Source organism: Dermacentor variabilis, chromosome 3 (genome assembly GCF_050947875.1).
Source record: "Dermacentor variabilis isolate Ectoservices chromosome 3, ASM5094787v1, whole genome shotgun sequence".
NCBI lineage: Eukaryota > Metazoa > Arthropoda > Arachnida > Ixodida > Ixodidae > Dermacentor > Dermacentor variabilis.
In genome coordinates this window covers 19,842,955-19,915,043 of record NC_134570.1, presented here as the reverse complement: position 1 = coordinate 19,915,043, position 72,089 = coordinate 19,842,955, and the positions used below count along the sequence as shown (strand labels likewise).

Below are 72,089 nucleotides of genomic sequence, written 5' to 3'. Positions count from 1 at the left end.
ACGAGGCAATGACGTGGCAAGCTGGGAACTTTGTTCCTGCAGTAGTCCTCAATGTTGGCCCCTTTGATCAATTAGTGGGCTATTCGTGAAGGTCTGTTTGTCAGGGTCAGGCTCCAGTAGAGTGGTATTCACGGTATGGCTGCTGCTTCCACGAAGGACGGCGGCTGTGGTCGCCTCGGCGTGAGCGCCTTTGTTTGCGTGTCACTGTCTGTTGGATCCTGTCTCGTCCAGGCAGGCACTCATCTTGCCCGTCAGCTTTGACTATGCTGATTTAGCAGCCAGCCCTTGCCCTGAGAATATGATACAGCGTGAGGGGCCTTTCATAGCTGCATGCCTGCCGCTAAAGCATTAATCATCGAGAAAGGATGCCGAGGACAAAATGCTGAACGTCAATCGTAGCAGCATCTCTGGTGGGGGAGGAAGATGCCGGCATGTAGGGTCCAGCAGTCACTGGGCGAGGTATTGGCGTTTTAGCAGCGGAATTTCCTTCCATTGTGACAAACCCTTTGTTCATATCACGTGGATTCCCTGGAGTCGTTTAGCAGGCCTCGTGGTTCTCTTGTGCCTTTTCTCCCTGGCCCAGACTGGTGAAGCTGCACTTGTAAACCGGTCTCACCACCTTTTCATTGCCTGTTTGATACGCAGTCACTCCAGAACAGTGCCAGACCCACAACCACAAAGCAAGCGAGCACAAGGCCACCCTCAGCCGAGACAAACCAGGCTTCAAAAATTCTTGACTGCTTATCATGCTACCAGCAACCGCAGCTTTCTTGTGGATGCACGGAGGTGAGCGCGACGGTGTTGTTGCATGGAACTGAGTGAGCCGCGCCGCTCGGAAAAGGGGTTTGTGTTTGAATTTTTGTGTAACAGGATTATGTTTTCTGGTATATTCAAATGAAACTCTGATGCTCTCATGTCTGTAGGTTGCGTTTAGGTTGTACTTTATGATTTTTCTGAAGTATTTTACTTTGACGAATTCAGTAACGCCTCTGAACCACGTAGCGAGCCTGCGTGGTTATTGTTTGGAATGATTTTTCACCAAGCGTCATTCGACGCCGACATCCGATTTTTTGCGACAGGGAGCCCTTAATGCGATCGCGTTAAAACTCTGTACTGCTTTCCTATCCCTTTCTCGTGTCCTCCCCCGAAAACACTAAAAACAGCCATTTCCAAAAAGCTCCAAAAATGAATTACCAAATTGGCTAACAATCAACTACAACCATACGATAACAATAATTTTTAAAAAATGTGAAAAAAATACCAGCAGAAAAATGACACGGAAACTACAGTGGGCATGAGGCTTTCGCTACACTAGGGGCCATGACTCTGACCAATGGCATTACCCTTAAGTTTACCCTTATAGTGGAATGGCTCCAAGACCGCTGTATATCATGTGACACAGTATGGATAGGCTGAAATTTTTCAAAAGAATTGGGATCCTGTCCCGGTAACGTATCTCGCATCTTCATACTCTGCCTTTCCGAACTAATGATTCACCTACCTGGCGTGTGATTCACAAGTCACAAAAAAGAAAAAACAAAACACAAAGGTGCATTTTGAACCATGGAAGTTGTGACTGCGATCGGAAATGGTCAAAGAAATAAATGTCACGTATTGAGTTGCTCGCTCGGTCAGCGCAACCAGCCAGTACCAGTGCCTCTAATGCGAAATGTACTGAGCTCTGCTGACTGTTTAAAGTCTTCACTAATTCCTAGAATGACATTTAAAACCCAAAAACAAAGCTACACTTGATCTGCACGCAAAAAAAAAACCTAGAACAAAAAATTTTGCTTATCCAAATACGCTTCAGCAAAGAAAAATTCTACAATAGTAGCTGATGCACACTTTACACTGTAAGCATTAAATTCCAAACTTAGGTCTGTCCTTCCGAACCTCCAATCTCAATGCCTGCCTTCAAAATCAGTGCGACCACTACACTCTTAGGCAAAGTTACACCCTTTGGCGTGTATCTCTGCCACACAACAATAATCGTCATCTGCCTTGCTTGCGTTTCCATTCTTGAAAACGCCGTGCCCACTACTTTCCTGTCGGGAATGCTGTGTCATGCTGATAATGCGCATGCCGTTCGTTACTGGGAAGTACCAGGCTCGCCGCGTTAAAGGAAGGAAATGCGGACAAGACAGATGACGATAATTGTTGATGGCAAACGGGTGTAATTTTGCTCAAGAGTGTAGCCACTGCCATTGCAATATCTGCTGCACTTTATTTCGTATAACTGGCTAGTACAATGACACAAAGAAACTCGGAGCCTAACAAGAAGCCTTTGAATTGAAAAGCCAAAGTTCTTCATAACTGACAAAAACAAAGGCATTACATTCTATGTACAAACAAGAAACTGTTGGGTGTGCCTAATTTATAGATTACTTCTTAATGCACGGTCGATGCGGTTGCAGTTTGAAAGCCTTTGCGCTTCGCCGAGGACAACAAAGGGTGCCAGGCGTACGCTACCCTCTGCACACACCTGCCACTTTGTATCCCTGCAGCTTGCTTTTTTGTCTCTGAAGGGGAGGCCATAAACACAGTAAAAATAGTCATTCTCCCTTTGTCCTCACTCTCAGTGCATTCCATTTCAGTGACTACTTGACTGGCCCGGTTTGTAGGCGCATGTCTCAACCAGGTTTAACAATTCAGCTGCACCCTTGCTTGCGGAGACGTGCCCCTGTTTTGTCGCAGTCAGCCTTTAGCGATGCTTCCGTTTTCTTAACTGCCACAATGAACCTGTTGCCGTTCTGTGTGACAGCCTGTTACCTTGTCTTACACACTGCAGTGTGGGGTCTTTCTCAAGTTTTTGCTGCGCCGAATACTTGGCTCTGTTTACGTCAGGGTGCTGCCTGAAAACACTTTTCTTTGCCACACGGTCATCTATAGTGTACCTGAAATCCCCAAGCATTGGGTACCTGTTCTGCTCGGCTGCCATGGCATTCTGCTCTGCTTTTTATGGTTCTGGAATGTCTCTGCGAAGAACGCCCTCCAAAATTGCCACTGGTTCTACTTCTGTTACGTCTGTGCTCTGTATGTTTGGCATTGCCAGAGTCGCGATATTGCCGAGGCACGAGGGTTGTATCCAGCTCCACACTGACCCCGTTGGGGTTGCTGGAACAAGCCTCATCCCCATAAGGAGCACTCTCCGGGATGGGCACTGACTTGGTTTCGGTTGATGCCTCAGTTGTGCACTCTCCGAAGATCTAGCCTAGAACAATCTCCAGTTCCCTGTATTGTTGAGGCAATTTACCAGTGCTAACGCTGAAAACTCCTTGCTTAGCCAGGCCCTCCCTGACAGTGCGGCTGGAATCTTGAATTATTGTGTCCTTAATTTGCTCAACCATCCCGCTATCTGGGTCTACCTTGGACAGCTCCAGCATTTTGCCCATATGCAAATGTACGAAGGACGTCTCTTGACCTTTAAATTGTCGCTGGAAGCAGCCTCATCCCTGCAAGGAACGCTTTCTGGAGTGGCCCCTGTTTGTAGACAGGCGACTGCTTCGCTTTCCACGTTGGCCCCCCTGGAAGTCCTGCTACGCTGCGCTTCGCATGCTCTCCATTCATAGACGCAATCCCAAATGCGGCTTGTCACTCACTTGCTTCAGGAGAAGGAACTGTTTGTTCGTCCCCTTGACCATTCCGCTCGCTCTCATCCGGAAATACTGGAATGTCAGAATAACGCTCTCTTAGCTGTATCGTTATTCCGGAACTTGTCATCAGAAAGGCGAGACAAGACGTTGGACACATTAACGGAAAACACGCCATACAGCTCAAAGGACCAATTTTTGCGGTCAAGTTCAACCTCCGTGCAAACGTTCTTGAAAAGGGCAAGAAAATGTTCTGTGAAGGAGAAGATGCGCCTCGCGGCACAGCCGCATCACCAACTCGCGGCTCAGCTTGGCTCGTGCTGTTGATTGCTGGCGTCTTTTTGGACAGTGCTTTGGGCTGCCTCGCCGTTCCTGGTCGCTGTGCCTTTGCATTAGGAGCCACCAATAAACCTCTTCTCGATTGGTGGAGGTGCTGGGACTCAAACCCCGTCGCTTGAAACCTTGGAGCTGCGATCAAGAACTCTATCACCTGCCATGACCAACAGCTCATCCCAAACGGCGCTGATGCCACAGTCGGTCACTTGCACCGGCGTTCCACGTGAACGGGACCCCAAGATTTTCAGCAGTGCAGACGACAAAGGCGTAGAAGACTGGCTTGCGTCATATGAACGGGTGAGCGCGCACAACAAGTGGGATTGGCCCTTGCGCCATAAAACACCGCACATCATCATCATCATCACAACAAGTGGGATGATCCAGCGAAGTTAACCCACGTCATCTTTTATCTGGCTGTTGTTGCCCAACTCTGGTTTCACAATCACGAAAGTGACCTGCCCACATGGTCAGTCTTCAAGACAACCTTTACGGAAGTGTTCGGCTGACCCGCTGTTCGCAAGCTGCGCGCCGAACAACACTTGCGTGCCCGAGCACAGCAGACGGCAGAAATGTTCACAAGCTACATTGAAGACATCGTGGACCTTTGTAAACAAGTCAACGCCGCAATGCCCGAATTCACCATATACTGAAAGGCATCGATGATGGCGCATTCCAGATGCTCCTAGCCAGGAATCCGCGCACTGTGTCTGAAGTCGTCAGCCTATGCCAAAGTTACGATGAGTTAAGGAAGCAACGCGCTTCAACTCGGTGTGCTCTGGGAAGCGACGACTTGTTGGCGAGCCTTGACAACATGTACGACCCATCTTCATTCTTTCAGCGGGTCAAGGACTTCATGCGTGAAGAAGCTGCCCGTCAACTTTCTTTAGTCTCCTTCACTCAGTAGCCCACCTTCCATCTTCCAAACAAGCTCCGCACCCTTATTTCCAAAGAGGTCACTCAAGTTGTCCCTTCCGCACACCATCAGCTGCCTGCAGCCGCGAATCTCAACTCTGTGCTGGCAGTGCAGCCTGTCGCCACGCCTCACACCTATGCGCAGCCAGTTCTGCCTGTGGCCGTGCTTCTTACGTACGCGCAGGCAGTACACAGGCCTCCACCAGCGTCTTTCGCGACCCACTCCCAACTGGTGCCACCGGAAGCCCATGCTGCATCTTGGACCACACCGGGAGCTAATCCTTGGAGGACGCCTGACAATCGTCCCATCTGTTATTCTTGCTGCACTCCCGGACCCGTCGCCCTCGAACACGTCGCCGTCGCCCTCAAGCGTTCAGCGACCCTCTCGGTCCTTCCAGTACACCAGCCAGCCATTTCGCCAATACGCCGCTCCTTCCCCCAACTGTATGCTCGTGCTGACATCCCAGAATTTCCATCGCGTCGCTTGCCATCCCCTCGCCGACGCTCGCTCTCCCCAATGCGTCGGTGACCCGCACCAGCTGACCAGGAAAACTGAACGTCGCAGTTCAAGAGGCAAGAACTGCGCCCCATTCGAGCTGTCTAAGTCCTCGCGCCTCTCCTGCTAACGTGATCGAAATTGGTGTAGAAGGTGTTTCTACATTCGCTCTTGTGGATACTGGCACAGCCATTTCTGTGATAGCCACCAAACCGTGCTGTTCGCTGCGCAAGGTGACCATGCCGCTTTCTGGACTGTCGCTTTGTACGGCAAGCGCGCAGCATGCCACTCCGCACGCAGTCTGTACTGTATGTGCGCTTATTCACGGCATTGTTTACATCGTCGAGTGTATTGTTATTCCCACTGCTCGCATGACGTCATCCTTGGATGGGACTTCTTATCCCGTCATAAAGCCGTGATCGACTGCGCACGTGCCGAAGTTGAATTTTTTCCTTGTGACGCACCCTTGGACGAAGATTGTGACCGCCCTTCTAAACTTACCGTGCGCGAGGACAGATATTCCACCTGGCTCCTTCGATCTTGTACCCGTCTTTTGTGATGCCGTCACTGATGCAACGGTCCTCCTCAAACCGTCCGACATTTTCATGAGCTGTAAATCTCTCCCACTACCCTTCACGATACTTGACATGGCTGGCGGCTGCAGCAATATATACTTTTACATCCCCTCTGTGCGCCTATTACATTGCTCGTTGGTGAATGCCTTGGCTTTGTGGAACTCCTCGACTCTTCGTCTTTGGTTGACGCCTCCGGAGACTCTTTTGATCTCAACTCCAGCCAACCATCTTCAATTTCCGCGCTTGAGGAAACGTCCAGGGATGCATTCTCGAATGCCATCGCCGATACCCTCACACCTGCCAAACGCGCCGACCTGCTTGATCTCCTGCACCACTTTAGAAGTTCATTCGACGTTTCACAATCTCACCTGGGCCGCACGTCGAAAATGGAGCACTACATTGACACCGGATCACATCAGCCGTTACGTCAACAACCGTACCGCGTTTCTGCCGAAGAGCATCGAGTCATTACCACTTAAGTCGAAGATATGCTGCGCCATGATGTTATTCAACCTTCGCACAGTCCCTGGGCATCTCCTGTCGTTCTCGTTTGCAACAAGGACGGGTCTATTCGCTTTTGCGTCGACTACCATCGGTTAAATAAGGTAACGCGCAAAGACGTCTATCCTTTGCCACGCATTGACGACGTCCTCGACAGTCTTCAGGGAGCAGAATTCTTCTTGTCCCTTGACTTGCGTTCAGGGTACAGGCAGGTCCCGATGGCTGCGGCCGATCGCCAGAAAACCGCATTCATTACGCCTGACGGCTTATATGAATTTGACGTGATGCCTTTCGGGCTTTGTAACGCCCCTGCCACCTTCGAACGATGCATGGACAACATGCCGCGTGGCCTCAAGTGGCCTATATGTCTGTGTTACCTCGACGATGTCGTGGTGTTCTCGTCCGATTTCCCTACTCACCTGCTCCGCCTCAGACATGTTTTGACCTGTCTAACGAATGCTGGCCTTCAACTCAAGCTCAAGAAATGCCGTTCCACTCCACGAGAGCTTGCCATTTTAGGCCACGTTGTGTCAAAGCGTTGGTGTTCTACCCGATCCTGCAAAACTTCGAGCAGTCGCTGAGTTTCCAAAGCCTCAGACCATCAAAGAACTTCGAAGCTTTGTGGGCCTATGCTCATATTTCCAGCGCTTTGTTCGGAATTTCGCATCGATCATGGCGCCATTGACTCAGCTTCTATGCGGTAACGCCGCCCTCTCCTGCTGGTCCCCTGTATGTGACTCCGCCTTTGCTGCACTGCGTCGTCTTCTCACCTCTCCACGTATTCTTCGCCATTTCGACCCGTCAGCTGCAACTGAGGTACATACAGATGCCAGCGGGGTCGGTCTCGGCGCCCCGCTGGCATCCCAAACCCTCCCACGCCAAGCAGTTCATTTCGGCATTCGTGACTAGCTGCTGCACCGACGCAATTACACTCCTGAACGCTGTTTATTTATTTATTTATTTATTTAGAAATACTGTCAACCCTCAGTTGAGGGTCATAACAGGGAGGGATGTTACATATGCGTTCATACAAGACAGCCAGATACAAAAGAAATATGCACATGCACTAGAGTGTCCTACAGATACAATACAAGATACGATATACAGACTGTAAGACATGTATTCAAATGTTCAACCAGCTGCCGCACGCACACAAACAGAAAAAAAAGAAAAAGAGAAAAAAAAGAAAAGAAAAACACTTTATAATATCCACATGGTACAGTTTTAATAAAGAACCTTGATTGCATTTGTAAACAATGCAGTATCAGAACTGCGAACAATTTCTGCAGGCAGCTTGTTCCACAGCTCTATTGACTCTGGGAAGAACGAACAACGAAAGGCATTGGTTCGGGACAAGTACGGTTGAATAGCTTCACTATGATTTAAGCGGGAGCTCAGTCTGCCTGGAGGTTTTAAATACAAATCTTTATTAATTTTTAGTTCGCCATGAATTATTTGAAATAACGTTTTTACTTTCTGCTTCTTGCACCGGTCTTCCAATAATTCAAGGCCGCAAGACTTTAACATCGCCGAAACTGAGTCTGTCCTTCTATATTTCGAACAAATAAAGCGCGCCGCCTGGCGTTGCACCTTCTCTATTTTGGCCCACATTACCTTTTGATGGGGCACCCATGCTACTATCGCATATTCTAGGGATGGTCGAATAAGAGATCTGTAAGCCAGCAGTTTAACATCTTTTGTTGCCCTCCCCAGTTTTGCTCTTAAAAAACCCAATTTCTTCTGTGCCGCAGAGCACACTCTTTCTACTTGATTGTGCCATTTTAAATCATGCAAAATAGAGACACCAATATATTTGAAACAAGGAACATTAACTAGATTGTAGCCTTGAATATCGTACTGAAAAGTAAAAATATTCTTTTGTGCAGTGATATGCGTGTATGTGGTCTTATCAAAATTAATTCGCATTTCCCACTTGTCACACCAACTCCCAAACGCCTGAAGGTTTCGGTTGAGCTTAATCTGATCCTCTAAACAAGATACCGGCGCAAAAATCAAGCAGTCATCTGCAAAGAGTTTTATCTTAGCAGAACTATCTAAAGCGGTTGCTACATCATTGATGTAAAGCAGAAAAAGTGTTGGCCCTAACACGGACCCCTGTGGTACTCCTGAGTATACATCTACAAAACCAGACTCGGAACCATCAACGCGAACTGCCTGCTTGTGGTTAGTTAAATAATCTTCAATCCATTTTAGAATGTCGCCATTTATACCTGCTTTGTACAGTTTAAAAAGTAATTTACAATGGGGAACCTTATCAAAGGCTTTGGCAAAATCAACGCATATGACATCCATTTGTTCACGGTTGTCCATAGCTTTGGAAAAATCGTGTAATGTCTCAACGAGCTGTGTCACTGTGGAAGGTCCCTGTCGGAACCCATGCTGGCATGCGCAAAGGAGGCCATTTGATTCCAGGAAGATAATTATATGTTTTGCTATGACGTGTTCCATAACCTTGCAGCAAACTGACATAAGGGATACAGGACGGTAGTTATTCATTATAGTACGATTGCCACTTTTAAATATGGGGATAACTACAGCACAACGCCAGTCCTGTGGCACGGAATGGGTGTTTAGCGATTTCTGAAATATAATTACCAAATAAAATGATATCCACTCAGCATACCTTTTCAAAAAGCCAGTAGGTATTCCGTCTGGCCCAGAAGCCTTCTTGTCATCTAACTGTAGCAACTGCTGGAATACGCTCCTCTGAGTAAAGTTGATAGCGTCCATGGAACTTTCGCTGAAAGATGCCCCATCATCTACTGGAAATGGTCGATCACTGCGCGTGAATACTGATTGGAAATATTTATTTAATCCATCAGCGATAACACTTTTTTCTTCTACTAGAACATTTCCTACTGTCATTTGCTTTATTTTTTCCTTTCTGCGGTCTAAATAACGCCAGAATTTTTCTGGGGAAGTCTTAAGAAAATCACTTAGAGTGCGATTAAAAAATGTTTGCTTCGAACTGAGTAACAAAGCCTTTATTCTCTGACGTACTGCGTGTATTTCCCTAGGATCTGCTTTTTCTTTGCGCAGCCTTTTTAATTTCCGTTTCGCGTGAACAATATCCCTAGTTACCTATGGGTTACTCCGCTTCGTTTTCTTGAGTCGGGTCGGAACAAACTGATCTATGCAGACTTTAATAATAGCTTGAAAGCGCTGCCACAAATCTTCAACTGTTTCGACCTCGGAGACATTTTCGAATTCGTTGAAATACTTTTCTAAATAATATAGAATAGACGTATCATCGGCCTTAGCATAGTCTGATTTCAACACGTACAGTAGGTTTTGTAGGTGGTGGTGTACAAGTAAGCACATTCAGCAAAATGATTTTGTGATCGGATATACCATCGGTGACTGCCATTTCATAATCGCCTACTTTATGGGAAAGGAACACCAAGTCAAGCAATGACTGCGATTGGGACGTTATACGTGTGTTTTCCTTCACTATTTGCCTTAAGTTATGAAAAAATGTGATATCCAATAATTTTTCGGCACTGGAAATTTCTGTATTTCCAGGCGAAATAAGTTCCCAATCGATATGTGGCAAGTTAAAATCACCAGTCATTATTAGCCTAGTGTTCCTGTTTACATGTGAGCAAAGAAACGTATTTAACATGTCTAGAAAATCAGGTGAAGTAGTTGGCGGCCTATAAACGACTCCTATGAGGTATGAAATGCCAGAAAACATGATTTTACACCACACCGATTCCGACATGTCACATATAACCGTACAGGCTGTCAGTGATGATTTAACAATAATGGCCACACCACCACCACGAGAGTCCCGATCCCATCTGAACATTGTGTAGCCAAGTGGGATAATGCAGTCGCAAGAAGTAGCGCTGTTGAGCCATGTTTCTGTAATGCAAACGACGTGCGGTCGCTCAGATAGCAACAGACATTCTAATTCAGTAACCTTGTTAAGAATACTGTGGGCATTGAACGAAACGATTCTGAGCTATGCTGTATTTGAACTGCAGGAAGGCATGCCCTCCTTGTCATCGCAAGCTTCCCCTGACACTTTGCGATTGCTATGGCGGCCCTTATCACGGCTTTCTTGGCAAAGAATACGCTCGATGCGACTGTGATCCCAGGCATATAGACGGTCATCAATCTTAAGCTTATCATGAACAAGAGACACCTTTTGCTTGTTGTCCCTTTCTACAATGGCAGAATCCCATAGTTTCTGATGGCTTCCGGTGGTTCCCCGCAGCTTAAGGTCTCAAATATGTGCCGCTTTCCACAACGATCCGCCGTGTGGCCACGCCGGAGTCTTCAAGACGTACGAACGAATTCGCCACCGCTACTACTGGCGCGGCATGTACAACTTTGTACACAAGTTTGTTCGGTGCTGTCTTGACTGTCAACGCCGCAACTTTCCGCCTTTACGCCCGTCTGGTGCCTTGCAGCCGCTCCCGTGCCCTGCCACACCCTTCGTTCGCGTCGGCATCGACCTATACAGCCCGCTTCCTGTGACGCCAGACGACAATCGATGGATCGTAGTTGCTGTTGACTATTTGACACACTACGCCGAAACTGCTGCTTTACCAAGTGCTACAGCACGGGATGTAGCCTCTTTCGTCCTACATCGCTTCGTGCTTCGACACAGCGCACCTCGAGAACTCAACGATCGAGGTCGCGCCTTCCTCTCTGAAATTGTCGAAGGTTTGCTTTCGGAATGCCATATTATTCATCGGACAAGCACGGCATACCATCCACAGACTAACGGGCTGACAGAGCGATTTAACCGCACACTGGGTGATATGCTCTCTATATACGTGGCACCTGATTATGGTAACTGGGACGGCATCCTTCCATTCATCACGTTCGCGTACAACACCGCGATCCAGGCCACTACGGGATTTCCACTTTTCTTCCTCCTGTATGGCCGCGAGCCTGCACATACCATCGACACGCTCCTTCCATACCGTCCTGATGCCTCCGAGTGTCTACCTGTGTCCCACGTCGCCCGACAAGCCGCAGAATGCCGCCAGCTAGCGCACTCCTTTACGGCAGAGCAACAGCAGTGCCAGAAAGAAAACCGCATCGACACACTTCCAAACACCACCTACTCTCCAGGCGTTCTTGTGTGGTTGTTGGTCCCTTTCCAAATGCTGGGGCTTTCCTCGAAACTCGTCCCAAAATTCGAAGGGCCTTACCGAGTCTTGGAGCAAACATCCCCGGTGAATTTTCTCATTGAGCCACTGTCACCGCCTGAAGACTTGCGCCAGCGTGGACATGACATTGTCCACGTCTCACATCTCAAGCCCTACCACAACCCTCTGCCTCCCAATTCTTAAGGCGCCAGGATGGATTTTTTTGTCCGGGGGGAGACTGTGAAGAAAACGTGCCTCGCGGTGCAGCCGCATTGCCAACGCGTGGCTCGGCTCGGCTCGCGCTGTTGATTACTGCCGTCTTTTTGGACAGTGCTTCGGGCTGCCTCGCCATTTCCATCTCTGTGCCTTTGCATTAGCAGCCGCTGATAAACCTCTTCTCAGTTCCATGTTTTTGACAACATTGAATACAGGCAGCATAGAGTGTGCCTGTTGTCCTCAAAGATTCTGGATTTACTTTTCATTTCTTCCATCCAAATTCTGTGCTCTTCCCATTCCCTTTTGTGCTCTTCCTGTTCTCACTTTCGCTCAAGCGCTTCACACTCGCACTCTTCTCTGGCCTCACGTGCTACACATTCGCACTCCTTTTTTTTTCCTTAATGCTAATTAAGTATTGCTCAAGTTCGTTGTTGTCTGCCCGATATTTTCGATCGCCTCAATGATCTCTGGCTTTCTCTTTGATTTGGCAATTCAGAGGCCCAACTGTCAGGCCAAGTTTAACTATTCCGGCTTCTTTAGTGCCTTCAAGTTCATGGCTGCCCTTAGTGCTGCTATCTCTTCACTCCACAGCAAACTTGACGTACCCCAAATACTGCCGTCGCCAGTTAACAAAATCACTGCTTTGTACTTTCCCCCCAAAATATGCAAAGCCAGGTGATATCTCGGTGAAGAAAAGCCACGCACTCACCACATGCAGTCAAGAATCCCGACACTCCCCTTCCGAAGTTGTTTTCCAGATATGTTGGTTTTTGCCAGGATGAAGCGTAGTCGATCACATCAGCTGCCAACCAGTCGCTCGTGAATCAGATGATGGCGACTGCCGTTGGCCGCAGGTTGCATCTCACCGCTGCCATCCAGGCATTGGGACCCAGGGTAGCGCATCCCACCGTGGTCAACCAGTTGTTGCAATTCAGATGTCCAAGCAGTCATTAAGTTTCCGTGGCTGGTGATGGTGCCAGGTGCCAGCTGATTGAAAGGTCCAGAGCGACGTCCAGGAGATGAGAAAGAGTGTTTATTTACAAATTTACATGATGAGAGTTTATATGTGCCAGCACGAGTTCGAGTACTAGTGTGAGCATGAGTAAAAGCACACTTACGAGTTTGAGCACCCTCCCTCAGCACTCAAGATCTATTTCTTTATGCACTTCTTTTTGCCCTTTCTCTAGTTGGGGAAATTCACTGCTTTTCTTGGCCAAGCACAATCGATGAACCGTTCGCAAACTCCGGCCTATGACGTCGCATCATCCCGCCAGGCTTCGCCTGCAATGTTGCACGTTCGCCCCTGCATTCGAGGCAACTACGTGGCACATTGGAAACTTGATGTCGAAGTCGTTCCCACAGAAGTCCTTGACGTTGGCCCCTTTGATCAATTACTGGGCCATTTGTGACAGTCTGTTTGGCAGGGTCTGGCTCTGGTAGAGTGGTATTCACAGTATGGTTGTTGCTTCTACGAAGGACGGCGGCTGGAGAAGCCACTGGAGCAGGCAACATCTACTTTTGGAGGACTTACTTCTGTGTTTGGAGCAGGTGTAAGGTTCCCACAGAAGTACACACAGAGAAACGGAATTTAGTCTAATCTTTACGTAATCATTTCCCCATAAAAGCTAGGAACAGAACAGTTCGCTGCAATGCGCAACGTCAACAACGGCGAGCCTACACTAAACTGACATGCTGCCGGCCGCTCTGCACAAAACCATACAAGGTAACGAACATATCATCATTATTATCATCATCAGCCTATTTTGTGCCCACTGCAGAACGAAGGTCTCTCCCTGTGATCTCAATTACCTCTGTCCTGCACCAACCAATTTCAACTTGCGCCTGCGAATTTTCTAATTTCATCGCCCCATTTAGTCTTCTGTCGTCCTCTACTGCGCTTCTCTGCTTTTGGCACTCATTCTGTAACCCTAATAGTCCACCGGTTATCTAACCTACACATTACATGGCCTGCCGAGCTCTATTTCTTTCTCTTAAAGGCGCCCTGAACCACTTTTCATCAGAGGGGAGAAAAGCATTTGAAGTGAAGAAAGGCTATTTCAGGAATACTTTGCTGCAAGAAGTACTTCAATGTGTTCAGCAGAAGCAGAGTTATTGGCAATCAAACACGGCCTACTCTGTGCTCCCGTTTCTTCTACAGTGCCTTGCACTGTGAAGGAAACCACTGTGTGGGTACGCCCCAGTGGGGCGTACCCACAACGCTCTGCCTTTTGCCTTTTAGATGTCACCGTGGCGCGCAGTTCAAACTTCATTTTGGATGTTAATGTAGATGCCACGACTTCTACCTTTGGTGCCTACTACGCGTTAAACGCAATTGTCCTGAGCAAGCCGCAGTGCGCTTAGCCAGTGGACTCGTGGCAGCACCCTGCAGCCGCAGTATCTATGCCATGTTGCCGACCACAGCTTGATGTCAGTTATCGGCCAATAGTGGCCATCTAAGGGCATGACGAAATAGTACGTCTGGAAGAGAATGAAGACAGGGCCTTCTGTTGAAAAGAGAGCATTTGAGAGAAAGGTGACTTCGTGATCAGCTTGCGAGCTCCACACACAATCTATGACACTAAAGCTTGGCTGAGATGTTCAGAGCAGCGTATGCTTCCCGCGGATTATCTTATTTCACCAAGCCCGAGGGGTGGTTCAGGGCCCCTTTAATGTCAATTAGAATATTGTCCATCTCCGTTTGCTCTCTGATCCATGCCGCTCTCACCCTGTCTCTTATCGTTATGTCTATCATTCTTTGTTCTGTGACTCTTTGTGCAGTCCTTAACTTGTTCTCGAGCTTCTTTGTCAATCTCCAAGTTTCTGCCCCATACTTTAGCATCGGTAGAATGCATTGAATGTACACTTTTCTTTTCAATGATAGTGGCAAGCTCCTAGTCAGGATCTGACAATGTCTGCTGTATGCACTCAAACCCATTTTTATTCTTCTGTAAATTTCCTTCTCATGATCAGGGCCACCTGTGAGTAATTGACCTAGGTAAACGTACTCCATCACAGACTCTAGAGGCTGACTGGCGATCCTGAACTCTTGTTCATTTGCCCGGCTACTTATCGTTATCTTTGTCTTCTGCATATTAATCTTCAACCCCCCTCTTACACTCTCACTGTTAAGGTCCTCAATCGTTTGTCGTAATTCGTCTGCATTGTTACTGAATAGAGCAATGTCATCGGCAAACCGAAGGTTGCCGAGATATTCGCTGTCGATCTTTACTCCTAAGCCTTCTCAGTTTAATTACTTGAATACTTCTGCCAAGCAAGCAGTGAATAGCATTGGAGAGATTGTGTCTCCCTGTCTGACCCGTTTCTTTATAGGTATCTTTTCTTGTGTAGAATTAAGGTAGCTGTAGAAGCTCTGTAGATATTTTCCAAGGTGCTTACATAAGCGTTCTGTACTCCTTGATTGCGTAATGCCTTTATGACTGCTGGTATCTCTACTGAGTCAAATGCCTCTTCGTAATCTATGAAAGCCATATAGAGAGGGTTATTATACTCTGCGGATTTCTCGATAATCTGATTAATGACATGGATGTGATACATTATAGAGTATCCCTTCCTGAAGCCAGCGTGTTCCCTTGGTTGACTACAGTCCAGTGTTACCCTTATTCTGTTCGAGATTATTTTGGTAAATATTTTATGTGATACTGGGAGTAAGCTGATGGGCCTATAATGTTTCCATTCTTTTAACGTCTCCCTTTTTGCGGATTAGTATAATGTTTGCATTCTTCCAGTTTTCTGGGACCCGTGCAGTTGATAGACACTTCATATAAAGAGGCGCCAGTTTTCGAAGCATTATGTCTCCTCCGTCTTCTCCTGCCGCCCTTTCTTGTTTCATGTCTTGCAAGGCCCTTCTGACCTCATCGCTAGTTATAGGAGTTTCTGTATCTTGTTCATTACTGTTTCTAATTGAGGTATCCCGACTCCTCTGGGTACTGTACAGGTCAGTATATAATTTTTCCGCTGCTTTTACTATATCTTCGATATTGCTGATATTACCCTGCTTATATTTTAGTGCATACATGGTTTGTCCTATGCCAAGCTTCTTTCTCACCGATTTCAGGCTGCGTTCATTTTTACGGCTCCTTCAGTCTTTCTCATGTTATAGTTTCAAATATCACTTATTTTCGCCTTGTTGATAGGTTTTGACAGTTCTGCGAATTCTATCTTATCTCTTGAGTTGGACACTTTCATTCTTTATTGTTTTTTTATTAGGTCCTTAGTCACTTAGGAGAGCTTGCCTACTGGTTGGCTTGGTGCCTTGCCTCCCACTTCTATTGCTGCCTCTGAAGCCAGCCTAGTTAGTTTCATTCATTACTTTTATGTCATGTTCACCTCTCTGTTCTGAGGCTGCATATTTGTTTGCAAGTACCAGCCTGAATTTGTCTGCTTTTACCCTTAGGTTGACCTGTTTCTTCTCAACTAATTTTATTCTTTCTCTCTTCAAATTGAGGTGAAGCCTAGCCCTTACTAACCAATGATCACTGCACTTTACCCTACCTGTCACTTCTACATCCTGCACTATGCTGGGATCAGCAGAAAGTATGAAGTCAATTTCATTTCTTGTTTCAGCTTCAGGGCTTTTCCAGGTCAACTTTCTGTTGCTATGCTTCCTGAAAAAGGTGCTCATTATTCGAAGCTTATTTCTTTCTGCAAGTTCTACCAGCACCTCTCCTCTAGCGTTTCTAGAATCGACGCTGTAGTTGCCAACTGCTCGTTCATCAGGCTGCTTTTTCCCCACTTTTGCATTGAAGTCGCCCATTACTATAGTATACCGAGTGTGCACTTCTGTCATCGCTAATTCAACATCTTCATAAAAATGATCTACTTCCTCATCATCATGACTGGATGTTGGAGCTTAGGCTTCTACTACCTTTAATCTATACCTCTTAAGTTTGATTACGGCTACAGCTACCCTCTCATTCATGCTGTAGAATTCGTCAAAGTTGCCCGCTATGTCGTTATGGATTAGGAATCCTACCCCGTATTGCTTCTTACCTAGGAGGCCTCTGTAGCAGAGGACATGTCCGTTATTCAGCAATGTATAAGCCTCACAAGTTCTAATCTCACTAAGGGTGATGATATCCCAGTCGCAACCATACAACGCCAAAGAAATGCACACATAGTGTGCAGTTTGTGGGTTCAGCTCCCAAGTTGTTTTTTTGTCCACTTTCATTTCCCCTGTGCTTTCCTTAGCTTCACATGGTTGTGACTGCTTGTGTGTATTCTATGTGGGCCCAGGGCTTTTCCCTAGGGACAAATTAGAATTATTTCTGCAGCATAATTATATCACTGCTCACTGGAATGACTAGATGAAACCTGGTCACATTTTCTAATTTTTAACCTTTCATACCATTCACGTCATCTGCACATGGGTAAAAGAAAATTCAAAATTGACGAGTCTTGGTAAATGAGCTGGCAGCTGTGTAAAACAATAGCAGCTTATTTAAGAATATGGCTTTGCCTATGTCATTATTCTGTACATTAAGTAACTTGACGTCTTTGGAGACTTCCTTCAAACAGCAATAAAAAATGCACTGATCACCAGTCTTCAGCTTTTATTCAATGGAGGAAATGAGGAATGGGCAAAAGATTGTGGCCACTTAAAATGAGAAACACTTCAGGAGACGGCCTTGAGCTCCACATCAAAGTACAGGGTGCTGTTAGGTGGAATGACCCCCATACGGGTGCTGCCATATGCTTGACTGGCTGGAATAACCAGACGGCGCCTTCCTCCAACTTTCATGCCTGCAAAGAAATTTTTGAGCATTTGAGGTTTCAATACAACCAGGAGTGCAAGACTGTAATGAAATGAGCATATAAGTTCAGTGCAGCAAGAACATTTAAGAGGTCCATTCAATTTCCTTACATTTTACTATTCGCCGCACGCTATGCCACCACTCACTCTATGCTGTGAACTAGGCTTTCACTTATGTAGCGGCAGCTTTGGGAAATGTAGTGCAGGCTTTCCTATTCAAGTAGTCCTGAATTTTTGCCATGGGCTATGTCGTGCGGAATGCGTTGGTTTTTGTCACATTTTTAAACACTCAACATCACTGTGATTCACCTGTGCTTGGAAGGTAAGCAACCAGTGAAAGTCGAGTGCAAACTGTTCCCTTTTTGTTGTGGAACAGTCTGCCTTCAATGAGTCAATTGCAACAGCATCCACAGCGAAGAATTCCCACCACTCTTAGTAACCATTCTATCTTGCTAAGCGAGAAAGAGTACAGCATGCTCCAGGTGTGATCTTGTTCTCATTGTGTAGGATAAACTGAATGGACTTCTTATTCAAGCTATCTTGGTACTTCTTAAGCAGCAAAGACAGTTAAACCTCAACATAAGGAAGTCTGCAAAATCCTTCGTCATAGTATTAAACTTTCGTTACATTGAAATTCGACCTTTCATACAAATGAATACAGTTGTTGACAATTCTTTTACTTGGAAGGGGCCATAAAATTTTCAGAATTATCGGGCAAGTGGAAAAAACTAATTTCAATAAGAAAAAAAGGATAGTCTTGCTGAATTTCCGAGTCAGCGACTAAAGAGTAAAAAAGCCATAAAGTGATCGCTCCGATATTCTCAAGAATGCTCTCAGCGGTCTCAAAGGTTGCAGACACATCTGGCCAGTGAAGTACTGCCATCACACAACACATTCATTATGTTTGACTAAGTGGAAACTAGGCCAGACAAATCAGTGATTTGTAGTGTTTTACAAGGCGACCGTATATACTTGATATTGTTATTTACCACAAGGTGAACATGGCTATACACTACATAAGCAAACTGTAGAAAATCCATGCGCATATTGCAGAAGGTGCCACTTGCCTTGAATACCAGTCTCCCAGCCCTTGATGACCTCGTGCTTGCCTAGGCGGAAGGAAAAGGCTTTACCGGTGCGGCACGAGTCAAATACGTGGCTGTTGGCCAAGCGACCTGTATAGTATACGTGTACCTGAAAAGTGCGAGAACCAAAAGGCTTCTTCACTACAGGATCTGTGGCTATCCTTGGTAGACACACTCCAGAGAGCATCTGTGAATGTTTTAGTGACAGTACCTATGCACAGGCCAGGGCTATAAGCAGTTAAGTAGTCGTAACTGCAAGTGACCATTTTATGGAAGCTATGGTTTCAGGTTGTCTTTACAGATGTGCAAATGGGAACAAAAAAAACCAAGTGCCCTTCTACTCTGAAGAAGGATGACCAGCGAAGCTGTGTATGTGGGCCCCTTAAGGGCAAACTGCACCTCTGCCACGGGTTGGCCTGTTAATGCACTACTTTCGGGATCAGCCCACGTATGGGGAGTGCTTAACACCTGCTTCACCTCCGCCGTGGGTCGGCCCGGCATTGCACTATGATCGGGATCGGCCCATGTATGGGAAGTGCTTGATGCCTGCTTCACCTCTGCCACGGCTAAGCCCGGTATTGCACTATCTGTAGGATCGGCCCACGTATGAAAAATTGTTGGTCCATGTGCGGATGTGATCTGCCAGATCCTAGCCATAGCCTCACTGTAAAACCAAACAACTGAGGCATACCACAGCATGTACCAAGGTATTGTAGCAAAACTACCTGTAGTGTAACCTTTGCAAACTTGTGACAAAACGCATAGGGTTTCACTTATAACGTAACTGCTTATGTGCATTAGTGCACAGCCTATAGAGGCGCCACTGATGGCCACCTAGCAGACACTTTGCAGCAAATATAGCTGAAGTTCACAGCTGCGATTTTCCCTTCGTTCAGGTGCCAGACAACTACTTCAGTGCTAACACTGCAAGAAAGATGCGGACCTTTATGAGAGCCGACATGTACACATTGTTATCAGAGTATGAGAAAACCCAGCTTGCACACGTGCAACGAAGCCCAGTTATACGAATGGGGGTAGCTGTGTCGTTTAGTTGCCTAAATGTGAAGGCTTGATCATTTTTTTTAATGTTCTACTCTTACCGTAATACTCTTTCTGTACCTCAATAATGGGCGCACTTCGTTGGTGCAGACTTAAATCTCTGACGACTCCAGACACTGCTGTGCCAGCACACATTGTACTGATTTTGCTACCAATGAATACACATGACATTGCCGAATAAGTGCTGTCATAGTCTCCTCAAGAAGAGTCATTACAAGCTTGTTCATGGAAATGCATAGACTAATCAACAAGGTCACCAAACACGTGATGGAACAAAAGCGCAAGTTAGTGCTGCGTCCCAGATTGAATTCATCTGAGCACTTCGATGAACTGCCCTTCCCATTGCAGCTTTCACAATTTGGAATCCCCTTAGTGAACTGCTTGGAAATGCGCGAAGATCGAGTCTTACCAACTTTCTTTAAAATGATATGACGGAGAGAAGCCACATAATATATTTAAAGAACGAGCAGTGCAGGCAAGGCCAGATTTATTACTCTGTGGCGCAGGCATTGCACTCGTACGCCACAAAAGCTAGGAACAAATTCAATTGAGTACAAAATGCACTCTGCTGTCAAACAAAGTGCACAGTGAGGCAAGTCTGGTCAGACAGCAGCAAAGTATAATGACTCCACAAACATGACAATTATTTTTCAGCAAAAATTTAACAGCAATATTATATGTAGCAGCTAACAAATCCTTTGCCTGAGCTACCTTTCTTCTAACACATTTGTCAAGCAACCAGGATATTGAAGATTCTCTGGGGTGAAAAGACTAAAGCAATTAAAGAAGCACTTGCTTTTGTAATCATTCCAATAAAACACAGCATGGTTTAATCCCCTAACAAACAAGGTGAGAAAACTACCGTAATTAAATATATTAACAACGGTTCTGCAAAAGTTCAACATGCACGAAGCCACGCATATAAGAGATCAAAAAACATGAACTGCATGACAGCTGGTTTGACAATTTAATGGGCTGCATAAAACCAACAAAATCAGTTCTTGCAACCCTTGGCAGCTTTAACACACGACATGATGCACTCATATCATGGTTAGAGCAACACGGTAAAGAAGCTGAGAGCAGCATTCAGAACCTAAGCCTTAACCCACATGCTGCACTGCGGACAAACCGAACTAAAACATTAGTAGGCTGTGATCAACTTCGTCGCTTACCTGTGTAAACATTATTTAGTTCAGCAAACACCGAGATGACAAAAGAAAGTGTGAGAACAAGAAATTTCCCGCTGAACGGCGGTGATCCATTGCTGCCATTGCTCCCGCTCATCAGGCTTTAAGGGGAATGATTAGAACAGCGCACGACTGTCCTAGGCCATGCCGACTTTGTGCGGCCTGCGCTAATTGCGTTCAGCGCACTCAACCGCGCGCTCCCGGCTATCGAAGTCAGCGCAGTCTAGGCAGCACAACCGAACACATGCTCTGAACATGCGCTCTTGGTTCATTGATTTGCAGAAGTTTTCAACACATTTTTTTTCCATAAAAGGTTTTCATTCACCCATATTACATTTTCCAATGAAGTTTACTCACCTACAATGCATAACCAAGCGAAGAAAAACGAGAACAGACGACAAACTGTTCTAAAGCGAGTGCGAGTCTTGTCGTATGTCTTCCAACTTTAGCAGCCTGCTAACACTTTTTACATTTCATATAATTGTAAATGCAATAACAAGCTCTCATAATTAAACAAAACATGTTTATTATTACACATAAAGTTAAAAGAGGTTCTTATGGGCAGTTTTAGTAGAGAATGAATCATTGTGACAGACGGAACGGTGCTTGCCAGGCGCGTCTTCAACAAGTCCTGGCTCTCTGAGAACAATGCCAATCCGAAGTCACAATATACTGGCTTTCTCATGCATACCACAGCTTAACAGTGCCAGATTTCCCTCTATAATATAGTGAGAAACTATGCTTGAGCACTCCACCACGCAACCACTGTTCTTCGACAGAAAACTGCGGTGGACGGCTGCCTCCTTTTCCAAGTGCACTTAGCAAGGCTGCCACCAGTGTCGGGTCCTTCAATGCGTGCTATGCGTATAGTGCAGGACTAAATATCATGCAGTCTTTTCTGACTTCCATTTATCTTGCCATAGAAAGAACTCAATGTAGGTGCATACTGCTTATGGTGTAGCCGTGTGAGACGAAATATGTGCTATAATGCAGTTGTGAAATTCCGCAGACAAGCTAGCAGTGAGCATGCTTCTCATTGAGGTGTGCCGACCGAGGAGAGAGCGACAAGGTTAAAGCAGAAGAGGATACGTGGAGGGATGAACAAACAAGGAAAGGAGGGGGGGGGGGAAGCGTGCTGGCTCGGTGGACATGGCGAGGGGGGGGGGGGGGTTTGCCTAGGTGATGGAGAAGCGTTATGCTTCGGCCACTTGTCAGCACATGTGGCCCGTATTGTTGTTCTTCGGTTCTTCAGTTTGTGTGTGGAGAGTAAATACAGTCGCCGATTGATATTTTCGGACACGGACAGACCGGAAAAACGTATTGTGACCATAAAATTAACTAGCTTTTTACAGCACCACGGAAAAATCTATTGAGGTTGTGGAGATATTGAGTGTCTGACCTTGACTCTGCAATACTGTCGGTTTAAACTGTCCTTTGAAGGTACGAGTTCAGCAAATGGATCGCGCCAAGCAAACCAATGTTGTACCTCTTGCTGGCGTCATATGCTGTGTGCATGCGCTACAAAAGAGCCCTGCGGTACAGCTGCCGGGTGGTCTCAATGATGCCCTGATCCATCGGTTGCAGTACGGCGATTATGTTTACACGCAAAATTTCTAAAGTGATTGCCTTGACGTTGTCGATCTTCCTGTCGCTTGGACAATTGTTAATTATGAAAAGCACTTGCTGATTCTTTGTGCTGAACCGTCTATCGCGAAGGTGCACACAGTCTTCAAAAATAGCAGCAGTCATCCATGCTCGCTTGTTACTTCTGTAGTTGCATTTCAGAAGCAATGCAGCTTCTCCGCTTTCCCCAGTATCAACAAGAGACGCTTGTCCTTGCCTGTTGCATTGGCACTAAACATCACCGTGACATGCTCCTTCCTCTGTTCTCCTCCGGATGAAGATTCACCAGCAGTAGTGAATGTGCGATTTGGTAGCGTCTTGTAGATGTCTTTGTCTGTATACTTTTCAAGTAGAGCTTGATGCCGATGTTGGCGCCATACGTCTACAGTGTCACGGTTCACAGCTGTGCTTTCGCCAACGATTGACTTCGAGGTCACGCTGTGTCTTTTCTTGAACCGCTCAAGCCAGCCATCGCTCCACTTGAAATCTTTATGTCCCATTTGGAGGGCGACAGCTTTGGCTTTTGCAGTAAGTGCAGGTCCATGTACGGGAAGATTTGCTCTCCTGGCACTTTTCAGCTACTATAGAAGTGCGCCTTCCACTTCGAGGTACACCTGTGAGCAAAAGTCTAAGGAAAACAGGGTCACCGAAAAAACTAAATTTCATAACAATTAACATGCAGAAAATTAAATTGACGAGTATAGTGGTAAGCTCGCAAAGCCAAGTTTGGACTGCAGTCCTCAATTTCAAGTTGCATTCACAGGCAGATGAAAAAATTGGCTTTATCGGGCAAACCCTGGTCCGTATACTTTTGCTCACAGGTGTACAGTCGCCGACCGTTTATTTGGACCTCACGAGGACTGCGGAGATGCCCAAATAAACAGGTGTCCGAAAAAGCAGATTAAGAAAAAAAAAAAAAAAAAAAGGAATCCTTTATTTCCATGCACTTATTCGGGCTCGGCAGTAGGCTTGAAGAAATCGTGAATGCGCCGTTGCACGCTGTTCCGTTTACGCGCAATCAGATAAGCCTGAATCTCTGAGAGGGTCGTACGGTCACTACAGGCGGCTGAAAGCACAGTCACTGCTTGTGCACGCTCCACATGGAACGGCAGCGTAGCACATGGTGCGTCATCTTCCGGCGGTGCAGCAGAAACCTGACGAATGATCTCGCCGTCATCGAGTTCTGCGCATGTCAGTACAGCAGCGTGAGCACCTGTGAAACTGTCAAATGAGACGAAGGCGACAAAGCATAGGCTCCCGGCACCCGCTTGCCGGCGCGGGTACTGTTGGTGCCATTAGACACTTGATGCTATGTTTCCGTATGCCATGTTGCATCACCGCAACCCTGACACAGCACACAAAGCAAACATCACCATGCCGTCCCGCCGATACCAGTTGCACAAACGAAAAACATGGCCTACTAGCAGCATCGTGCATGAAGAAACAAACAAATCAGCTGCTGGATTGTCTTGACATCACTTAATAAGCTGAGACCGGAACTGTTGTAGCCACGAACCAGGCAGAAATGATGATGATGAGCGGGGATTTGCAGTAGCTGTTAATAGAGAAGAATTCGATTCCGCTGCTATCTCAGTAAGCGAGCAATTTAAGCTTTATGGAGGAGGATTAAAGTTTACCAAGGAATTTCCTCAGCAACGCGTAATTCAGTTTCTTGGCATTTCCTTAGTCTTCTAACAAAATCATGTTTGTTGGGCAGTACTCCCCAAGATCTTCGAAGCCGTTGCTAAACTTTCAATCCAAGCATTCCAAAGTAGTAAAAAAACGGTATTGCCATGTCGTGCCTAAAGTCTTTCCTCACCAGATCCTGCATGCACAAAATGAGCGCCAGCTTTAATGCGCAGGTCCGGTGCCTATTAGAAGCACGTTATCATAGTGTAGCAGTGGCCACTGTGGCTGAGCGCCTAAAGAAGTCGGTTTCGAGAGGGACGGACGTGATTACAGAAAGCAGTACAGTCGCCGACCGATTTTCCGGACTCCAAAAATTCGGACATGCCCGATTATTCGGTCAGCTTCGCGGCACCGCCATTCTCCCCATAGACCATAATGTATAACAACTGCCGAAAGTTCGGACACCTTGCAACCTCTCGTCTGATTTTTCGGACACTCCTTGAGCCAACTCGGTCGAGAGCACCATGCACCGACTCTGACCGGTGCATGGTTCGACTTGCTGAACGCCATTTTTGTTTTGAATGGACCTTCCTTGCTGCCCCACGAAGTGGCGCTACTGAAAATCCCCGCTCATCATCATCGTTTCCGCCTGGTTCGATAGAGTGGCTCTGCAGCAGTTCCGGTTTCAGCTTAGTAAGCCATGTCAAGACAATCCAGCAGCTGGTTTGTTTCTTTGCGCACGACGCTGCTAGCCACCCAACGCTGAGAGCAGGCCATGTTTTTTCGTTTGTGTGACTGGTGTCGGCACGGTGGTGTTTGCTTTGTGTGCTGTGTCGAGGTTTCGATGATCCGACGCGGCATATGGAAACATCGCGTCAAGTCTCTAATGGCGCCGACAGTGCCCGCGCAGACTGCGCTGGGGAATGCCGGCAAGCGGGTGCCGGGAGGCTAGGATTTGTCGCCTTCCGATTTGCACGCTATTGACGCTGAAAATGTTCTGCCGAGCCCTGTGCAGTGGTTCCGGACACTGTCTCATTTGACAGTTTCACAGGTGCTCACGCTGCTGTACTGACATGCGCAGAACTCGATGACGGCGAGATCATTCGTCAGGTTTCTGCTGCACCGCCGGACGACTCTTGAGTCGGAAGATGACGCACCATGTGCTACGCTGCCGTCGCATGCGGAGCGTGTACAAGCAGTGACTGTGCTTTCAGCCGCCTATAGTGACCGTACGACCCTCTCCGAGATTCAGGCATATCTGATTGCGTGTAAATGGAACAGCGTGCTACCGCGCATTCACGATTTCTTCAAGCCTACTGCCGAGCCCGAATAAGTGCGTGGAAATAAAGGATTTCATTTTTTTTCTTCTTAATCTGCTTTTTCGGACACCTGTTTATTCGGACATTTCCGCAGTCCCCGTGAGGTCCGAATAAACGATCGGCGACTGTAATAGCAAAAGAAGAGTAGTGGCTATTCCGTATATTCATTCAGTGTTGCACAGGCTTAAAAAAGTTGCAAGTAGATATGATGTTAATCTTGCTTTCACTGCTCCCAATAAGCTAGGTAAGATATGTGCTGCTGTACAGAGAAAAAAAGGAGCGGGTAAAAGGCAAGAAACGAACAGATATTTGTCCAGTGAAGCACAATAAGAACAGTTTTACTGACTGTCGTATGGGTGTGGTTTATAAAATTCCCCTTAGCTGTGGCCAGTTCTACATAGGGCAAACGGGACGGTGTATCAATCTGAGGTTAATGGAACATAAAAGGTCGTTAACTGGTGGATTGCCTTCTAATCCTTCGCTACATTGCCGAGATTGTAACTACACGCCAGAGTTATACCCCTGACACACAGGCGCTATAAAGTCCTTTAGGTAAGGGGACATCTACCGGAAAGGCGTTCAAGCGCAGTGACACACGATAAAGGAGTTTCTCCCTTAAGGCAATGTTCCTTTGCGGGAAAGGAGATCGCACATCTACTTTTCGAGCGGAAAAGGAGTTACTCTCGCACACAACTACGGTGCTCCATAAGTTTGTTGTTTTTTTTGTAACCCTGCAAAAATGTTTAACTTTTTTGAGGTAAGGCGATTTGTCGAACAGTGAAGATTCTCTAGCTATACTCTCCAATGCTCACATCACGTCGCTAGTGCTGCCATGTTGAAATCCGGCATTGTCATTTCCTGCGTTGTCTTTGGTGTGTTAGCATCGTGAAACCATTGTTCGTTGCACACATAGGCCCACCTTCCGCGGTTGGCGGCTCGAGGGGACACTGCTGAAGCAGTCGACATGAAGCATGCTCATGATGAGGGGATGTTTCATGTTTTCCCCTTTCGCCTTGGCTGCGTTTATCTCATCTTCAAGAGATCCGAGAGCAACAAGTGTCAGAGCTACCTCAACTCTTGCTTCATCGCTAGCGTTTTGATGAACCATGATGCAAATGCGCAATTCTGTCACGCGATCACAGTTGTGCGAATAACACATTCAATAAAACGCGTTACACCTGCACGCACGAAGGAAGGGACAAAAAGACGTGAAAAACGACGACAGAAACATGGCCAGCACCAGAATAAATACAGAACGCACAGCTGTTCTAGTGCACTGTAGCATAGCAAAACACCAACTCCACATAGTTGCTAGACCAATTTAAATTGCTGCTAAGAACGCAAAAACGCGAAATAATATAAACTAATATGCGCATTATAAGCCATCAACAATGAAAGAAGTTTTTGTGTTCTACAGTAGCTATATGTAATCCAAATACGCAGCTTTTTAAAAATGTTTTCTCTCTTGCTGCTTTAACAACTAGCGCTTTTTCCTTGCGGTGTTCATCTGAGGAACCACCTAAGGAAGTTAGTGCGGTGCCATGTGCCGTGTACGTTGTATAGATGCAAAATAAAGTTCAAAGTTCAAGTTCAAGTTCATCGGCGCAACTCCTTTCTGCAAAGGACTTCAGTTTTGCCCGTGTGTCAGGGGTATTAGATGAATGCGCGATATGGTACAGGCATAAGAATGAAGATACGTGTCTTATGGTAGAGGCATGGCATACCTATAATGGTGAAAGTGCGTGCGTGAGTCAGCCTTCGATTACTTTACATCAGGAAGAGATTAAGTGCCTTAACAGTTATCTCTCACGTAGACCGGCACGTGTACCCGACTGACACGTGGTGTTACCATTCCTGAGCATGCGCAGATGAGTTTTGTGTCTTCTTTCTTTTTTCGCCTCAGTGCTCCCTTCAGTTGATAGTCTGCATTCATGTTGTCCACTTCTCTACTCTTGTGTACTGTCTGCACGCCTCACTTCTTTTTGCATAATGAATCCTTACCAACTAGCTCAGCTTTCTGTCGTTCTACGCTTAACACAAATCTATATCTGCCATCGTAACTGCATGCAATGCCTGTTGGGTGACATCAAAACCAGCGTTCTTGAAGCAAGGGATGCATATTGCCAGACGATCACTCAATTGCGGCCTGATGCGTGGCACTCTATGCTGCGACAGCCATCTCAAGCACCATAAACAATTCCATGTCGGTGGGATGTAAATTTCCTTGTTTTTGCTGTATTTTTCTCACCAAGGCATACATTATGCACTGCACTAGGTGTGTAAAAACCGTCTTGTCAGTAGCAACATGCGTGCTGTGTCAAATGGGCAACCAACAAACAAGATGGCGGCCACGACAAGTTTCCAGCACACGCGATTGATTCCAGTGCTTGGTTGTTTTCGTAAACAAAAATAGTGGCACCCATGCAAGTGTAATGTGGTGGTATTTTAGGCAATTTTACTGCAAAGCAATCACATTTGAGCACATTTTGGGGCCTGCTAGCCTTGCGTGAGTAGCTACTATGCGGGGTTACATTCCAGCAAATTTTGTTGATGTGAGATCGTAGTGCAGCGACATTTCATTGTCAAGAGGCACGAAATGCATTGAATCCTATGCGCTTTCGCCAGGGATACGAAAATATGTTGTTGCGGGATTTCATTATGGCAGGTTTTGACTGTACATGTTTTGCACACATTTGCCTTTGAAGAATGTTTTTGGTTATACTGGTGGTACTACCGTATTTATTCGAATGTAGTCAGATTGTTCATTTTTTTTTCATATAATTATATGCCAAACTTTAGGGTCGGCTCAGATTTGAGAATTTGAAAAATGCGCCAGTTTTAAACTGAAATTGATAAACTGGGTGCATAGCTAGCGCCACCTAGAAAAGTTAGTATTGCATGCGCTACTAGCCGTGCCAGTAGTCAACTCAAGTACACGAGCAATGTTGCCATTTTGACCAGTGCCGTGTCGGTGAGCAGCGTGGCGTTCTCGTAATGGCACCAAACAGGCGATGCCAATATGCTGGCACTTTTAAATGAAAAATTTTGCTAGCCGAGCGGGACTTCGGCATCTATGAGAAAAATGTCGGTCGATGGAGAGGGCAATGGGAGACTCTTTTAGCATGCGGCGGCCGTAACGAGATGATAGCAACATAGAATGAGCTTGGCACATTCATATTCAATAAATGCCGTTTTCATTTTGTGAATTCTGTCCTCGCCTTTTGTTCAGCCTACATTCGAGGTAATTCACCCCCCACCCACCCCACCCCACCCCTCCCGGCTTCGGACTTTCCGGGGTCGGCTGAGAAGTGGGGTAGTAAATGCGGTATTTATAGTGCAGAAATTCGAGACACTGGCAACTTATGCCACAAGTAGTCTGTGCCGTGCAGGCTTTCGCTACCCATGCAAGGTTATATGCTGTCACACAGATTTGCACAAGCACACCTTACACCCAGGAAAAGACCAATAAGACATACATTTTTGCCAGGTTTTGCTACAGGACCACTCCCAACACGCAGGTCAGTGCTGATGACACCTCCTGGGAGTGTTGTGCCGTCTTCACCTGCTCCTCCTCCCAGTGGCGACTGCTGGATCTTGGGACCCTCAGAACCCTGTGGGAAATATGTGCACCACCATCAACATTAAAGAAAAGCTATGCTCAGAGCAACTGCCTTTTAGCTTACAGGCACAAGCACAGCAGGTTGACAACACAAGCTGTTTTGCAGCATGCTTCATAGCCGAGTTGCCCCTTATCCAAGCAGCTCAGGCTTACTCTGGCTGAAACACGTATGTCAAGTCAATTTAGCACGATTTTTGCAAAGGGCAGCGCAGAAGTGTTGCGGAAAAAGGAGACGTGGACAGGAAACACACTCACCTCCAACTAAGTATATCTTCAAGGACAGACCACCAGGAACATTATTGTGCATACGCTGCTACCGAGAATTATGAAGTTGACATTTTTTTTATATATATAAAAATTGCCCAACAACAGGGCATGCATCATTACACCAATAATGGCAGCTAGTGCAGGTGATAGCAACAACGGCACGTGCAAGTGGCCTGACAGAAATCATTCCAAAAACCATGGAGGCTTTGTTTTATGTCAAGACAGGCTGACACCATGTTGCCCGATGCTGCCACTCTCTAGTAAGCATGTTGAAAATAAACAAATGATTTAATCCAGTTTGAATAGTAAGGAGTTATATCTATTTTATTCAAAAAGAAAACAAAGAAGGTGATAGTAAAATGCACAGCGGAAAAAATGCTGAATATGAGCTATTCCTATGAACTGATAGCAAGCTCATTGGTATGAGACCTGAACTTTGTCACAATTAGGATTATCTCCCAGCAGCTGGGAAGTCAACCTCAACTGTCCTGACATACTCTCAGCCCCTAAACAATATCTCAGTGTTGGGTTTCACTGCTTTAAAGAGTTTATTTTGGTTTGGATGAGGGACATTTGCATCTCGGTGTCAGCCAACACTTTGTTTTTTTGAGCTCAAGCACCTTCAAAGAGGCGGCGGCACGCTTCCTTTAATTCCTCAGTGCGTCGGTCCTTTCTGATCTCATTCTCCTTCCGCCACGTGTTTGCCCCATGGATCATTTGAAGCATCTTCTTGGGCAGTTGTACGGTCAATGTAAAATTTTTCGGATTCCCTAGGGGCTGCGAAAGCGTCCGAAAAATCTGGCAGTCTGAAAAATATGAATGCATGTCTTTAACTGCCCTTAACTCTTTTGTTACTACATATATTAAAATCGATCACCACGGATTGATACTTTAGATCGCCGATTTCGACATGTTGGAGCCGTTTCATATCCACTTAATGCCTTGCAGTAGTTGGTACAGGCACTGAATTTTGAAAACCAGTTAAAATTTTCACACTCCGGTGATATTGTGATTTTTTTATGGACCCTTTTGAGAACGAATGCACGTATGTTGTAGCGAAAAGAGGCCTAGCCGTCACCTTCAGCCATGCTTGAGAAGAAATCATGTTGCTCACGATTACACTGCACTAGCATCAAAATTTTGCAATCAAATGATTCCCAGTAAATCAAGAATTAAATTACATCGCCGGTTTGCCGTCCGACATTGCTGAGCGGTGATAATTAACCGAAAATGATGCCAGCTGTTCACTATTGAGCTTTGGTTTGGAGTCCTGAGTCATTTTATTCTGCCAAAGTGTATTTCTAAAGGTCCGCCGTATGTCTAGCATTATAGAAAACTATAATGGCGGGAGGCCAGTTCCCCTCCCCACCACTTTCCTCCGTCCGGCTGCTGATTGTATTCACCCGTTAACTGTTTAACTCTGCTTCCTCCGCGCTTCACTGTATGTAACAAGCTGTGGCTGTCGGTGTTCGAGAATGGCACTGCTATAACAACTGCAAAGATGGGTCACAGATGGCAATTGACATGCGAAGCTCCATTAAGGCATCGTGTTGGTGGCCCCAAAAGGGGCCTTTTAAAAAATGTGAGAAGGTTGTGCGGCAGCCTGTCAGCTTGAGAAATTCAGAAGAAATGCTGGGGCGAGATTGCCACAAGCATCTCGCCACATACTTTTCACTGGCTTGCGCGAGAAAACCCCATGCCCATCAGCCTTGCTTGCTTTACATAAAGCTTGCTGACATCATTCTCGGATAACATGAGGCAGCCTGCCCTACTGCGTCGTCGCCACAGTTGCTATCCAATGCAAGCACGTTTGTGATGATTGCTTCATCGGTTAGAAGCACTTTGGCAAGGTCTTGCATTGATGATGATCAGCGGGCGGATCAGCCATCTTCCGTTTCAGCAGCGAGTCAAACGAGGCTGAGAAACCATGTGGCCAGGAACAACTTCCATGCAAGCAACTAAGACAAGCACGAGTAACTTAATTTATTGGCAGAACTGTGCAGAATGAGGGGCTAGCGAGCAATCTGGGAGCAGCACAGTGCTGTCAGCGCAGTTGGCACCATCCACTAGCGTTTCGGAGGATGATGTGGCATACAGATATGGGCACAGCCTATTCGTGTTCAGAGGTGTAGTAAAGTTTCGTTCGTTCTCTGTCCTCGCTTCACCGCTGGAACTTGAAGCTTCTCGGACGATGATCGGCAGTTGTTGATCAAACGCAGGCAGGAAGCGATGAGATCAGATGTACAAGAAATATTTATAGGTAAACTTATCTATATACATGGCAGGTAAAACAAATACATTACAAATTTGAACAATTGAGAAACAAAGTCTCACTCTTCGACTGTCTCAATGACTGTTAGAGCCCAGACTCGTTTTAACGTACATAGTACGGAGGCTCACTGATCTATCAGCAATCCTGATTTCAGCCAAGTCTGAGGGACAGCATGTCGTCCCGATTTTTATAGCCCAAATATACAAAGAAAAAAAAAAGGCGGTAGGGCTGTTGGCCCGTCCCACAGGTTCAGTTGCCAATCAGAGTCAACCGTTTGTTAAGCCACAACCCACAGGGATGGGCTTACTCTGAAAAATAAGCATATTGGAAAACAAAGCTCTTTTCCTTCTTCCCTAAAACTCCGTTGCCCTCTCATTTCTCCGTAGTTCGTGACGCGCTCAGCAAAACACGCCAGGCCCGAACAAGTTATCGCTAGGCCGCCTCAAATCCCAAGGGCGTCTCTAGGCCGCAAATGTCTCGGAAGCAGGGGCATCGACACCACGTAGTGCGGCCGTACTCAAAGTTTGTCCGCGTGGGAGACTGATGGCCCTCCTTGTCCTTCAAACTTATTGTCTACAAGACAAAGTTCTCCGAGTGCGTGTTTCCAAGACGCCGTCGTCCGAATGCACTCTTTACGTGTGCCCCGCATTCCTACAGCGTGCACTGTAAGCTGGCCTTCGACACCACACAGGCAGTCGCACCCAACAACAAGGCTAGCGATTGCGTTCCGGACGCGTAGAAGATCAGGTCCATGCTCACTGCATGCGGCACGGGGTCAGAGTTGCTAAGCCCTTCTTAACCTCGGCGGCACCTCCAATTAGTCAGGCACTCGGGGGCCAAACCCACAATACCTTGTACAGCGGTCCCTTTCAAGGCTGGTCTGTGTGGACTCGTGTGACCGTCGGCGGACTGCCAACACCGTGCGCACAATACCGACTTCCCGGAATCGGCACTCGCCCGCCTGGCGCCTGCCGCGACGCGTCACCCAACACCGCGCGGTGCCTGTGACCCCACATAACACAGCAACTGTCGCCCGGCTGACATGGGGGCAAGTGAACCCCCTCTCTATACACAAAGCACGTGGCCGATTCGTGACACTTAAGAACACAAACAATCAGAGCGACCTTACAGGTGTGGAAGGGCAACGGGAGAGAGGCGCGTGAGGCTGGCGATGCGGAGAAGGCTAGAAAACGGGCGTGCAGAGACCGTTTGTGCTGCGGCTCGAATTTTTTTCTTTTGGATTTCGCATTTTATTACCTTTTGGCACGGACACCCAGCAGCTAGACTTCGTTATAACCAATAATGCGACATGGGGGCATTGTAGTAAGCTGGTTATTTCAACACAGAAAACATAAATACAAAAGTTGACGGTATCATAAGTGGTTTCGACTGTACTTATTGCTGCATAATGTTCCATTTCATGTTCATGTGATCATAGTTAAGAATATTAATTCGATTCTTTTTTTTAACATCTGGAGATAAGTTCCTTTTAGCTTCCCAACAACCTCGAACTTGACTACAGTATTTTTGTCACATTGTGGACTCCACACTCTTTGTTGCACCAAAAGAAGCGTTTCTTCTCCAAGGTAAGCAATTGTAATTTTCCTTCTTTAAATATTTCATTCACATCAAATACACTATACAAAATGTTGTAGGACCTTAGAATTGCTCACATCACCGATTCGACTGACTGTTGCCTTGTTGGCTTGCTGAAGATGACATTGCAGTAGCATCCCACTGACACATGGGACAGTAGCACAGTTCAAAGGCTTTTGAACTCTGCACATCCAACGAAAAGCTCTGAAGGCTGCATTGTTTATTAGGCTGATGTTTGCAAAACAGGTTGCGGAACATACAAGGAAAGGAAACAGCAAAACATAGCGTATCCAAAATGGCAGTGTAAGCTGGTGGTATGGTTTCAACTGTACACATTCGAGACTCTACTTGAGGTGCTAACCTCTGTGCCACAATGTGTTCTGTGCAGTCGTAGGGTAAAGTCAATGCCTTGAGCCCAGCTACACAATATGAAATTTGTTTCTTTTAAATGGTGCAGCACCACGGCCAGCAGTTCTACGTACCACAGTAGCACCATCAGTGCGCTGCTTCTTAATTTTCTTGCGCTTCTTTTTTGGGACTCCATCTTGAGGATCTGCTGAGGGCTGCAGGCAAATAAAAGGCTGTTAAAAATAGTTGCGAGCACACCTTTTCAGACACCTATAATAATAAATTTAACTCAGCATATCCACACTAACAGTATTGCTTATTAAAGGTACAGGCATTTTGTTTTCAGAGAACTTTAGCATGTACACTGGTAGTCACAAACAGAATCTATGAATAAGAGGGGCTTTAAATCAGCTTCAGTATAATAATTGTACATGAGGTGCATGTAACAAACTGCAGGAACCATGTGTGAATTGCAGCACAAATGTCTGTTGCTTCAAGGTTGCAAGTTTTTAGCAGCTAAGGGTGTGTTTTGTGTATGGCAGGGATGAATTTCTGATGTTTCTGTGCTGCTACACGACATTCAAGATATTAATAGCCTTTTAAGAATTTCTGTGCTGTTCTTGCATGCTTGAAGCTCACCTATAATAGTGAAAGTGTTATGCTTAAATCAGGTGAAGTGAACTCGCACCTTCATATTTGCATGCGTCACATATATTGTCAAAGAAAATATTAACTTGACTAACAAGGATTAGAAACGCAAGCACCCAATATATTATTAACATTACTGTAGACTTCAATACTTACAGGCATATTCCAACTACTTTATTGCATCTGCAGCAAAATAAGCTGTCGGATGATATAGTGTACAAGAGATTAGAATTCATAGGAATGCAATAAAACTATGTTTTTTGTCACTGTACACAACATTAAACAAAGTACCGAAGTTTCTTAAAAATGAATTGCAGTTACGTAAAAGAGAAGAACTTCCTTACAGTGGCTACAAGAAATATACAGTCAACGACTGAATTTTCGGACGCCCAAATTTTCGGACATGCCTGATATTTCGGACGTCTTCGCGGCACTGCCACGAGCCCCATAGAATCAACGTATAAGGACATCTGAAGTTTCGGACGCTCGAACCCCCCGCCGTCTAATTTTCCGGACTTTTTGACGCGACGGAAGGTCCTTTGGCTCCTCGTGCAGCGCCCTTGCGCAAGAAATTGACTTGCAGCCGAAGCATATCACTGCTTTGAACCACAACTAGCCAAATCTAGCCGTCACACACCGATTTGGTCTGGCCACGCTGGCTCTGTTCATCGCCGCACTTTCGCTTCCGCCTCCGGCGGAGTTTCCGGAGCGGCACCATTTCATTTGTTTGCGTAGACCACGTTTTGGCTAGCGTGGTGTGTGGTTGTGCTGTTGTGTCAAGTGTGCTCTGCGACGCTAGGCCCAGGTGCTTTCACGCTCGTATGCGAACTCCACTGTTCGCAACTTGAGGATGTCGCTTGCCTTCGATGGCCCCCACTCCGTCTTCGTCGTCCTCGCCGATGGCATCGAAGCGCGGAAAGCAGTACCGTCGGTTAACGATGGAGAAGAAAGCCGCCATTATTAAGCAAGTCGTGAGTGGCCCATCGCAGGCTGACGTGAGCAAGGAGTTCGGCATGGAGCAAGAAGTCAGGTTGTGGGGGACTCAGAAGACTCCGATGTTGAAAATGAGGAGCCAATGCCGCCTACAAGCGCCGAGTTGACACGAGCACTGTTGACTCTTTCATTGGTGTACAGTGCTGACACAACCCTTGCTCAGATCGAGGTGAATATGATCGCATGCAACTGGAACGCCGTCCAAACAACAATCAACAAGTTCTTCAAGCCACTGCAGCAATAAAACCGGCTGCCCGACGATGCACATGTACATAATAAACCGGCAGTCGGCTGCATACAGAGTTTTTGAATGAGTTTTTTTTATAGCCACTTCAATGATGCTTTGGCAGGGTTTCGGAAACCTGGTACTTCGCCCTTTACCTCTAGATTCGAGAAGAAAAGAAAAAAAGTGCGTTTTCTGCATGCATTCATTTTTTCGGACTGCCTGAATTTTCGGACGTTTTTACGTTCCCTAGAGGGTCCGAAAAATCGGTTGTTGACAGTATACATATTTTGGAATGATGGCAATGGTTTCAATTTACAGCAGCAGCCATGATTCAATCATGGCTCAAAAGTACTGTATGGTGCCACTGAAGTGGTCCTACACAAGATGCAATTCAGACATGATTGGAGGGAAGTATTGTGCTACATCAAGTGAATGAAATGTCATGACCTGTAAACTTGCAAAGCTAGCCACGGATGACAATGGCAGAGAGTTAGGAAGTAAACAAGAGGTAAGAGGGAAATGTTACTGTCTTCTATCACACGAAAAACCAAAGAACGCACTCTATTTAGAATATGCAATAACAATGACCAGCTCAGTATCAGACGTACGAAGCAAGGAGTTGCTGACAATCCACTAAGCACTGCTACGGTCGGCGTCTGGCCCCACGTGCAGAAAGGAATTTCACCCGACCTTCTCTCACCATGCCTCGTCAAAATGAAGCGTGACTTCCTAATTCGCCGTGACCATTTCGAGTGTCTGCTGGTCTCGCGGAAGCCCCGCGGTGTTTACAGGCCTCTTTTGTGTGTGTGACTTTAGAGGGACCTCTTCCTCGGATGGCTAAACTCTACCGGAGAACTTCCACGAACCAGCAACGTGCAAAAGAGACGGACAAGCGTCTACAATTCCAGGAGGCGGGATGCCCTCCTCCTTGCAGCAGACTCGGTATAACCAGAGGAGAAGGGGCCCTCTTTCTGTGCCGGTCACGTGACGTCGACGGAAGCAAGATCCCTCCCACGATTGTAGAGAGCCTATTTAAGGGGCTCCAAAATGTACTTTTGAACACTTCATTGTCTTATCATCTCTCATCAACCTTTCAATAAACCGTGCAAATTTCGCACTAGAAGTTGTCTCGTCCTTGCCCGGTCACCATGGTCTACCGGATGGCTGCAGCCCACCGACAACGCTACGCTACCCAATAGTAATGTCGGTCGAGCTTCGATAGGCAGGCGTCGCTACTACTCGGCAGCAGTACGATACGCTACCCTGGAGTACGCAACAAACTGACTGGCAGCAAAAGAGATACGCAACCCTGGAGATCCCAACTTGGACGACAACTACGAGATCGTAGCCTCTTCGCCCTGGTGACAACGTTCGGAAGGAAGGTGTCTAGATTCATGACTGCATACGGTGAGTGCACGGCTTTTCTTCACTAAGATATCACTTGGCTTTTTACGTATTTTTGGAAAGTACAGTGCAGTGATTTTTCTTTAACTGTTGACGGAAATTTTGAGTATGCCAAGGTTGTTATAGAGTGAAGAGTTAGCAGCACTAAGGGCAGCTATGAACTTGAAGGTACTAAGGAAGCCGGAATTGTTGAGCTTGGCCAAAGAGTTGGGCCTTCAAAGTGCCGAGTCAAAGAGAAAGCCGGAGATCATGAGGCGATCGAGGCAGACGACGAACTGAAGGAATGCCTAGAGAGCACTGCAGAGGGAGAGTGTAAGTGCCTAGAGGAAAAAGCAGAGCGCGAGCAGGCAGCACGTGAGGCCAAAGAAGAGCGGGCAGCATGTGACGCCAAAAAAGAGTGCGACCTCGAAATGAAGCACCTAGAGATTGAGCTCCTGAAAGCTTAAAATACTGAAAGACCTAGTACAGAGGCACGTGAAAACGAGCGCAGAATGACAGACTTGATGGCACCCTACACAGTAGGAGGGGAGCGCACGTGTGAGAAGGCAAAATTCGCAAAAAACACGTGGCCGCAACGCTTGCTTACGTTGCTGCAATGTGAGGTAGCTGATATCATTGCCCGCATGGGGAAAGAAGAAGCAGAGGACTTCGCTGAAGTCAAAGCAAATTTGTTTAAAGAGTACAGATTATCGGCGGAAGCATTCAGGCGAAAATTCAGGTAAGTCGAGTAAATCAAAAGTGAGTCATACTCAGATTTTGCATACACCTTGGAGGTAAACCTGAAGGAATGGCTCAGAGAAGAGAGTGCACTCGGCGAGGCCGAAAAGACAATTCAGTGCGCTGCTTTAGAACAGTTCTACTGCCGGCTGCCAGTAAACATCAAGCATTGGGTTCAGGATAGGCCATGCGTAGACACTATCATGAGAGCGGCCAATCTCGCTGAGGAGTACGTTACCCGCCGTGGGTTCGAAGGCAACGAAGCTCCTAAGAAGGAGGTGACTAAATAGAGACCCGACAAGCCAAAGCGATGGTCAAAATCGAGTCGGTATAAAACAATGGAAAGGTCAGATTCGGTGAAAAATAGTGACGAGGACAGCGAGGGAGAGAAGGAACCACCTGAGCGGAGTGCAGAAAGGCAGAAGGAAAAAAATTTCAAGGCAAAGAAACCAGTAGTGTGCTACAACTGCCAGCAAACGGGGCATATCTCCGTGGGGTGCAGAAATCTCAAACTAGTATTGATGTCACTAAGTAGTAACGCAGAAAATTTGAACTTGCTAGAACCATACATTCGAGACCTCGTGGTAAACGGCAAACCGTGTAGAGTGCTTCGTGACTCGGCAGCTGCAATGGACGTAGTGCATCCGTCGTACAAAGAGAAAGGCCAATTCACAGGAGAATTTGCTTTGATAAGGCAAGCTGTAGAGGCCCCCAGTGTTTGTCTCCCTGTGGCCAAGATTTGTGTCGAAGGCCCTTTTGGAGTACTGGACACTGAAGCCGCCGTCTCGGCACATCTCCCGCCGCAGCATCCGTATTTGCTTTCTAACAAATCAGAGGATTTGTAACGACGCAAGGGAATAGGGTTTAGTGAGGGAACAGTGCAAGCCCTAATTCGCTCCAAGGCAAGGGAGCTCGCAGCCAAGGCAGTGTACGAATGTCTAGTGGTGGAGGAAACAGGTTTGACGGAGGATTCGTCAACCAATACCGAACAGGACAGCCCTATAGGGGATAATGCGGGAAGTACACCAGCTAATGAAACGGTCAGGAAAGCAGCAGAGCCTGAAATGTCTCGAGGCAGAATGCAGGAGAAAGTTATTGAACGTAAGCCCAGGCATAAAGCAATGCTGAGCATTACTATGACAGGACGGCTCGCACGCGACGCTTTGAAGTTGGGGAAAAGGTAATGATCCTGAAACCCTCGTTGAAAAACAAACTAGAGGTTCAATGGCAAGGACCGGTTGACATAATTCAGAAATTATCTGAAACAAACTACGTAATCGCGGTACCGGAAAAACGAAGGACACCACAAGTGTACAATAGCAATCTTTTCTTCATCATGGGCGGACCATATGCAACACCTGCGAACCGTGCTGTGTCGTCTACGAGAGGCCAACTTAACTGTTAAGGCTCCCAAATGCCAATTAGGGCGTGCGGAGGTAGCTTATTTAGGTCATGTAATAGGGCAAAGTCATCGTCGGCCTTCCGAGGTTAAACTGACCGTAATAGACAACTTCCCGCAACCACGCACCAAGCGGGACATCAGATCATTCCTTGGCTTGGAAGGTTATTACCAAAGATATATCCCGCGGTATTTCGAGATTGCGAGTCCTTCAACGGATGCTCTCAGAAAAACAGAACCCCGAATGATAAAGTGGGATGACGCAAAAGAAAAGGCTTTTAGTATGCTGAAGAAAGCATTAACGAGTCAGCCAGTGTTGAACGCGCTCGACTACTCTAAGCCATTCATTCTTCAGTGTGACGCCAGTGACAGGGGTATGGGGGCGGTGCTCTGTCAAAAGAGAGATGACGAGAACGAACACCCTGTACTGTACGCCAGTAGAAAGCTTTCAGTTCGTGAGGAAGCATACAGTGCATCAAAAAAGGAATGCGCCTGCGTAGTATGGGCGGTACAGACGCTAGCTTGCTATATCGCTGGTTCAAGGTTCACCATAGAGACTGACCACTGTCCCCTCACATGGCTGCAGTCCATGTCTACGAAAAACGGTCGTCTTTTGCGCTGGAGCTTGGCTCTTCAACAGTACACCTTCGATATTCACTACAAGAAGGGCAAGCTTAACGGCAATGCCGATGGTTTGAGTCGTTGCTCCTAGAGTAACGAAAGCCTCATGCTCATCCGGGTTTTTGTGGCATTTTTACGTTTGTTCTTACGTTTTTTTTCCAAAGTGTAGTCGATTGTTAGCTGATTTTAATAACCACGTCTTAACGCTTTCAAGAAATGGCTGTTTTTAGTGTTCAGGGGGGAGGACGCGCGTAAGGAATGGGAAAGGTGTAGCGGGTTTTCTTTTTTTTTTTTTTTAAAGCCGGGTGTGTCTTGGAGGAGGGTGGCCTTGTGCTCGATGCTTTGTGGTTGTGGGTCCGGCACTGTTCTGGGATGATTGCTTGCCCACGCAGGAGACGAAAAGTTATGAGACCTGTTTGCAAGACCAATTTCACCGGACCACGGAGAAAAGTCACAGGAGCCCCACGGGGACTGATGACAACTCCCAGGAATCTACCAGCTACGAACTAAGGGTACGTCACCTCTAAGGGGAATTCTGCTACTGAAATGCCGATCCCTCGCACAGCAGCTGCTGGCCCCTACGCATCGGGCAGAAAGGAATTTCACCCGACCTTCTCTCACCATGCGTTGGAATGAAGCGTGACTTCCTAATTCGCCATGACCATTTCGAGTGTCTGCCGGTCTGGCGGAAGCCCCGCAGTGTTTACAGGCCTCTTTTGTGTGTCTGTGTGCGACTTTAGAGGGACCCCTTCCTCGAACGGCCAAACTCTACCGGAGAACTTCCACGAACTAGCAACGCGTAAAAGAGACGGACAAGCATTTACAATTCCAGGAGGCGGGACGTGCTCCTCCTTGCAGCAGGCTCAGTATAACCAGAGGAGAAGGGGCCCTCTTTCTGTGCCGGTCACGTGACGTCGACGGAAGCAAGATGCCTCCCACGATTGTAGAGAGCCTATTTAAGGGGCTCCGAAATGTACTGTTGAACACTTCATTCTCTTCTCATCATCTTTCATCAACCTTTCAATAAACCGTGCAAGTTTCGCACTAGAAATCGTCTCGTCCTTGCCCGGTCGCCATGGTCTACCGGATGCCTGCAGCCCGCCGACAACGCCACGCTACCCAATAGTAACGTCGGTTGAGCTTCGATAGGCAGGCGGCGCTACTACTCGGCAGCAGTACGATACGCTACCCTGGAGTACGCAACAGCACACACCCAGCCCGTAAGTCCTGCTTTTTTAGCTCTGGATGTACGTACCGCTGATGTTGTACCTTGCTCCTTTAATGGAGAGGTGTTGCTCATCGGCTTGCCAGGAATCCGCTTCTGGGCAGGGCGCTTGTGTGGCAAGGTTGGTGCTGGCTTAGGCTCTTCATCTGTGCAAAAATGTAATTGTCACTAGATAAAAAAAGGCTAGACCAATTATATTGGTGACCAAACCTAAGACATTGTGTGCTGCAGTGCTTACATACCACATTGAAGGTGGCGACCAATGACACACAAAGAATAAGAATGTTACTCAAGAGTCTTTAAAGTTTGGCTGTACACCTAAGCAGTAAATAGCATTGAACACTTTTGTTTTTCAACGGACCTGACAACTTCCGACAAATTCAGAAAGTGGCTATATTGTGAACCGCTGATGAATCTGTTGTAACAGACTTGGGAGTTATGGCCCCGCGACTGTTGAACACATGCGTACAGAGTAAGATGATTCAAATATGCTAATGAAGTTATTCACAAAGATTACATTTGATGAACCTACTGCTCAGTCATGGAGAGCAGCATTGCCTTTACCTGAAACTTCGTCTTCTTCTTCATCATCATCATCATCCTCTGTCGCATCCTCCACCTTGCTGACATCAAAGTCAGAGTCGTCGTCTTCACTCTCACCATTAACTGCTTGTAGGAGTGATTGTTTGAGCTTCTTGCTGCGCTTAGATGGCCTTTTCCGAGCTGGACATATAAAGAATGAAACAAACAAGAACAAGGTCACTAAAACCAGTATGCCTGCATTTTGAGTAGTCTCTACACTTATGTATTTTAGCATTAATCACAGCTAACTATAAACAATAATGTGTATCAAACATGGATGCATATGCATGGAAGGGAACAAAAACAAATTGGGCTGTAGGGATATGGTCGGAATTCGATCCACTAATGATACCACAAAGCCACATCTGTCCTTTTTACCAGTGCCACATAATTAGGTGTCCTCTGCAAGTATATTTCATCTACTTCCATAGTGTGTTTGATTCAAGGGACAGTGTTGTCCAAGAACACTTTGTTGCATGCCCCCTTGTGCACGAAAAAACCATGTTGTGCTGGAAAACAACTGTCCAACTTCAGCTGCCAGAAGCCATTTCATATGGAGGAGAAAAGGAAAAAGAACTGCTAGCCACAGCAACTACTTCTAAGATTTTTCATTTACATCCACATGTGATTTCTACCAACACAGCTGTTTTTAGAAAGAAAGGCATTGCAGCCATATTACATGCGTCACAGTGCTTTAAAAAAGATATATCAATTTTGTTTATGCTTGTAGTAGGTATGCCTACTTTCTGCAGGCAGAATAATGAGTCACTGTCCATTTTAGGTACAAATAAACGCTGTAGGTTGAAACTAAACGTACAGCACTGCAGATTTATCTTTTACTGGTGTTGTTTGTTATGTGAACGGTGGTACAGAAGGATTACTTCTCGTTTTCAAGGAATTAATGAAAACGGAAAGAAAAATATTTATAAATATTGATCGATACAATAACAAAGTGCTTTGCACAAGACTTGTTGCCTAGTCTGCTGAGAACTAGAACTGCTGACAAACCTTACAGCAGCAGTGGTAGTGCAGCAAAAGTTGTGGTGGTATCTGTCTATTAAGCAGTTGTACTTTACTGTATGGGCTATTTCAAATAACTTGCATGCAAGCTTTTAAGAAAAGGGAGATGGGGAGTGGGGCAGGTACAGGCGACATTTAAGGAAACTAATGCAGTATTATTTCCTGTGCTCTTGGACGAACACCAAACAAAATTCCCTGACTAGACAAGGTAGCAATGATAATGCAATCGACTTACATCGGTTATTTTGACTAGTGCAGGCAGTTCAGCAATCTTATCTTGCAGGTTGCTTACCTAGTAATGTGACAGATTACTTTTGGCGAGTAAAAAAGTGCAAAAGTTTACCTAATACTGCACAAAAGTTGTTTTGTGCGAGAGAAAAAGGAAGTGAGGCCAAGCTCTAAGAGACAATCATGCAATCTGCTAACAGCTACTAAACAATGGCAGCAGCTGGCTCGCTCACCCATGGTTAGCTGATTGTCTTCCTCTTCTTCCTCCTCCTCATCTGGTAAAGAGGCCTCCTCCTCTTCCTCCTCCTCCTCATCAGAAGATACATCATCATCTTGTAGGCCGTCGGTCAGGTACCCTGTCAAATGCACAGTTCCTCTGCCATTGAGAAAAAAGGTCACCTCTTCTCCTTCAACAAAGTTGAGGTCCAGTGCCACCTGGCGTGCGTGTGCTTGGTCCAGTGTACACAGTAGAAACTCTGCCTTGGCATGTTCGAGCATAACCATGACGGGCTCTCCTGCAAAGAGATAGCAAAGCTCAAATGTATGCTCTCGCACAAACAAAAGAAATGAGGTCAAACACAAATTACACTGACAATTTTTCTACAATGAGGACATAAACATTGATTAGATTGATTGATGTGTGATAGTGGCACAACTAGGTGCTAAATGCGCTGAAGCCCAATGCCTGTGCATTTGTGAAAATATTGTGAAAGCGTTGCACGCTAGTTGCAAAATAGAAAAGAAAACCGTCTCTTCAGTCTGTTTTCTGATGTTCGCACTTAATTCCTTCATGACAGTATCATGTGTTGTCAAATCTTGTCGGCCAAACAAGTGCTGTTGCAGGAATTTAGTTGATTTGCACTAATGCGACATTTAAGCTTCTACGGACATTTACGTCCAAAAAGCAGATACAGTGCCAGTTAGTATAGTGCTAGATGTATCATGTGGCTTTTTTTTTTTCTGCTGCATGTCACACCTTCAAACTATTATGAAAGCTGGTACACACCACGAACTGCAGTACATAAGCTGCATTCTGCTCTTAGAAGGAGAAAATGACTATGTAATACTAAACCCCTAACGATTGCAGGGCACCAGTAATACAAGGTCTGTCAGAAAAGTATCTGACCTTATTATTTTTTTTTACGAACAGCTGATGGATATGAAACAAGCATGCTTGCATCGGCTGACCTTGAACCTTCGTGCGGATGCGCGAATTTTTTCCCGCCTGCCGATAGCGTCAGTAGCTGGGACGCAGCGTTTGAGTGTGGTAGTGGCAGTGCTCTCGTCGGTTTTTTATTGCAAGGAAAATGGCGGAGCAACTGGAGCAGCGCTAATGCATCACATTTTGCCAGAAACTTGGCGACAGCCAAGTGGAGACCATTCGGAAGATTCAGACAGCTTTCGGTGACGATGCTATGAGCAGCACACAGATTAAGGACTGGTACAACTGGTTTAAAGACGGGCGCACGTCGGTGGAGAGCAAGCCACACTCCAGTCGGCCATCAACATGCCGAAATGACCAAGTCATTGCCGAAGTGAACGCTGTGGTGATGCGGGACCGTCGTGTGACTTTCCGAGAAATTGCGGAAGAGGTGAGCGTCAGCAGTTTTTTCGCACATTCCATTATGACCGAAGATTTAGCCATGAAGAGAGTTGCGGCGAAATTCGTTCCAAAGCTGCTCACGGTGGAGCAAAAGCAACTTCGTGTTGAAGTCTCACAGGACATGCTGGATTCCACAAACAGTGATCCTGACTTCATGAACACCATAACCACGGGTGACGAGTCTTGGGTGAAGGGTACGACCCAGAAACCAAACCCCAGTCGTCACAGTGGAAGAATTCCACGTCACCAAGACCAAACAAGGCCCGCCAAGTGTGCAGCAACGTCAAAGTGATGCCGACTGCTTTCTTTGACCCCCACGGTGTGGTACACCATGAGTATGCACCACAGAGCCAAACAATCACCAGAGAGTACTACAGGGTTGTCCTCCGTTGCCTATGTGAAGATGTGCGGCGCAAGAGACTAGAGTTGTGGTCAACAGGAAATTGGCACATCCATCATGACAATGCTCCTGCACATTACTCGCACATGATTCAGACTTTTTGGCGAAAAAACCAGACTCCTGTAGTTCAACAGGCTCCTTACTCTCCTGATATGGCCCCCTGCGACTTCTGGCTGTTTCCCAAAATCAAGAAGCCTTCTGGGAATGCTTCCAAAAATGGCAGCATCGCTGAGAGACGTGTGTGGAGTCCCAAGGAGACTACTATGAGGGTGATTAGGTTTCCAACGCTCCAGTTATGCCAGTTTTTTTTCTTCGGCCAAAGGTCGGATACTTTTCTAACAGGCCTCGTATATGGTGATAGTACCAGCATGTCGCCACTCATTTCGCTCACTGCAAGCTTTGTGCAAGATGGGGTAATGCAGTGTCTGTGCAGGAGGTACCGTGTGGGCTCCGCATGAGCAAGAACTGGTACTGAGCTTGCGGGGAGTTGCAAAGTGCAGGGAAAATCAAATGGCCCAATAGATTCTGTCAGCAGATTCAGTGCTCCAAGACCAGCAGGACTGTTTCTATAACAGAATGTTTATAAGGCCAAACAAGTTTGCTTCTTCATTTTAACCCTTTCTCTTTCACTGATGTACCTGTAGCGTTCCGTGTTTCTGCCCCACCTTGCCACTGACGTTCTCCAGTCTCTAGTGAGGACTATACTGAAAGTGCATTTGCCATTATCAGGGTATTTTTTCTTTTCTGAATAACCTAAAATAAAGTGTTGTGTTAATTTGATATTTGAGGAAAAAAAGAAGGCACTGGCAGTGTATCCCCTTCGGAAAAAAAAAAGAAGAAAAAGAACCAACACTGAGAGGGTTTGATGTCCTCAATGGATGGTAGGCACATAGAATGGGCACCCTGCAATGATGTTTGCCTGTACATGTCGCGCCACCTAGCAGTGGCAGTGAGCACCCGCATGTAGGCCTCACCGTCATTTCACCATTGTTCATGGTGTGCTCAGGCCCGCCTGAAAGCCTGCTTTTCCTATTTTCCAATGGATTTACCAGGACCTCTTGGCAGCTCCTCCGTGAGAAGTCTGAACAAAAAGAACAAGCGCAGGTACTGCTGCGTTAGGACGTTAAGGATTGTCAGAACTGCGAAGGGGATGTTGGCATCAAATTGTACCACTTCCCTTCAAAACCGGGGGTAGCAACCTGGCAGCTCCCGTTTCACATGATGCGATGAAAATCGCATCATGTGTTTAAGTGGATCGTCGCAGTTCGTGTCAGTCTTGCGAATTTCTGTTAAACGTACTGAGACGTAAATACAAAGCAAACAAACAAAAAAAGAACCAGCAGCAGCATATGTAAAAAAACATAACAAAGCGTCAACTGCATAAAAACGCGTGAACTGATTCCTGCTGTTGTAAATTAGAGTTGTTTAGGTCGTATTGCTCCAAGACAAACGCGCAGTGGTTGTTACTTGTCAAACCTGCCTTCGTTAGCGCTCCGCGCTGGAGCTTTGTACGCATTGTACTTGTTCCTACGCCAAAATCAAGACGCGACTGCTGGAACCAGGCTCATTTGTGATGATGTTTTCTCAAGCTTAAAACAACAGAAGCAAGGTTGGAGTACACCGCAGTACATGTCGAGTATTCGAAAATTAGCATTTCTCTCGTGCACGCTAGCGTATATTTATTCAGTCTCCACATTGTTTAGTCTCAGCTGATTACTCTCTATTATGCTTCAGTGGTAAAGCCCTCTCACATTCGAGCCCGAACGACAATACTAGAATGTGCTCGAAGCACTTTGTCAATGGAGAAAAAAGCATTACCTGCCATTTTGCCAAAACCTCTACAATTGTGCTACAAATGACAGTTAAAAAATGTCCACGGTCGTATTTGTTCACTTAAGTGGCATAAAATAATGATTTGTTAACTTACTTTGAGTTCGACTTAGCATGCTTGCTTTGTTGTAACAAACACTTCGCAACCTGCGGTGGTTGCTTAGTGGCTATGGTGTTGGGCTGCTAAGTATGTGTTCGCGGTATCAAATCCTGCCCACGGCGCCGAATTTCAATGGGGGCGAAATGTGAACACACCCGTGTACTTAGATTTAGGTCCACGTTAGAGAACCCCAGGTGGTCCAAATTATTCCGGAGTCACCCACTACAGCGCGCCTCATAATCAGATCGTGGTTCTGGCACCTAAAACCCCATAATTTAATTTAAGCACCTCGCTGCAATGTCCGTGCAGTTTACTTCTTTGGCACAATATACAATGTAGTCGTAAATTTGACGTCATTTCTCAAGCATCGGTGGTCCAAAATGAGCCTCTATGTTTTAGATTGCCTTAAAACCGCAATTTAAATGACCAGCACGTTTCAAACGAGCGCCGCAAAAGGATGCCTCCGTTGCAGTAGCCGCATCGGTGTTTCGCGGAACTGACCCGGTGGCGCTGACGGTGGAGCCGATCGCTGCGCCGCCTAACCATTGAAGGTAGCCGATAGAGAAATGACAGATGATCTCATAATCTCAGTTTCAGGTCTCACCATTGTTTTGCAAGATAAAAAAGCTAACAATATGTAATATTAAATGCAGCGTTCCTTTTCTTGTCCCTCCTTGTTCTTTGCTTTGTGTTACCTACACAACTCTTGAGCTTATCACACAACGCAAGACTCCGGGATGAGGATCTGTTTGCTCCTGCACGTGCAGAAACCAAATTTCAGCGGCGATTTTATTGAGCATGGATGTCAAATAATTTAATGGCATTTTCGTCAATTATGGAGTGTTCAGCATGTTATATTTACTACGGTTTACAATAGGCCCTTGCAAATTATTGTAGTTTCCGCGGTATGGCTTTTTGTTCTCCGGATCAATTGTGCGCACGATTGCAGCGATAGTGACCAGAAATGTAGAAAGCGTGCACTGTGATTTCGGTTCGCGAGAGCTGTCAGCTATCGCGTACCTTACAACTACCGTGTAACTTCGTGATCCCTAGAACTACTTTGCACATTTTATTACAAATCACTGCGAATTATGCACTCGGAGTCCTAGACGCATGCGCGATCTTCGGCGATGCCGAGTCTTCGCTCTGTAACGACGGGTGCCTGCCACTTACCTCCCGGTTTCGGCTCCAGCGCAGCCATGGAAAGGTGGTACGACATATCGACCACCTGGGAATAGCGCTTCCCGCTTTCAAGAGTGACGCCTGCAAAAGAGTACACAAAGTGTTCATTCGAGCTATCAATTGCAGGTCAAGGGACAGCTTGACCATTTAAATGACGCTCCTCTCAAAACTTCCTTCTCATTGTGTTCAACACAAATGAACTGCTTTCAACACGGCACTCAGCTGCCTCGCAGGAATCGGCAACAGTGCGAATCATAGTCGTAGTAGCTGGTGCAATTTCGCCAATGCAGTGAAACGAGGCGGCTACTCACCCCAAAACATTTTGACGTTAATTCCGAACTAAGCACTCAGAAGAAAGAAATAGACCTCTCCGCGTGTTTAGGTCGTAGCTGGCTTTTGCTGCCTCAAGCAAGCGCAGCAAAAACTACAAAGCGCACACCATGCCGCGCACACACACGCACGCGGGAACCGGCAACCGCAGCACTCGTGTAGCCGCCAGAAAGCGTGACATTTAAAGTAGAAACAACTAGGCCGTTTAGAGGAGAACTGTGGTGAATCCCGCAAGCGATTTGCGCGCAGCCTGTGGCCAATAAAATTATATCTCTGTGCCATCAAACTGTCAACAAAATTGAACAAAATTAACTGCTGGCGCAGCCGCAATTGTATAAAAAAGCATAAAATATTGGTGTAGAGGAAATACAAAGAATATATGAATTACTTTGAAATAAATGTATTCCAATATATTCGTCGATGCTACTGCAAGATGGCGTTAAGAGCATAAGCGATCCTTACTTGCATTTAAGTTTGTAGCACGAACGAGACATGTAGTGGTACCACTTATAGTCAATAAAGCTAACCTCCATTCTTTTGTTTTTTTAAGAAACAATTAACAATATTGCATCAATGTCTCTTCATAAATAACACTTGTAAAAGTTGTGTTACTTAAAAACATACTATTATTGTGTTTTTGCCGCTTGTCTACGCGCTATTTGTCCCTGAGAAACGCTTTTACGACAGTTGGGCTTGTTGCACAGCTCAGCTCAGCGCCATTTTGTTTAGTATAATGGCGTACGAACACGGAGTCTTTGGCAAGTTTCTGTGTGACGTGTGATTGTCACTTGTGCTTTAATATACCGGTGAAGCCAACGACCTGGCATGTGTTGTGCGACGGTTAAGAGCATGTTGTAGCAGACCCAACTCTTTTCATCGCTCCTGGTTACTCACCGGTGAGTAGCCGTGCTGGAGCAGCTGTGGCTGCGATTTTATTGAGCATCAGCAAATTTACAAGCTTTGTCTTCTTCTTTAACAACAACCGGTGTCAAACGTGCATTTCAGCGTTAAATGACATGAGGTTTTTCTGAGCTACTTTATTACTTGCAAATGTTGCTGAAAATCAAATTTACGTTCAGCTCGCGGCAGTTTAGTAACATCGGTCCAGACGTATTGCCCAACGACAATGTTTTGCCAAGCTTTGACCCGACGTGCTGCAAAGTAGAGCACGAGCATGCTGCTAGTGGACGTTCGTTTCGTATTGATACCACACGCGATTAATCATATTGTGGGTCGCAGATTATATTGATCATCACTTACGTGTGCGTCAGTTTAGGCTGCGGTCATTGACGACTTGGGCCTAACTCATTAGGGAGCGTATCAACGCCCACTTAGTTGTTTTGCCGTTGCATTCGACAGAGCGAACGTTAGTGAAAACTTGCTGCTTACATTCAGTCGGCGTTGAGCCGCGAACGCGCTTGCTGCATTATGTGTGTTGTATGCATCGTGTACACCCAACTGACGAACCTCCATTTGGCGTTGAGATTAGCAGTCGCAGGACGTTAGAAACTTTGTGGCAGTGTGTCGGGACGGTGTTTGGCAAATGTGTCCTAGGTATTGTCGTGTCAGCGCTGATGACGAATCCTTGTAGGTTACGCGATGTGGAGTTGACAGTGGTTCCCGTGCTCGAGTATCGTCCGCCGTGGTCGCGGTATTTGGCCACCGAAACGGGGTCAGCCGTGTGGAAGCGACACCTGCATTCCGCATCCATTCCCACGGCCCGTCAAAGCAACTTGTTCGAAGAGTGATCCAGTACCGTCTGTTTGCCTTTCTTTTTATTCTTTTCTTTCGACTTTCACTTTCCGCGGCGGAGTCAATATGGTTTATTAAGGTAGACTAGACGTCTTGAGTCCCGATCACATCGTGGTCCCGATACTTTCGATGCTGTACGCGCGATAGGAAAGTTTGCAGTCGCGTAGCTCGTGTGTGCTGGGCAGTATTAGTCAACGTCCGCTGCCTGTCCTAGACTGCTGAAATTTTCCGCATGGCGTTCGCAGCCGTTCACGCCAAGTGAAAATCGGCACAAAGACAGTGTCGTCGACTGCGAGATGTGCTTCTTTTTTTAATGGTTATCTATGCATTCGATTCTCGCCGTTTAATCTGTGGCCTTGTTCGTAAACATCTGCCACCGTTAAACCACTTGTACTGATACACTTATCTCGTGTATTCTTAGTTCTGTGCGGGGATGAAAGATTTTTTTTTTTTACTTGCATTTTGTTTATGAAATTATCACTCGTTATAGTCAGCCACTCTCCGTTCGTTTCTTCTGCACAAGTTGTCAATCTCGAAAGTTGGAAATTGGTAGTATTAGGGACAGAGGCGCGCTTTAGATAAATGGTGGTGGCGAGAAACTATCGTTAAACAATTTATGAAAGCAAGAAGACGTCGCTACTAATGCTTGTGTGCACTTTGCATGGACTGTAGCTGCGTTGGAAGAGCGCGACTGATAGCGGCCGTAAAATTGGCTGTGTCATGTTGTGATGCCCGTGGCGCAGTTGTGATAGTGCCGTCTCTTACGGCGCGGCTTGTTGTGATAGGTGTTACACGATGAACTTTAGCCATCGCGAAAGGAAAACGAAAACAAAACAAGGTTACTGCTTATCTGCTTATTGCAGGTCTAGGGAGTTTAATGAGAGTGTGGACCAGGCATGGTGGTTGTGCTCCGAGATTGAGCAGGAATCAGATAACTGTCGAATAAATGGCTGGTCATGCTAGCTCAACTGTAAAATCTTCAGCATTTGTTTTTAAATGTTGTACAACAAGTTTACATATGCCTACATCACCTAAGTAATTATGTAGATATATATGAAATAATAAGGAGGCAATCCAGGGACATTAAAGAGGAAGATTGCTTTAGTTGTATCAGTAGATTACTTTTCTACAATGCCGCAAAAGTATCTCTTACCTTGAGAATAGTTAGGTCAGAAAAGGCGCAAAATCCAAACACAGGTGGCAGCGCTGTCTTGACGTTCCCGTGCCAACTCACCGTGGTGTCACATGTTTGAATGTCTGCTCGGGCCTAGTTAATTTTTTTATTGGTAAAGTTGGACTGAATTGTATTGCAAATGAGCCAAACACTCAACTTGGAACGATTTAAAACCTTTTATTGTGCCACAGATAGTGGAGTAGTAAATAAATAAATAAAAAAGGATCTTTAACCTTCAGTTTCTCCTCCAGTAATCAGTCTCTTACACTCTTAAATGAAGCTTGCACCCTTTGGGGCTTACCTTGTCACATAGCGATAATTGTCATTTATCTTGCATGCCTTTCTTTTCTTTAACACTGGGCACCCGGTAGTTCTAGGCCACGAATGGCATGTGTGTTATGAGCTTGACATAGCATTCTAGACAGTAAAGTAGCGAGGGCAGAGTTTTCAAGAAAGGAAATGCAAGCTAGGTAGATGATGGTTATTGTTGTGAGACAAGGTAAGCCGCAAAGGGTGCAAACTTTTTTGAGTGTACCACGAAATTAACGAAAATAGAGGTTTTAAAAAAAATTTTAGTCTAAAATGATGTACAGTTTATGTTAGTGTCATTTTAACGTGCCTGAAAGAGGCTGGCTGATCTTTGTGACAGGCAGCGTTGTCATCCTTGACCTACTTTTACGTGATTAGTGGAGTGCCGTCATCAACCTGCGGAAGCTGCTGAAAAATAAGTACGGGCGCATTCACACCGCCGATTCACATCACTAAAGCTCACCATGGACGGCAATGTTATTATTTCAGCGCAAAAGGGAACACACAAAGAAAACACACAATCCTCTCCCACATATGTTCCTTTTTGTACGGAAACAATGTTTAGCATATAACACCAACTCGCCCAGAAACACGTCTTTTCAATGTATGACGAAGCCAACTTCGACATCGATAATGTGCACCTGTCGGCACGTTGTCAAATTGTGAGGTATCTTACCCATCTGTCAGCATCTACTTCTTGACTGTGGATTTATGCATTTAGTAGAATTTTGTCTCCATCTTACTATACGAGCTGTCTGGGCACAACTCGGCTATTTGTCACTTAGCTAAAGTTGGACGTAAAGCATGAACCATTACCGGTATTCAACAAAGACAGATGTTGCTGCTTGGGATGACGTACACTGTTGGAGAACACAACTAACCTAAAGTTCTGTGCCAGAAGCAGTTCTTGAAAATCAAGTCGGCAATTACATGTTACAATGATGTAATGATCTGCTGTTACCTGTCGAGCTGGATAAAATAAATGTATGGGGTGTATGAAAGCAAACAAACGCAAGGAGACCCACTACTGTGCAAACGTATCTGATAAGCAGAGGTGTAGAGGTATGAAATGCAAACAGTTATGGGGGCAATGTGAAAAGGCACAACAATGGCCAGTTGGCTGGGCTGAAGTCAACTTGTTTGCTGCCACTAAAACGGAACTACTGGAGAGCAAATGTTATCTCCTGCATCAGTGAATACCTGCGTCTTAGTTTCCTCTGGCAGCAGCATGCCTTGGAACACTGGTGAGTGACTCTGGGTGCAGAACTTTGTGCTGGAAAGATCTTTGCATGTCGTGAAGTTTTTAGTGCATCTTCCACAGTTCTTCCTCTCTCACGTGCACTCAGGTTGTAGCAGTAGTATTTTAGTCCACAATAAAGAAGAGCTGCAAGAGGGCTATGCGCAGCGGTGCTTTTGTCCGTAACCTAAGTTTTAGCAAAACACATGTAGATGACCCGCATTTTGGTTTATTCATATTGTTGGCGGGTTAATTGATTTCGCTTTTTAGGCTCTTTGTCGTTGTTGATAATCGCTCGAGATTTGTTTCGAAATCATTTGCAATTTCTTTTTCCGAAATTTTATCACCAGTCCAAAACTTCAAGTGGCATTTGTGAAGTTGCAGACTGAATCTGCAAGTAGTTTATTAATTGTGCAAAAGCTTTTATTCGCACATCTATGCTATATATTTCTAAGTAGGACAGGAAAAAAGCAGACTTTCTAGCTGGTTTCTTGGTATTCTCTATGTAAGCGCACAAGTACAATCAGGATTGTACATGTGCCAATTGTCAGGATTGCTTTAGTTGTATATAGGTATATTTATTACCAATATAGCCAAAGTGAAATTTTGTTGCAGTTGGACTTAAACGCGGTCCAGTTCGATGATTATGTCATCGATTGACACCTTGCATGTCGTGTTGCTTTAACCCATGTCCTAACTACCTGTCTACTTTATCTTCGCGAATGTGCGGTTGACGCACGTAAATCTCGCGATAATGTCGGTGATGTCGAGTTTGGCATCTTGAGCCTAACTCTACTATCGGTTCAAAGATCTTATCAGTGCAATAAAACACGTTGCTGGGCTAGTTGACAACATAGACGGCTAGTGCGCCTGTCTATGTTGCTTCTGTCGTGCCTCGTCTTTTGTTGCGCCAGAATTCCGGCAATTAATCTTATCAGTGTTTTCCAACCTTCATACGTGCTAATCCTTTTATGCGAGATAATCGTGAGGCAGAGTTTCTGTACTACTTCGAAGAATAGTGTCAGCGTTCTCCTCCTTTAGAGGGAATAAAAATATTAAAGGGGCCCTGAACCATTTTTTATCTAAGTGGAGAAAGACATTTGGAGTGAAGATAGCCTATTTCATAACCACTTTGCCGCAAAAAAGTACTTCAATGCGCTCAGCAGAAGCGGAGTTATCGGCAAACACGGTGTTTGGATCTGACTGCTGGTACGATCTGTTGGGAACTCGGCGCTGACGCCCGTGGTTGTACCTGGGTCGCAAGCCCCAAGGGTAGCGTTGGCCTGGCGGCCTGGGGTACAACTGGAAGCATCCGAAGGTCTCGGCAAAGCATGAGTCGACTGGTAACAACGAAACAACTTGTTTATTTTAACATCGCAAAGAGTTGGCGGTCAGGTTTGACCGAAGTAGAGAGACGGGAGAGCACTTCACTCAACAGAAGAAATCGGAGCCCTCTCTTTTGGCGTCCGGGGGCAGCTGTTTTTATACTCTCGCAGTTGAGGGCAAGAAGGAACCCCTCAAAAGACGAGCACGTGAATGTACAATGGGCTAATGGTGACGCACACTGTCGTGGCGCTGCGCACGATCTCGTAGCACCCTGTCGTGGCGCTGCGCACGATCTCGTAGCACCCTGTCGTGGCGCTGCCGGTCGGACACAATGACTGGAACGAGATCCCTGCTTTGGCATCGCCTGTTTCGGGCCCAATAACTGGAATGAGATCCCTGCTTTGGCATCGCCTGTTTCGGGCACAATGACTGGAACGAGATCCCTGCTTTGGCATCGCCTGTTTCGGGCCCAATAACTGGAATGAGATCCCTGCTTTGGCATCGCCTGTTTCGGGCACAATGACTGGAATGCGAGGAGGATCCCTAGGCGGTCGCATCGCCGCAGACGCGCCTGGAAACACCTGGCGATGAGTGTTGCGGCGACGACGATCGGGCCAAAATGTCTGCCGCCCCGCCGCAGTCGCGCCGGCAAAACCACGTGTCGCAGGCGAAACGCAACAGACCGCCCCGCCGGGGGAAGGAGATCCCGATGGACAGGGGACTGCATCCGCTGTCCGGAGGGATGTCGCTCGATGATGCTCATAACCGAAGTCGGGCGTCCCTTGACGTTTCTTGAGCGCAGCGCACAGAGAAGGCCTCGTTCTCTCGTTCAGGTTCGCACGGGACACTGCAAAGTGACTTCGGGAGAGTTCACATTTTTGTTCTCGTTCCCGGCAAGCGTTAGAACTACGCTGAAAACTCAACCGCTCAGTCAGCAAGCACGGCACAACCCTCACTAAGCCCTGCCAGGCTCTTTCCCCTTTTTATACCACTGCCTAGTTCCTTACAGTAGTCTAGCATCACTCAGAACGCGTCCACAAATTGAAAAATTGCACTAGAAAGCATATCATCACTTTGAAACACTAAACAAAAGCAATATGTTAAAAAAAATCCTGCCTCAGGAAGAAAAACATCAGTAACAAACAATTTTGAGGCTGATTCCTACGTTAGGGGCTTCGACTTAAGCCATCGGCGTTACCGTTGAGACTCCCCTTTTTGTAACGCACCTCAAAGGAATATTGTTGTAAAGCGAGGCTCCAGCGCAGGAGGCGGCCATTTTTGGGAGAGATGGTCTGCAGCCATTGGAGAGGGCAGTGATCCGTCTCAATGATAAACCTCGAGCCGGCTAGATAGCATGACAATTTCTGAACGGCCCACACGAGACACGCACACTCTTTCTCGGTGGCGCTATACGCCTGCTCACGACTGGTCAGCTTACGACTAGCATACAGGACGGGGTGTTCTACTTCTCCATTTTCCCGTTGGCACAGTACAACGCCCATGCCTCGCTCACTAGCATCGCACTGAACAATGAACCCTTTTGTATAGTCTGGCGATCGTAGCACAGGCTGGCTTGTTAGGGCACTCTTTAGGGCGCTAAAAGCTCTTTCCTTTGTCTCGTCCTAGACGACTGTTTGAGGCTCTGTCTTTCTTAGAGCATCCGTCAGGGGAGCCGCGATATCAGAGTACCTAGGGATGTACCTCTGATAGTAGCCGGCGACACCCAAGAACGACCGAATATCGGTCTTGGTGCGCGGTTGCGGAAAGTCTCGCACAGCGGCCACTTTTATTTCAGAGGGGCGGCGACGACCCTGACCAATCATGTGACCGAGGTAGACAACCTCGGCCTGTGCTAACTGGCACTTAGGAGCCTTGACTGTCAAGCCCGCTTCGCGCAGGCGGGTTAGCACTGCCCGCAAGTGTGCCATATGCTCAGACCAGGATGCGGAGAATATCGCTACGTCGTCTAGATACGGTAAAGCGAATTCTTGCTGTCCCCGCAACACTTTATCCATGAGACTTGAAAAACAGTATGGCGCGTTCTTCAAACCAAAACTCAACACTTTAGGACGGAATGTTCCCATTGGTGAAATGAACGCCGCATACCTACTAGCCTCTTCTGTAAGTGGAACCTGCCAATAACCCCTGACAAGATCTAGGGTGGAAATAAACTGAGCGCTACTAACTTTCTCAAGGCGCTCCTCGATGTTAGGGATCGGATAAATTTGATCCTTAGTGATGGAATTAAGCCTGCGGTAGTCGACGCAAGGACGAGGTTCCTTGCCCGGTACCTCAACTAAAATCAAAGGGGAGGTATAATCACTCTCACCTGCCTCAATAACACCGAGCTGTAGCATTTTCTTTACCTCAGCCTCCATAATATCGCTCTGGCGGGGTGACACCCGATACGCCTTGGATCGTACTGGCTCTGTGGAGGTAAGTTCTATATCATGAGTAAGTACAGAAGTCCTACCAGGCCTCTCAGAGAACAGACCTTGAAACTCTTGTAATAGCTGGTGTAGTTCGGTTTTCTGCTCGGGCGACAGCGGTGCTTTACTGATAAGGTCACTAATGACTTGACCGGTGTCTTCCCTGTTCGTCACTGAGCCTAGTCCCGGAAGCTCGACTGGAAGCTCTTCAGGAACGTTTATCATCATGCACACCACTGCTTCCCGTTGTCTATAAGGTTTGAGCAGATTACAGTGGTAAACTTGCTGTGCTTTCCGCTTTCCTGGCAGACTTACCACGTAGTTAACGTCCGACAGTTTCTGAACAATTCGTGCTGGGCCCTCCCACTGCACGTCTAGTTTGTTGTTTAGCGATGTGCGCAATATCATGACCTCATCGCCAACCTCAAAACGACGGGCCCTGGCTGTCCGATCATAATAAACCTTGGCCCTCTGCTGGGCCTTTGTCATTGCTTCACCTGACAACTCCTGTGCCCTTCTTAAGCGTTCGAGGAGCTTAAGTACGTACTCCACCACGACTGGGTCGTCGCCCCTACCTTCCCATGATTCTCGAAGCATGCGAAGCGGAGATCGAAGCGAGCGACCGTACACCAGTTCAGCTGGCGAAAACCCCGTAGCCGCATGCGGCGCGGTCCTTAAAGCAAACATCACCCCAGGCAGACACAGCTCCCAGTCAGTTCGATGTTCAAAACACAACGCTCTCAACACGCGCTTCATGACGGAGTGGAGCTTCTCAACGGAATTCGACTGTGGGTGGTACACTGAGCTGTGTAACAGCTTTACCCCACACCTTTCGAGAAAAGTTGTCGTCAAAGCGCTAGTAAACACTGTGCCCTGATCTGATTGGATTTCCGCAGGAAAACCAACTCGCGCAAATATGGACAGTAGTGCATTAACTATCTCAACTGAGCTGAGTTCTTTAAGCGGCACTGCTTCAGGGAACTTTGTCGCTGGGCAGATCACAGTCAAAATGTGTCTGTACCCCGTGGCTGTTACCGGCAGAGGTCCCACAGTATCAATAACGAGCCGTCTAAAAGGCTCCGTAATGATAGGTACCAATTTCAACGGCGCCCTCGATTTGTCCCCTGGTTTGCCCACCCGTTGACAAGTGTCACATGTCCTCACGAAATGGTCTGCGTCCCGAAAACACCCTGGCCAATAGTACTCTTGCAAGAGACGGTCCTTAGTTTTCTTAACTCCTAGGTGTCCGGACCACGAACCCCCGTGTGACAAGCGCAACAGATCCTGACGATAGCATTGAGGCACGACCAGCTGATCGAACTCCACTCCTCTGCGGTCTAGATACTTCCGGTACAGGACTCCCCCTCTTTCCACAAAACGCGCAGTTTTCCTGGCGATACCTTCTTTGACATTGCAGCGCACGTTTTCCAGGCTGCCATCCTTTTTTTGCTCGGCTATCAAAGCCGACCGGCTGACTTTTAGCAACCTATCAAGTCCGTCTGACGTAGGCGCGATGAGCAAATCAGTAGATAGCTCTTCTAACTTTCCCGCGTCGGGCGTTTCCTCTCCAGTATCTGGCGCCTTTAACGTTACAGACTCAAGTCTATTCAGTTCGGGCGTGCTCTGAATATCAGCTTGCTGCGCCTCTGACCCTTTTTCGTTGTTTGATAACGTCGGCCCCGCAACTACCGCCTTTGCAGCGAGCTCCCGAACCTTCGATCTGGTTAAGGCCTGAACACTAGCTTCACCAAACAAAAGCCCCTTCTCGCGCAGGAGGTGATCGGACCTGTTTGAAAATAGGTACGGGTACTGGGGTGGCAGCATAGATGACACTGCCGCCTCTGTCTCAAGCGCTCCGAAAGGTCCTTCAATAAGCACCTTTGCTACTGGCAGACACACGCTATGAGCTTCCACGGCTTGCTTGATCCACGCGCACTCGCCCGTGAACATATGGGGTTCTACATAAGACGGGTGAACTACATCCATTGTAGCTGCGGAATCGCGAAGCACTCGGCACTCTTTCCCGTTCACGAGGAGGTCTCGCATGTAAGGCTCGAGAAGCTTCATGTTCTCGTCAGTGCTGCCTATTGAAAAAAACACAACTTTTGGTGTTGTTTCCGGACACTGCGCCGAAAAGTGACCCGGCTTCTGGCACGTATAACACAAGCGCGCTCGCCTCATCTCGAACCGCTTTCTGCGTTTGGCTGCCGCCGTCTCTTTACGTTTGGTCGGACTGCTTTCGCTCGCATCCGCACTACGCGTGTCCCCCTTTAATCTCATGGGCGTGAACTTCGGCCTCTCAAACTTCGAGCCAAATTCACCCTTTTGACCGTCCTTAGCTCCGCGAGCTCGACGCGTCACAAACTCCTCGGCTAGCTCAGCGGCTCTAGCCACCGTACTCACGTCTGGCCTATCCAAGACCCAGTATCGCACGTTCTCCGGTAACCGACTATAAAACTGTTCTAGCCCGAAACACTGCAGAACTTTATCGTGGTCACCAAACGCTTTCTCTTCTTTGAGCCACTCCTGCATGTTCGACATAAGCCTATACGCAAACTCTGTATATGACTCACTTCTGCCTTTCTCATTTTCCCGAAACTTCCGACGGAACGCCTCCGCAGACAGCCGGTACTTTTTTAGCAGACTCGATTTTACTTTGTCGAAATCCTCTGCCTCCTCTCTATCCAAGCGAGCGACTACGTCGGCCGCCTCGCCGGGTAACAAAGTGAGCAAGCGCTGTGGCCACGTTTCCCGAGAGAACCCCTGCTTCTCGCACGTTCGCTCAAAGTTAACCAGGAACAAACCAATGTCCTCTCCAAGCTTAAACGGCCGCATCAGGTCAGTCATTTTGAACAATACGCGTTCTCCTGCACCGTGTGCCTGACTTCCATTACGAGCGCGTTCCATTTCTACCTCAAGACGCTTCATTTCCAAAGCGTGTTGACGGTCACGCTCTTGTTGCTCTCGCTCTTTCTGTTCTTTACGTTCACGCTCTTCTTTTTCTTTTGCAGTCTCCCTCTCTTCAATAGTCTCAAGGCATTCCGACAGCTCGTCATCCTCAGCCTCTAACTCAAGAATAGCCTTTAGCAGTTCAGGTTTTCTTAGTTTGTCTGAGACATCCAGACCCAACTCTCTTGCAAGCTCCAACAATTTCGGTTTGCGCAACGACTTCAAATCCATGGCTGCTCTGAATGCTGCTTTCTCTACTGCTTACTATTGTCTTGCCGCAAACTAACCCGGCAGCAACGACAACCACAATTACCAGCTCTGTTTCTGACACTAACAAAAAGCCTGGCAAAGCTCAGAAGAAGAAAGTCCCGCACTCACCAAACCTCGCAGGCAGGAATTCCGCGCAGTCGTTCCGCTGCAGGCAACCAGTCGTCACACAGGGCTCGTTGCACTGCTCCCGGATCGTCGTTGAGCTGCTCAGCATACTGTCAACTGCATCTCTTTGCTGCTGGCCTCCGTTGTCGCGATCTCGCCGCTGGCAGACCGTTGTTTGAAGTCGTAGGCGATCTCACCGCTGCCAACCAGATGTTTGGGATCGGACTGCTGGTACGATCTGTTGGGAACTCGGCGCTGACGCCCGTGGTTGTACCTGGGTCGCAAGCCCCAAGGGTAGCGTTGGCCTGGCGGCCTGGGGTACAACTGGAAGCATCCGAAGGTCTCGGCAAAGCATGAGTCGACTGGTAACAACGAAACAACTTGTTTATTTTAACATCGCAAAGAGTTGGCGGTCAGGTTTGACCGAAGTAGAGAGACGGGAGAGCACTTCACTCAACAGAAGAAATCGGAGCCCTCTCTTTTGGCGTCCGGGGGCAGCTGTTTTTATACTCTCGCAGTTGAGGGCAAGAAGGAACCCCTCAAAAGACGAGCACGTGAATGTACAATGGGCTAATGGTGACGCACACTGTCGTGGCGCTGCGCACGATCTCGTAGCACCCTGTCGTGGCGCTGCGCACGATCTCGTAGCACCCTGTCGTGGCGCTGCCGGTCGGACACAATGACTGGAACGAGATCCCTGCTTTGGCATCGCCTGTTTCGGGCCCAATAACTGGAATGAGATCCCTGCTTTGGCATCGCCTGTTTCGGGCACAATGACTGGAACGAGATCCCTGCTTTGGCATCGCCTGTTTCGGGCCCAATAACTGGAATGAGATCCCTGCTTTGGCATCGCCTGTTTCGGGCACAATGACTGGAATGCGAGGAGGATCCCTAGGCGGTCGCATCGCCGCAGACGCGCCTGGAAACACCTGGCGATGAGTGTTGCGGCGACGACGATCGGGCCAAAATGTCTGCCGCCCCGCCGCAGTCGCGCCGGCAAAACCACGTGTCGCAGGCGAAACGCAACAACGGCCTCAGCTGTGCTCCCCTTCCTCCTTCAATGCCTTGCACTGCGAAGGCTACGGCGGAGACGTCACTCTGGCGCGCAGTTCAAATTTCCGATTTGGTGCCTATGCCGCGCTAAACGTATACAAGCCAAACGCGGCTGTCCTTAGAGAGCCGCAGCGCGGCGCTTAGCCACTGTACTCGTGGCGGCACCTCGCGGCGGCCGCGGTGTAGCCGAGCGCAGCGACCAATAGCAGCCACGTATTTGAGTGTTCCTTATGACGAAATAAAGCACACAGAAAAGAGCGAGGAGCATGGGGTTTCTGAAACGAGAGCGTTTGAGAAAAAGGTGACTTCGCACTCCGCTTGCGAGGTCCACGGACCGCGTACGACAGCAGAACTTGGCTGAGATGTTCACAACAGCGTATGCTACCCGCGCACTATGTTATTTCACCAAGCCCGAGGGGTGGTTCAGAGCCCCTTTAAGTCGATCTAGATCGGTAGATCATTCCTCTAGAAGTCTCTAATCTTTTTGTATGTGCCAATATATCACGTTCTTGGGTCGAAAATGGCCCCCGAAGGTTCCGCTGCTGTTCATCAATTCGTACCGCTCGCGCCACGGTCGCGAATTGATGTAGTCTCCACGTGACCTCCCTCGTGCCGTTCTTTGTGAATCAGCCAGTGCTGATGTAACAAAGCAAGCAAGTACACTCTTAGAAAATTTACACCCTTTGGGGCTTATCTTGTCCCACAACAATAATCGTCATCTGTCTTGCCCGTGTTTCCTTTAACGCTGCGAGCCTGGTACTTCCCAGTCACGAACGGCATGCGCGTTATCAGTGGGACGCAGCATTCTCGACAGGAAAGTAGCGAGCGCCGAGTTTTCAGGAAAGGAACGCAAGCAGGGCAGATGATGATTATCGTTGTGGGACAAATATACACCCCAAAGGGTGCAACCGTTTAAGGAGTGTAAGTGGTCCTGATCCTTTTCGACTCAAGGCAGGCGTTTGTCAACGCCACATCAGATGTTGAAAGCACGAAAAGGAAAGACAGTAAGGAGAGAAAGAACATAAAACACTGTTTTGTCTCATGCACAATCTGTGAGGCTGTGGTTGGTCTGGTTCCTCGTACTCTAGGCTCCAGTCGCCTCGGATTTCACCAAAGCCACGACGATCCAATCCGCCAGCCATGCCGGTTCAAGTCAGCGCGTCGCTGCCTGGTCGGCCGTGATCCGTCGTAGTAGCTCGTGTAGCTAGGTGGTCGGCGGCCTCTCGCTGTCGGAGTTCGCTGTTACTGTGATGGGGTGTCTCTAGCCGGACGATATCTGCCTGCGGTTTTCCTCCAGATTTTTGGATCGCCTGCCCAGTCGTTCCCACTGTTCTAGCCGGCTCTTCGTAGTCTCGACGCGTGCAGTTCGGTCGTCCTCGGTGAGACCAGTCAGCGCCAGGCTCTCTGCCAGGGGGCATGATCGGGAATCTGCGGGAAGCCTCCAACAACAACACAACAAGTGGCGCTACTCCTGTTTTCCATTTCAGCCATTTCTCGCGTGCGAAAAGTCTCTTCTCGCCACGACTAACGAATTCATTATTACAGAAGCCTAACCTTTCTAGCTAGCTCGGCTTAATATGTTGTTTTAGTGTCCCTTCAAAGATACACATAAATATGAACGAGTTTCGCCTAGTGAATTTTCTTTCTTCAAAATGTCATTTGCATTTACTTCGCGAAAATAAAAACATTCATGTATTTATTTGTACCTCAAATGGCCCACTCAAGGGGTATTACGTGAGTGGTGGGACTTTTCTGAAAGAACACATGTTTCAATGTGCTCCTTGAAGGCGGCGGCACAGCGCCATATAAGGAGCGAGGGCCGTCGCTGCAGTTTGCATGAACAACCGGAGATGGGTGCGAGCTTGGCCAAGGAGGATGAACAGCGTCAAGCGCTGTGGCTTGCACGGCAAGATGATCGGTGGCTACAGGAGTGATGGCAGAATTACCGAGCTGTGAATGATGGAATTTATGAGAAATGCAAAGGCGTGATATTTTACGTAGGGCGAAAAGTTGGCACGTGCTTTGAGTTGGGTAACGCCGGAATGATAAGAAAAATAAGAACAATAACTGAGCCTAGCTGCGCGGGTATGAACGCTTTCAAGGGTTTTAGATAGGCCAGATTGGTAGGTAAGTAAGTAAGTAAGTTTATTTTCCAGGTTCAACTGGAGGGTTTTCTGGCAAAAAGCTGCATGAGCAGCTTGACTATGTCCAGAAAACCCCTACAAGCAGTAGCACACGAGTGGTACAGAAATCAGACACACATACAATAGTTGTAGTCAATAAAGAGAAAACATTCACCAATTATACATACAGAGGGTAACAATCTATTGCAAAAAAATAAAATCCCATATTGAGCATGCGTACTGTAGTTTTGGACACACTAGAGTAAAATAAGCTAATGATTTGGCTGAGGGTGCAGCTAGGCGCATGAAGGGTTGTTTATTAGGGCGAAACATGAAGAGCCAAGTTTCTCTTTGTTAATTTCACGCCGAAACCGCAACGCCGGACCGATAGCACGATGTCGCGAAAACTGAAATATTTTCGCATGTTCTGGCCGTGTTCTTAAAACTGAAAGCTCGCCATTTCAAGCTTTTGACCCCTTTGTAATGAAATGTAATATTGCGTATCGATACCCGCCGCGGTTACTTAGCGGGTATGGTGTTGCGCTGCTAAGTACAAGGTCGCGGGATCAAATCCCGGCTGCGGCGGCCGTAGTTCGATGGAGGCGAGATGACAAAAACGCCTCTGTCCCGTGCATTGGAGGCATGTTAAAGAACCCCAGCTGGTCAATATTGGTGGTCCCCCACCACTCCCACCTTTAGGGAGGCAATCTTGGCATGGCTTGTGGCGACGTCAAAAAATGCGGGGCCACCGTTGTCATCTGCTTCGAAACATTCCAAAACCACATGCCTGCCGAGAAGATACACGTCCACTGCTGCGCACACGGAAAAGCGAAACCGTGGTCAATGTTACCGGACTGCTGCTATGTATGGTGACTGAACTTTTAATTGGGTCTTGAAGGCCTTGAAGAAGACAAGTCCACTTGTCGAAACGTTGGCTCCTGCTTTCACCTTGTTCTCGTTTTGCTCATCGTCAAGCGTATTTAGAAAGGTGAGGAGCAGAACTTCGCCATTATCTTTAGTTGCCCAACAGTTTCTATGTGTGTACCGACGCACGCACGCACACAGACACACACGCACAAGCGCTTATGGGTCCTGGCAAGTATACACAGTGAAGTAGACGCACGTATGAAACGAGTTATTGGCGTTTCGCCTGGGCTCCGACCGAAACGTCAATAAATCGCTTCATACGCGCGTCTACTTCACTGTGTATATATGTGCGATTCTAATTTATGCCTGCAAGTTTAATAATTTCATCACACCACCTAATTCTCTGGCGCCCTCGACTACGCTTACGTTCCCTTGACACCCATTCTGCAACTCTAATGGACCACCTGTTATCTGCGCTATGCATTACATGGCCTACCTAACTCCATTTTTTCCCTCTTAATGTTGACTTGTATATCAGCTACCCCCGTTTGCTCTCTAATCCACACCGCTGTCTTCTTATCTCTTAGCGTTACACTCTTAAAAATAAAGTTAGTAAATAAGGAAATTCACGCGTTGACTAGATTACTATCTAGTACTATCTAGCGGCTAGTCAATCTAATAAGGGCTGCCTTTGCTAGGCAGAAAGGCTTCTTAGTAGTTATTACGAAGTAACTAGTTAGCCACTACTACCTCGTCTAGCCATGGCCTATTATGCTCTGATTGTGACAGTCTTAAAGCCCAGACCACACGTACGCTTGCGGACGCGCGCAAGCTCGCGTTCACGCGCCCACGCATGCGCACACGGTGCAGCATGGCTCGTACGCGTCGAAACGCGGCGTGATCTCGGGGAACAGCTCCTCTCTGTTATCGCGCGCTTGGGTTGCCTCGCGTCGGCGCGCCTGGCTACGTAGCTACGGCGCGGAGCGTTCAACTCTCAGTGAAGCAGATTTATATCGTGCAAGAATGTGATTCTTCCTTCCTTTTTGCACTGATCTAACAGATATAAAAATATAACAATTACGTTTATAAATATCGAAGCAGCGCCTGCCGAGGCGTCTGTGAGTGAGCCCAGTGAGCGCGCGCTGTCGCGCGTCTTTGTGGATGCAAACCACCATTACTCGCGAGGCGCGGCAGGCGCTAGGCGCGCGGACGCGAGCTAGCGCGCGTCCGCAAGCGTACGTGTGGTCTCGGCTTTATGCAAAATTGAGGTAAACTGTAGTGCTATTCATTATGTTGGACTAACGGTTATGTACGACGTCGTAGCACACATATATGCAGACAGTAGGCTTTAGGAATTTGGGCACAAAGCTTTGATTATTTATAGATACATAGGTGCTGACCGGTGTAACACGTGCTCCCTCAAACTAGGGCTATAAATACTCTTGAAGTTGCTTTTGAGCAAGTGTCGCGTAGCACCTTTGTCGTTCTGTATGTGTCACGCAGGGTGTCTACCAACCGGGAAAACCGGCAATTCTCTGGGATGTTGAATAGTGTGGAAATATTCAGAGAAAACTCAGGGAATTTGTGCTTCTATGAGGGAAAATTCGCTGTCGTTTTATTGAAAGGGAACGAAAGTCACCCTAATGCTGGCTCGAGTAAAAGCGAGGAATCGCAACGAATTGTCCTTGAGGCCGTTTCGTCGGCTGGAGAAGTTGCTAGTGCATATTCAGCGACCGATTTTCCGGACGCCCGATTTTTGGGACATGCCCGTTAGTGCAGACGGCTTCGCTGCATCACCACGTACTCTATGGAGTCAATGTGTTAGAACGCCTGAAATTTCGGACGCAAGAACCTTTCGCCGTCTGATTTTCCTGATTTTTTTGCCGCGACCGCAGGTCCGAAACGGCATTTATCAAAGCCAACACCGCCGTTTTGATGATCTCGCCGCCTCGAACCGGTGCTGTGGCACGCAGATCCGCTGGCAGCCGTAGCCACCACCAACGTTACTATAGACAGTCTGGTAACATTGGCCACCACCGCGGCAACGCGAGTCCTAGCTGCATCGACGTTCGCTATTAAGGTTCTTGCCGACCGGTGCCGTGATTTTGATTTAAAGAATTCGCCGCTGTCAGCAATGGTACCGACTCCTCCTGTGTAATTGTCGCGATTGGCTTCGAAGCTTAGGATACGGCGCGTTGCATAGTGCCGGTTTCCGAAAGGCAGCTTCGTCTCAGCACAGCAATGCTACGCGGTGAAGCGTACGTGAAGTATTGCGGTGAAGTCTTAACAAGCGTCGAAAGGGACAATTGTCACGGGACACAGTAAGTATTCCTTAATTATACACGCGTGCACCCGCCGTCTTCTGTCACAGTACGAGCGCCGGTATGGCTAATAAGTGTACTGGCAGACCTTTAGAGCTTTTTCGGACGTTCTCGCGGCCCCTAGGAAGTGAGAAAAATCGGACGTTGACTGTACAACTGACCAAGAGGATGCATCAAATGGTCTGTGAGGCGAGTGCGCGGCGTAACGAAGTCTAGAACAGAAAGGATTGACGCATTGAGGAATGATCGGGAAAGGAACTGTGCCGCCTCTTCTTTGAAGGAGCTTGAGCTCAAAAAGCAAAGTGTTGGCTGACGCCGAGATGCAGGTGACCCTCATCCAAACCAAAATAAACCCTTTCAAGCAGTGAAACGCTACACTCAGGTATTGTGCGCAGGCTGAGATTATGGCAGGGCAGTTAAGGTTTACTTACCAGCTGCTGACAGAATCTCATTTGCGACAAAGTTTGGGCCTAATAGCAATGTGCTTGCTATCAGTCGATAGAAATAGCTCATTTTCGAAAATATTTGCTTCTGTATGCATCTCTCTTTATTCGTATTTGAAAATGTTCCCCTTGATTTGCAATGGGCTTTATCATTTTCTTTTTTTCGAAGATATTCTTTGCGCATTTTACTAACCCATCCCTTCAGTTTTCTATTTTGAATAAATTAAACACTACTCTTTACTATTCAAACAAGATTAAGTCGTTTTTTTTATTTTTTAACCTGCTTACTAGAGAGTGACAGCATCGGGCGACTTGGTGTCAGCCCGTCTTGACATTACTCATCAGCACTGACATCAGCTCGTCTTCCGCGTCACTCAGGAAATTTTTCGAAGGGACTCAGGGAAAACCTGGAAAGCTCAGGGAAGTTGAAAATGTCAACTTGGTAGACACCCTGGTGTGTTCTTGCGTATCGCTGCTTGTTGGCGATATGTAGTACATGCTTACCCGGCGTCAGTGCGCGTTAATGTTCGTTGTATACATTACCTATATATATAACCCTTAATTGATGCCTTAATATGTAGCGAAAGGACGTGGTTCTCTTTTGTCATATATATTTGTTATTTTACTTATGCTTTTACAATACCATCAACTTCATATGACACTGCAAGCGGAACGTATAAATCGAATAGGCACCATTTTATGTTGGTAATTATGTTTCATTTGCGGTAACTGCACTACCGAGATACTATTTAGTTAGTATGTTAGTGCTTTTTTCTAGCTTCAGCAGGTAGTGAAAAGTAATAATCATCGTTTCACTACCTGCACTTAATAAGAAGGCAGTGTTTTATGCGACGAGTAGCGTATTAGTATTTAGTTAGTGAATATGACTACCGTTTTTTTTTTAAGTGTGTACTCCTAACATTTTCCGTTCCATCGCTTGTCGCGCCGTCCTTAACTCCTGAAACTTCGTTAACCTCCAAGTTTCTGCCTCATATGTTAGCGCCGGTAGAATGCAATGATCACTCATTGATCCCGGCTACGGCGGCCCATTTCAATGGGGCGAAATGCGAAAACACCCGTGTACCTTTAGATTTAGGTACACGTTAAAGAACCCCAGGAGGTCCGGATTTCCGACGTCCCTCACTACGGGGTGCCTTATAATCAGATCGTGGTTTTGGCACGTAAAACTCCATAATTCAAATTTAATCAGTGATTGTACACTTCTAATGGATAGTGGGAAGCTCCCGGTCACGATTTGGTGATGCCTGCCATTGTGCCGCAACCCATTTTTATTCTTTTGTAAATTTACGTCTCGTGATCAGGGTCTTCTGCGAGTAATTGACCTAGATAAACGTACATCTGCACAGACTCTAGAGGCTGACTACCAATCACAAGTTCTTGTTCTTTTACCAGGCTATATAACATTAACATTTTCTGTCATATTAATTTTCAACCTAGTCCTACACTCTCTCGGCTAAGGTCCTCACCCATTTCTTGCACTTCATCCCCAGTGTTGCTCAACAGAACAATGTCATCTACAAACCCTAGATTGCTGAGATATTCGCCGTTGAACCTCATTAATAATTTTTCCCAGTCTAATAGCTTGACTACTTCTAAGCATGCATTGGAGAGGGTATGTCTTCTTGCCTGACCCCTCTCTCGACAGGTATTTTTCCGCTTGTGGAGAATGAAGGTAGCAGTGAATTCCCTATAGATATTTGCTGCGATATTCACGCATACTTCTTGCACCCCTTCGTTACGCAGTGCCTCCATGACTGCTGAAGCAACACAGAACATTCTTAAGAACTTTGCCCTGAGCGCACACTTTTTGTGTCATACGTACGCACATTAGAAGCAGCACACAAGCAGCAGCAAAACTTGGAACAGCTTAGGTTGAAAAGTAACACATGCATTGTCTTTAGATGCACGGGCTTTACCGTGCATGTTAGCTATATTAATTAAACATGCTCGAAACAAGCACTTCACTGGTATACGGTGTCCTGCACTGCCGCAAGAAGGCAGCGGAAGGACCGTTACAATTTTTTCCCACGCATTTTTTTTTTCCAATCTCGCTTCGCGGCATCTTTCAGCACTGTTAAAACTTTTTCACAAACATTTCTTTTTTCGTAGAACATGACGCAGCATTTGTAAAATCGTAGAACGAGCTTAAATGAGTAAACTTTACGAAAAAGAGTTGGCAAGTATGCTGACCTGAAAGCAACGAATTCACAACGGCTTGTCTCATTGTTTCTGTTGCATGTCAGTGTGTTGGGCTGCACATGCTTTTCCTTTCTTTGAATGAGTGCTTGTGCTCGGTTTTGTGTTCTCAGCCTTGCAGCTCAAAATTCAAGTTCACGCGGTGTACCTGTTTGGTGCACGAGGCTCGGTAACATTTTATGTACGTTATTTAGAAGGCGCGTTGCATTTGCAAGTGAAAAAGACGGGCGTATATTGTCCGTTATCTGCATGGCGACGCGAATACCTCCGCAACGAGCCATTGAAATCGCGGGTGCTGGCCTGACCTTCCGAGCCCAAGGTGCGCCTCTTGAGTGGCGGAGACAGCTGGACCGATAAAAGGCTGGCAAGTATTTGCTGCCCCTACCGAATGCACTCTGAAAAGGAAAACAAAGAGGAAATTGCCTGTGGGCTGGTTTGTGCCATGGGCTAACATTCTACCCTTTAGGCCTTAATTTTTTTTTTTTTTTTTTGCACACGCCTGAGAGAAGTCGTAGCTGAAAACTGTTTATTAATTCTGACCATCTGTTCTGCGCACGGAAATATTTCACACCACGATGGTTTGACAGCTATATCTATTAAAGTGTATTTCATGCACTCCTCGCGTCGTCTGTTGCGGCTGTGTATTTGGCACAGAAAGTCTACCACCCCTCCCCCCCTTCCCAGGAAAAGAAAGAAACGATTTGTTCCCATCTTATCCTTTAAAGGGGAGGGCGCTAATATTACGAACAAATTAAGCACACTTCATACACCCACGAGGGTTTTGAAACGCAAAGTGTGTACAAAGCACCGCACAATGAAGCCACCATGAAAAACAAAGCGGTGCCAGTGCACGACTTGGGCTCGACAAAGTGCGCTATGTTCATCGTTGTTTATGAGAAACGACTCCTTTGTGCATGATTAATCCACACCGTTGGGATATTGCGGCTGTTATATGCGGTTATAGATATTAAAAAAATCAAGGTCACATAAGGCTACAGGGTCACGTATTTTTACTCCGCCAACGTAGAAATTATATAGATGACTGGGCAGGGATAGCAAAATGACATTGTTCGCAAGCGCACACTTAACGCGCACGGTGTGTCAATGCCTAATGACCTTAACATTAGCGAAGGAAATATGCCGCTCCTCTACTAGCACGCACTGCGACATGTTTTGCACATATCACTTATATGAAACGGTCCCATGTGATAACCCGTGGCGATGCCTAAGCGTCTTAGTTGACTTTTTCAGCGGCCGTAATTCCACGTTTCACTAAAATGTGGCTAGCTTTACCGCTGTTGGACTGAACGGACCGGTTTTAGTCGGTGCTTAGTATTTCGTTAGCGCATGTAGATGTATAGCGATGAGCCCATATACTTATAATGTGCGACAGGTTACGTTAGAGCAGCCGAGTGAGAGTTGCTATTGCTTAGCCGAAATTCACTATCGGATACATCTGCGTGGGGAAGCAAGTTGTCCGTGTCACTGGCGCCGCACGTATACGTGCGCTGTAGTGCGTTCAGACAGCGTGTGCGTTCACCTTTGAACTCTCGCCTTGCTACAGTGGTTGTGACATTGCGGTGGTCGCATTGTGCGTCACGTGTTGCGCTGCTAAGCACGAGGTCGCGGATCAAACCCCGGCCGCATTGGGATGGGGGCGAAATGCAAAAGCACCCGTGTAGTTCGATTTAGGTGCACGTTAAAGGGCCCTTCACCAGGCACCATAGCAAATTTTGGTTATACGCTGGAAGTTGTTACGTGTCCTCTCGGGAGCGTTCTGTCGCAAAAATTTTTCATATCGGCTCATTAATAGCCGAGATGGAAATATTTCAGTGCCGCGAACCCATGATTTCAGCAGGCGGGCTTCACTGCACAGCAAGACACTCTCCACTCGCCCCGTCCAGCCTTCGCAAGCGAAATTCCTTCCCTGCGTTCTCCCATATGAGACCTCGAGGAACGCGCGACGCATACGTCACAGGCCGCGCCTTCATTTTTTTTCTCCTCGTTTTTTTTTTCGGCCCTACGCGTTTTCGCTGACTTCATGCAGTGCACGATTTTGCGCGCTGTGCATAAGGAAACATGACCAGCGGTATCATTCAGTGCTACGCGAATACTGAGGCAGAACAAGCTGATCGCGGAGCATGATCACGCTCTGGAGCACGGTAGAAAATGGCATAGTTTCGGTACCTGCGCAAGTGACCGCACGACCGTGGGAACAAGCAGACGAAGCGGAAGTACATCAGTTCCTTCGGTTCGAAGTAAAACAAAAAACGCGCAGACATTCCGTTTGTGTGTTCTATTACTTCTCTAAACTTAAATTCTGAAATTCAAGCAACAGGTCGCACAGATAACAGATGTTATCTTGAATAATTCTCGAAGTCACGTGTCACGAGTGACGTCACACTGCAGACACGACTACGTAGGCGCAAGGTCACGGCTACGTCACCGTCCGGCTTGGAGCGCGGCGGCCGCGAGTAAGAAAAGCGGCGTTCGGTTTGAAATTGCAGGCCTTTCCGCGGCGCGTAGCGATGTAATACTTTGTAGACACGGTCGTTATCGCTCAATGTGCGCTGTGCGCTTATCAGCTCAAAATGGCCAGACGTGGTGAGCAGTGGCGTAGCCAGAAATTTCGTTCGGGGGCTCACGGTCCGGCTCCGCCTCCTTCTCATGGAATTTGTGGAGGGATCAAATACAGTAATAATAACTGCATTGCCCTTGCGAAAGATGCGGCAAACGAATAGTTGAACGCTACGCACTGTCCAGATAGAGGAGTAAAATATGTATTTTTTCATAAAATAGTATAGTCGTATGTCTCAAAAATTGTTCCCGAAATAACTGATATCAATGCTTCCATGCTTTCTGTCTAGTGAATACGTAAAGAAAATATCACACAAACTTGAGAACTATATCAGTTTGAAGCCAGCAATGCAGTGCATGCCGCTGATATGAAACATGTAAAGGCCATGAAATGAACAAGTTGAGGACGAATATTTTATGATTGTTTACATTTTTGTACATATGCAAAGACCAGGGAAAGATCTCAATGACACTGTCCTTTGTTAGAATGCATTGCGTAGGAGCAGCTGTCATCGGTCGTGTATTGTAATTTCACCGAAATTATAGTCGCAACAGAGAGCACATGTCTTACAACAAGCGGAACTTCAAAGGCTACGACGAAGTACGGAAAGGCTGAAATTCTTTTATTTAGTTTTTCATGACAAAATTGGCATTGATAAGGCATCGTATATAAAACCATCGTCAGAATGTACAATTCGCTTTTGTCCCTCTAAGAAAGTTGCAGATTTTATAAATTCCACTGATACGTTCAAAAATTTTTTTCCGAGAACAACCGTGAATGAAATTGTCTACCAGCTGGTGTTGTAAAATGTGAAACAGTCGAACTATCTATAAATGGGCTCAGGCACGAAACCTGATTTTTTTTCTTCTTGTGTTGGTTGTATAATAATGCACTTCATTATAGAT

At 46.8% G+C, this 72,089-nt stretch overlaps 1 protein-coding gene across 1 annotated transcript; it reads right to left on the bottom strand.

Annotated features, from left to right (window-relative positions):
• Positions 1 to 17,302: 17,302 nt before the first annotated feature.
• On the bottom strand, positions 17,303 to 48,212 carry LOC142575237 (46 kDa FK506-binding nuclear protein-like). Its single transcript, XM_075684404.1, has 9 exons — positions 48,013 to 48,212; positions 47,693 to 47,782; positions 42,820 to 43,101; positions 41,321 to 41,479; positions 40,787 to 40,902; positions 33,658 to 33,738; positions 28,898 to 29,032; positions 18,587 to 18,713; positions 17,303 to 17,509 (listed from the first exon to the last, which is right to left on the bottom strand). Exons 1-9 carry the CDS (start codon positions 48,020 to 48,022, stop codon positions 17,382 to 17,384), a joined length of 1,128 nt encoding a protein of 375 aa, XP_075540519.1. The 5' UTR covers positions 48,023 to 48,212; the 3' UTR covers positions 17,303 to 17,381.
• Positions 48,213 to 72,089: the final 23,877 nt, after the last annotated feature.

Coding starts and splice junctions, on each gene's coding strand:
- LOC142575237 (XM_075684404.1), bottom strand. Junction 33,739..40,786: donor AGCAAGGTACAACATCAGCG/GTACGTACATCC, acceptor ATTTGCCTGCAG/CCCTCAGCAGATCCTCAAGA. Junction 29,033..33,657: donor GCACTGATGGTGCTACTGTG/GTACGTAGAACT, acceptor TATTTCCCACAG/GGTTCTGAGGGTCCCAAGAT.